The sequence below is a fragment of the Chenopodium album genome, chromosome 16 (assembly GCF_948465745.1).
Source record: "Chenopodium album chromosome 16, dcCheAlbu1.1, whole genome shotgun sequence".
Classification (NCBI taxonomy): Eukaryota; Viridiplantae; Streptophyta; class Magnoliopsida; order Caryophyllales; family Amaranthaceae; genus Chenopodium; species Chenopodium album.
The window spans coordinates 31,180,628-31,252,716 of record NC_137849.1 but is presented as its reverse complement, the minus strand read 5'-3'; the positions used below and the strand labels follow the sequence as shown (position 1 = coordinate 31,252,716).

At 34.0% G+C, this 72,089-nt stretch overlaps 2 protein-coding genes across 4 annotated transcripts; one reads left to right on the top strand and one right to left on the bottom strand.

Annotated features, from left to right (window-relative positions):
* The first annotated feature begins 23,417 nt into the window (after positions 1–23,417).
* LOC145585109 (putative U3 small nucleolar RNA-associated protein 11) lies at positions 23,418–26,355 on the top strand. The gene is made up of 9 exons (XM_081641846.1): positions 23,418–23,557; positions 23,888–23,965; positions 24,051–24,141; positions 24,230–24,321; positions 24,509–24,602; positions 24,735–24,814; positions 24,953–25,036; positions 25,467–25,566; positions 26,094–26,355. Exons 2-9 carry the CDS (start codon positions 23,910–23,912, stop codon positions 26,184–26,186), a joined length of 690 nt encoding a protein of 229 aa, XP_081497972.1. The 5' UTR covers positions 23,418–23,557; positions 23,888–23,909; the 3' UTR covers positions 26,187–26,355.
* An 891-nt stretch (positions 26,356–27,246) lies between these two features.
* On the bottom strand, positions 27,247–50,760 carry LOC145586362 (acetyl-CoA carboxylase 1-like). Of its 3 annotated transcripts, none has more exons than XM_081643181.1 (32): positions 50,580–50,760; positions 39,931–40,360; positions 39,511–39,717; positions 39,261–39,422; positions 39,085–39,177; positions 38,868–38,963; positions 38,513–38,686; positions 37,946–38,039; positions 37,667–37,854; positions 37,493–37,543; positions 37,368–37,407; positions 36,682–36,806; positions 36,446–36,562; positions 36,256–36,330; positions 36,104–36,160; positions 35,901–36,005; positions 35,307–35,393; positions 35,032–35,223; positions 34,763–34,951; positions 34,466–34,576; positions 34,269–34,355; positions 34,013–34,189; positions 33,622–33,699; positions 33,384–33,506; positions 32,947–33,216; positions 32,500–32,840; positions 32,039–32,276; positions 31,556–31,890; positions 31,250–31,463; positions 30,054–30,230; positions 27,697–29,841; positions 27,247–27,616 (listed from the first exon to the last, which is right to left on the bottom strand). In XM_081643181.1, the coding sequence occupies exons 2-32, from the start codon at positions 40,273–40,275 to the stop codon at positions 27,560–27,562; spliced, it is 6,750 nt and encodes a 2,249-aa protein (XP_081499307.1). In that variant the 5' UTR covers positions 40,276–40,360; positions 50,580–50,760; the 3' UTR covers positions 27,247–27,559. The 3 variants fall into 3 exon arrangements, with proteins under 3 accessions (XP_081499307.1, XP_081499306.1, XP_081499308.1); XM_081643180.1 differs by lacking the exon at positions 50,580–50,760 and adding an exon at positions 41,083–41,329; XM_081643182.1 differs by lacking the exon at positions 50,580–50,760 and adding an exon at positions 40,743–41,006.
* Positions 50,761–72,089: the final 21,329 nt, after the last annotated feature.

Sequence of the window (72,089 nt, the reverse complement as noted above, 5' to 3'; positions counted from 1 at the left end):
TAATGAGGAAGTTATGGCCAAAGTATTAAACTGGGCCCAAAATGATTTTATATATATGGCCCAATGATCAAGTGGAGGGCCCATTAATTATCATTCCTAAAGTCATTAGGATTTACTTTAATCTTCTAGAATAATCCTAGAAGGTTCTTGTAAGTTCTAATGGAATTAGGATTAATAATTATACTTTTGTTTTATTTAGAAAACATAATAAATTTAATTTGGAATAAAACAAATATGATAAACTGCTCTTAAATTAATAATAAATGCGGAATCTAAACGTCTAATTATATTAGGGAAAGGACTCCATACAGCTTTTTTATCATAGCCGCGCCATCGCGTTGCGAGGAGTCTATCGCGGCACGATAGGCTTATCGCATCGCGATAAGGCCTATCGCGTCGCGATAGCCCTATCGCATTGCGATAGAAGCAATTTTACTCCGAGTCGAATTCTGACTCTTTTCTATCATCCCAGATGTTTTTCTCTATAAATAGGGGCGTTATTTCCCCATTTTCAATCACCAATAATCATCAACAATCATTTATTCTCTCTCTCACTTTATGTTAGAAGCTTGTTCTTTCTTTCTCTCTCTTGACTTTCTAAGCCTAGCCTTTTAAACACAATACCGCATTCACGAGTTGTTGGGTTTCGATGAGTCTGACTCACCGCAGAAATAAAACCCGAGCCTAAGAACAAACTCACATTTAATATAACAAAATGCATAAATAACAAGAATAGAGAAAAGACTAAATTACCCTTGTAGCGTGCTTCGCTCAACCGGATGGAGCTCTTACTTGAGAAAAGCCGAGCCTCACAAATGGCAAGGACCTCCAACGAAGTCCAACCACAACTTGACCCGACCGGTCTACTACTTAGAGGTTAGCCAAGTCCGACCAAAAAGACTACCCGAGTAATTAATGAGCTTATAGGTTTTCTCTCAAATGGAGATGCCTAATTGAGCTCTTACTCAAGTGAACAATCCCAAGGTATTCCTTGGCCATTTATAAGGAGTGCTTCCTTGTGAATTCCACTCATCTTTCAATGTGGGACTTTTTCACAAAAAGATCCCACGTGGAAAGAATGTTGAATTCAATTCCTAGTTAAATAAACCAAGGAATAACTAAGTAACAAGTGTCACATGGTTAGGTGAGGACCACTTCCTCACTTGCTCCCCAAGGCAACTCACATCCATTGTGAGCTAACCATGTGGCACCCAAACTTGAGCCCCAATATGGGTTCGGTTGGGTCGCCGCCTTTTGGCTAGCGTCCATGACCCGTCACCCGGGTCCGCGGCCCTTGCCACATGGCACTGCCAATGTGGCGCGCTGCCACTTAGTGGCTGCCAACGTGGCACATGCTGCCACATGGCGTGCTTCCCTAGCCTTTCACGCGGCTAGAGTTTTTACTTGTTACTTGAAGCATTTTCCCATCTCGCCAATTCCTAAATTTTGGCTCGACTTTTAAGATTCGGTTCCGACGCTCTAAGCTCAGAATCCGACATCTTTGTTCACAATACTCGAGTGACTCATTAATTCCTTTCGGATTAATTCGTCATGTCGGGTCGTTAGTTGTGTAACACCCTAGAAATTCCTTTCTTTTAAAATACCTGTTTTGCCCTAGTTTAAAACTTCAAATAGGAATATCTAAGACATTACCGCCACCAAAACGGCTAAGATAAAGACAAGTCAACTTGAAAAGTCAATCAACGAAAGTAAAGTCAAACCAAAGTCAAACGCAGTAAAATAAAATCGACCTACAACTTGGAACCATCGTAGGCCCTTATTAAAACCAAACCAACTTTAAAACTTTTGCATTAGTCATGCATAATAATAATATCATAAATAATTAAAGCATTAAACACATCATATACTTATAGAAACTAGCATGATTCGCTCTTCACTCATGCCCATTCATGAATATGCTTCATCACCTGAAAAGCTTGTCTCTACTTGTTTCCACAACTCTCCATTAAAAATGGGTCATCATAGGGCCAAGATAAAGACAAGGGCAACAAACACACAAAACACACAATCAACAAAGCTGAGTACGTAAGCGTAATTAACACACTAACATGCAATTACCTATCAACACACAACTTACCTTGTTACACCTATTTTTCAAGCATACAACATTAAACAAAACATCTCACTAGACAACTACATAATTTATTTAGCGTTGACTATGCATCGAACGGGTTTCCCCACTAACCTCTCCCAAATAAATTGAAGTTACTGACACGGGAGCTAACCGTGCTAGCATCAATAACCACTCGTAAGTGGCGGAATTCCTGCGCATAATAATAATAAAAGGAATGTACAGCGTCCTGTACTCTAATAGAAGTTATGATCAAATATAAAGTCACATAACTCCCCCCATATGTTCATACTCAAGGTATATACGTTCCAAGAGTTTTGGTGCGTAATCTCTTACACTTTACGTTATTTACAGATTATTAACTTGGTGATGACTTTCAAACCATAATCATTCAATCAACAATAATTATTCAAACAATCAAATATACCAATTTAATTCTTGAATAATTAGTGACCACATAATATTTAATGTTGAACTCTTTTTAGTTCTACCTCGGTGCCAATGACACCTTAAACGCATAAAGCTCTACAAATCCTATCTCTCGATGTTAAAAACACCTTAAGTGCACTAAGGAACCCACATATAATTTATTCCTCGTGTACTTAGACACTTACATAGCTCCTTTCCCATACTTAAAGCATCAATAAAAATTATATGAACCATAATAAAATTCCCTTTTAATATTCCAAACCAAATTAAACATTTAGTTTAATTAAACATGCTCTCTAACATGCCATAAATAAAAGTGTGGTTCATAAACAATCTTCCAAACTATAATTTTCCATCCATTAATCCATCACAAATAAATCATGCTTCATAATTCAATCACCAACAACAACCAAACCATAATTTCCATTCCAAATCTAGCATGATACTGCTTGTAATCAATTAAACACATTTAGCATGTTACTACATCAATAAAATTATGCTAAGTACGCGAACTTACCTTGTATACGATCTTAAAATCGCCACGACTAATAGAAATCCCTCACTTCGAAGTCTCCTACAATTTAAAATCATAGAAGAGTATTAAAATCCTCTCTACACAAATTTCCAGCAATATATACTATTATAAAAACCCCTCATAATTTAATTAAAATAAGCTGAAATTATATTTAAAACATCATACTTTAATCCCAATTAATGGGTAATTGAAATTCCTTAAAGAAACTTGATTTTAAATGCACTACCAAAAATTCCAGCATTATATTTTAATGAAAACTTGCTGTAATTAGGCCTTAAAACACTTTAATCAAAGATTTAAACCATTGTATATCATAATCCTTCAATAATTAATAATTCAAGAACCTAGGGTTTTAAAAATTGGGGCTTAACAATTAAAATAAAATCTGAAAATTAATTTACATGATACTCATAATCAAACATCAAAATCAAATCACAAAACTCATAATTAATAATTAGATCTAGGATTAAACTTTAAAACAAAGATTTAATTTTTTTTTTTTGTTCGAAAAGAGGTGGCAGCCAACAGCCACCAAGACTACTGCCAGCGCCGGTGGCTGCCTGCTGCCGGCGGCTGGCGCTGCTAGCGGCCAGCGGCCCACCGGTGGTGGTGGTGGTCGGCGATGAGGGGGAAGCCGAAAAGGGGAAGGGAAAAAAAGGAAAAGAAAAAGAAAAATAAAGAGAAAGGGAGAGAAGTTTACCTTCGGTTTTCTCCACTCTGGGCAATGTTTGATTTGCCTCAAGTGTTGAATATTTATACCTCTTCTCTAGAAACCCTTCTCCCTAAACTTTCCTTTTTTTTTTTAATATTTCCTAATCCCTTCCCTAATAAAACTTTACTAAATTAAAACTTTCTTAATTTAAACCCCAACTTAAATAAAATAATTAATTAAATAAACTTTCCTTTTATAAAATATTTCTAAACTTATTAAAATAAATAATTAAAATACTTTAAATAAAATATTTCAATTTAATTAAATACTTCTCAAAATACTTATTTTAATTAAAATACGTATAAAAATACGAGGTATTACAAGTTCCTTCGGTGTGACCCGAAGGGTTCAGTCAAGATTAAGCTGTAATATTAATTATACATTAATATTACTGATCGGAAGCGGCCTCCACCTAGGCATTCCGATCACTTGAACTTACTGAATAAATAGCTTTTCAATAGCTCCGAATCCTCTATCGAAAATAATACACTTGTTGAAGGACACCATTCCTTTCAATCTCCCACTTGTCCTTCCGGACAAGTGCGCTTTAAGTGTATAGCCTTTTTTCCTATGTCACTTAATGTCTCTTCATGAACTATAAGGTAAGATTATTTTTCATCCTTATAACGTCCATAAGTGTTTCTCGAAATCCGAGTGTACTGTCAATAAACAGATGATCTCTAAAATCCTTCCGAGCACGGCCATGTATTTTCACAGTCTCGCTCTTCGAGAGGCCTTGTAAACAACAAAGACATGTTCCCTATTGTTAGTAGGGGGACAATCCTAGTCTTGTAATGTAAACTTCTCTTACTAAGAGGGGGAGCTAACCGCCCGAGTGTTGCCGTTATAATCCCCATGTACGGCAGACGTTTGACGAACATCAAAGCGGAGTAGTACTCAAACAAGAGAACTCACAATACTCATGGTCGAGGGAAGAGGTTCCAATAGCCATAATGAGAAGTATACTTATGATGATTTTTAAATCTCTTAAAGTATTCTCATAGGTCGATCCAGTATGGTTCTAAACCAATACCTGTGCAAATGATTTACGACAATCATGTCCTTGTAGCACAAGAAACGGTGCTATAAATCAAACTACACACTAATCTCAAGCGGTCATTAATCGTCCATCATTTAAATGACCTCGATTAGGGATAATTTTCGATTATAATATTCAATGTTCACTTTATAGGTGTTTCTTTATCCAAGACTGGTCTTGATACCCTATTTTGAATATTCTCATAATCGAATGGACTCATAATTTAATTCTAAACCACAATTAAATAGAACCGGAGTGATAAAATTGCATGAAATAAAATTACTCCAAAACCTGAATTGTATGATAAATGGTTTTTCCAAAAGTTTTAAGCGTAATACTCTTTATAAAACATTTATAGAAATCACACCCATATTTAATATGCTTAATTTCTTTCGTGCAATTGTGAATGTTGACGTTCACTTATTGCATAGGTTTAGTTATAATTACTTTGCAAATCTTAGCATCTTCATTATTGATCACTTTCATAATAAGATGATAAAATTTGAGAGTGTCATGGATTATATGTGATTTAGGATTTATTGTCCAAGTGATGGCTCCCACTCATTTTCATGATATGAGATCTTCAACTTGACAACCTACAATCATTAACGTTCAACAACGAACTTTCCATAGAAAAACTTTCTTATTATTATTGCCTTTAAGGCAACAACAATGTTCTCAACATATATTTTAGTAGACTTCCTGATGATGCTTTGCTTGGGTTTCACTCCAAACGACTCACAATGATTTTGGATACCCTAACTTGTGATCATGGAAATTTACCATAAATTCCCGCACATTACACATGGATGTACGTCCATGTTACCATTCTCAAGCCACAACTCATTGCTAGCTTGTGCTTATAAATGGCTTCCTTGTTAAGGATCTGATCCTTGTTAAGGTTTGTGCTTGCAACATCAAATCTCAAATTACATTTGTTTCCATGCGTCAAGAACCCATCCCTTTTACTTATCCAAGTACTTTGGATGTTCTTGATCATCATTAACGGTCCATGACTTAGATTTATTTTTATTGGTACTATATTCTTCTCATGCTCTAAACATGTAAATTGTGTGACGACTCCATATCATACACGATGGTTTCAATTGCAGAATTATTCTCAATTTTATTCCATTCATATGACCTTTTAGCTCATCCAGTTTCATCAAGTCTTGCTAAACTGTTTGCTATGTGATATGGTTGAAAGTCTCTACTAGGGTCTTTCTTGTTTGATTTAGTATTTACCCTAGCTTATACTTAGTTCAAACAGTTAGTTTTATACATACGGGTCTAAAGCCTTTTAAGTCCTTCAATTCATGTTTAACACGGTAAATTCCTTTACTCGTTCAAACATTTTATTAAGTTTATACAATAGATTTTAATTCCCAATATGTACTAAGTATCGTCTTTTTCTTGGTCCATTGTTGAAAATACTTTCAAATCTAAGCATTTAGCATTTGATAGTTAATTTACAATAGAGTTCGTGAACTTCTTGTTGAACCTTACAAGACTGACTCTTGCTTCCACTAAACTTCTTATCCACAAGAATTTCTATGTTTCTTCATAAGTCAATCCTTTTAATTAACTCTATGAGAAAACACGTTCCAATTCATTTATGCAATGCTACCTTCAATCCCGTAATGGATTTCTTGAGTTTGCTTTCAAATCTAGCATTATTTAGATTTTCAAAACCCTTAGACTATTTTCATAGTCACTTCCAAATCCTATTTTAGGAAGGCAATTTTGGTATCTATTTTGCTATATTTCATATGTGTAATTTTGCTAGAATAATCACGAAAAGACTTGAGCATTCTGATTGGTGAATAGGTTTTTATTAAAATCAACTCCGTGAATTTAATTATATCCTTTTCAACCAATCTAACTATGTATGCATATACATTTCCACATTTGTTAGTTTTCTCCTTGAAATCTTATTTGCGATCGATGGGTCTTTCACCCTTCATGCAAATTAATCAAGTTTTAAACATGATTTTCAAACATGGAGTCTATTTCGGATTTTATGGCCTCTAACCATTATTCGAATTTGGATTTGTCGTAGCTATCTTACAAGGCATTATTCCCTTACTATCTAATAGTAAATAGTATGCTTATAAGTCTAAGGTTTATTTCTAACTTAATAGAAAATTTATAGGATTCAACCCAAACCTTTGGTGAATTTTATACCTATACGGGGTAATTGCATCAAACACTGAGTTTCACGACCCTTTCAAAGCCCTTTCATTATGTTGATATTACTCCAACTTTTCAGAAGTTTTGTGAGTAATGAATTCTCTTTTAAGGCACTTGTAAAGTCCTTTTGAGTATTCTTGATCAAGTATTCTCATGAAGCCCTTTTAAGGTCTTCCAAGATTCTCAGTTCTAGTTTGTTGCTAATCTCGATGGTCATCGAGTTCATTTTTCTCCCACTTGTCATTTTGGAAATGTGTTACTTTCCAGAAACACACCACTTAGAGCAACAAACATTATGTTCTCAATTAGGTTGTGGAGGTAATACACGTAGTCTCACTTGAATGCTTACAAAGAGACATGTGTATAATCTTTGGGTAAAAGTTCGTTGTGAAACAAAAAGTTAGCTCCCACTTGAGCTATCTTAGCCTTTAATGAGCCGTTAAGCTCCCACTGAGGCTAAGAGCCTTAAACATATACTTAAAAAGACATTTAGAAGTAAATTCTATCCATAACTGAATATGGTGTCCTTTCTTAGATCCGACATTTTTTTAGTGTAACATTAGTCATTTGTGCAAATCTTTAAGAGTTTAATAGGAAGGGATATGATCCATCATTGTTCGAGTAATTTTTAAATGGCATCGAGGTTTCCATGAAGACACACTATGTTCTTTGTGGAGTTATTATGAAAATTTCAATTCATAACTTTGTGATGGTCACGCTTAGTTCAAGCAAACATCGCTCGATCTAATCTAGACGTTGTTTGATACCTTGCCAAGTCGATTCTATACTTCACTGAACCTTTGAGCTACTCAAGATAACTTTGTTCACCTTTGATGAATATAGCCACATTCTTTTAAATTCTTCGTGAAACGTTAAAGTAATTGAATCCTCTTTAGCTTTCGGAGTCAATTGTCTATGTCAAGAACAATAGCTTTTTGCTTTGTCGGTTTTTAACAAGTAAGTCTTGCTTGTCTTAGAACAATTTCGAATCGATCAACTGTCAAGAGCCTATATAGCCTTGATTACGTCCTTGTTAATGTGATATTGCTAAAGATGTTCGGAACTCAAATCATGCCTATGATTTGAACTTTGTGAGTTATTCATGTTAGAGAAATGTTTGTTTATAATCAAGCATTCTTGACTCATGGTTTAGACAACCATGCCATTCAAATAAATTCGCAACTATTGCTCTTTACCTTGAATGTGAGTCTTTCCGTGTGTGAACGGATTGTTTCCTGATTATGGAACACAATAATCATTTATTTGTTCCAGCCTTAGTCTTTAAAAGGTCTTTAAACAAAGCATACGACCTTACTACTGATGTAGCTCTTCTTGCTTCATTCTAAGCTTGTAAGTCAATAACTTAGCTTAACTTCAATAGTTTGAGGTCACTTTCAAAGTGGAACACACAAGCAGTATTTGATACTTGTGAAGATAATGACTTGCTAAGTTAATTAGAATAATATGAACTCTTTAGTAGAAATGGAATCTTATTCCTTTTCTTTGTTCCTCGTTTCCTATAATTCTTATCATACTTCATCTCATAATCTTTAAGAACCACTTCTTTAAGTGTCTTTGACTTTTATACTTTGTTAGGTATAATTAGCATCTAGTGCGCCATATAACAAAGTTCCATCTTTTCCTTTAATTTGTACTTGAATTAATACATCAATGAGTTGCACTCACTAGTGTATAAAGCGAAAAGATATGTTGGTTGTCAAGCATTGACAATTTGAGTTTTCAACTCAATACTTCATGTTTATCAAAACTACCTAGTATTTTGAATACATGATGTCCAACCGTCCTTTCGGACTTATAAAAGTCATTTATGAGAATTGTATTTTAGAAATTCTTCTCCTTTCTTTGAGAACTATTCTCAAAGATTTCCTTTACCAATCATTGAAAACAATATAGTTTGATTTGGAATTCTACAAATATAAGTGCAAAGTATAACCATTTATCAAGAAAATAACATAATAAGTTTGAAATTTAAAAGCATTCATGCAAACTTTCAATCTTATTAAGTGTCTTATCCACGCATTAAATTTGTCCCCATTTGGCGAGAATAAGGCGATTCCAAGATCAAAAGAATTAATGAGTGATTAAGAATGCTTTGGCTTGTCTTAACACTCAATATTCTAAGGTAAGCAGCTCTTTGCTAATGGCTCCAAGCCACTCTTGGTTAGATAAATCGTCGCATCTAATGCTCTCTCAACAACTTATCCACTTTGCCACGACATGTTAGGACTCCATCACTCATATCATTGAGTATAACCAAAACCAACTTGCATACCCGGTATGCCTTACGTATCCTAAGGAGTAATAGTGATGCCTCGCTTTGGCGTAGCCCATCACTACTCTCAATAGGTCGGTAAGTGTTGTTTTGGAATGGCAAGTTTTACTCAACATTCGAAATCCTAGACATGCATCTAACATATTATTCATATAGATAGGCATAACTATATATCGAAAACATAAGTAAATGATGCATTTGACAACTAGCATGACCCCTTCAGTTTTCAAGTCTTCAAGGGTCGTCATTTGCAACTTCATGGCTTCGTCTTCCAAGAACCTCCGTCTTTAAGACATAACCAAAATAATGCAAGTGCTAGTATCTACGATTAGGACTAATCTAAATATTAAGGTATAAAAATACTCAACGGCTCGCAGACCGTATTTAGATTTACAAAAATATATGACGGAACACGGTCCGTATTTTCTATCCTAATAGGGCCCCACTAGTTGCCATTTTTAAAAAACCTGTGGGAGAATATACATTCTATTCATCCATTCACTATTTGTGAATGGCCCATGCATTTTACAACGATAAACAAGTAACAATGCACAAACACGCGTAAACTAGTAACTAATTTAGGTAGTTAATCCAATTAACGCACCTAATTAAAACTAGTCAAAGTTGTTTAACCGATTATGTAATTTAGCTCAATTAAAATTGAAGCTCCCACTAAATTCCGCACCCATCTTAATTAATCCAATTAATTAAGTCGGTAAACCAAAATTTAGCCAAAATAAAATTTTGCAAATGCCGCTCAAAATCGAGGCCTAGCCTCTAAAATTTTAATTAAAATTAATAATCATAATTAAAATAAATAAAACGGCCAATACCGCAAAATTAGCATAGCCTTAAAACCGGGGCTTCGTGCTTAATGTGGGGTTGTGCACATCGTGCCGCAAGCACGCAGCACCCCACACGCACACCCCGCAACAACACCAAGCACTACATGCACACACTGCCCGCACCAAGGCAGCAGCCACGCATCTTGGCGTGTGGCGCGCACCAACCCTTGGCAGCCACATGTGGGCTGCTTAGCAGCCCGGCTGGCCGAGGGTGGTGTGGCCTTGGTTTGCGTGCTGCCACACTCTCGGAATTAAATCCAAATATTTGCGTGACTTTATTAATTAATTCCAAATTGATCTTAGAATTAATTTAATGAGCAAAATGAAAAATTATAACAAGTCCAAACTTAAATAAAATTCATCAGCTTCTCAAAAAAAAAAAAAAAAAAATTCATCAAAGTGCACAAAACCAAAATTATTCCCAAGAACTATTCTTTAATAAAATTGGTTCACTTGATGCAATAAAATAAATAAGGCTATTCTCACTATTAATTTAATTAATATAAATTAATCATGAGATTTAACAAAATAAAGGGGAGTTGGAATTATGAACATAAAATTCAATAAAGATTCCAACTTTAACTTGTGAATCCTTGAAAAATTATATCTTCCAATATGAAGATAAATGAAATTTCTATCATAAGATTGAAACTTTATGATTCCAATCAACTTAATACATGATTAAATAAAAGGTTATACAAAAATTCATGGAATTTAGTAATTCAAAGTTCCAACCACTTATAACAATTAAAGATTGGATCTTTAGTACTTAGAAGCCTCAAAGAATAAATTTTTCACACTTAATGCAATGGATTTTGCAATTATGTGAAAATTTAACCAATCTTTCAAGCATTAATTACTACAAAGTAACCATGCTTAAAAAAATAAAAAATAAAAAAAAAAGGCAAAAACATTAAGGAAAAAACCATATACATAATCACCATAAATATGTCATTAAGATTCAAGGTTAAAAGATTTAAAAAATTTCGTCAAAACGAAAAATACTCGAAAAAAGGCATTTCTGGTCAGATTTTGGCCTTTTTTACATTCCTAAAAGGGTAAAAACATTTCCAGAACGCTGTTTCCACCCAAAATTCACTATTTTTGGGCGAAAATCTGGGTTCGAGGCCAATAATCAGCTTTAAAACGGGTTTAAAATTAATAAAACCGAGCTACTAATCTAATTAGTAACATAAACCAGAAAAATAAATCATTAAAAACACCTTGAAAATTATTTGTTATAAAAATAAATGAGCAAGGCTCCGATACCACTGTTGGGTTTCGATGAGTCCGACTCACCGCGGAAATAAAACCCGAGCACAAGAACAAACTCACATTTAATATAACAAAATGCATAAATAACAAGAATAGAGGAAAGACTAAATTACCCTTGTAGCGTGCTTCGCTCAACCGGATGGAGCTCTTACTTGAGAAAAGCCGAGCCTCACAAATGGCAAGGACCTCCAATGAAGTCCGCCCACAACTCGACCCGACCGGTCTACTACTTAGAGGTTAGCCAAGTCCGACCAAAAAGACTACCCAAGTAATTAATGAGCTTATAGGTTTTCTCTCAAATGGAGATGCCTAATTGAGCTTTTACTCAAGTGAACAATCCCAAGGTATGCCTTGGCTATTTATAAGGAGTGTTTCCTTGTGAATTCCACTCATCTTTCCATGTGGGACTTTTTCACAAAAAGATCCCACATGGAAAGAATGTTGAATTCAATTCCTAGTTAAATAAACCAAGGAATAACTAAGTAACAAGTGTCACATGGTTAGGTGAGGACCACTTCCTCACTTGCTTCCCAAGGCAACTCACATCCATTGTGAGCTAACCATATGACACCCAACCTTGAGCCCCAAGATGGGTTCGGTTGGGTAGCCACCTTTTGGCCAGCGTCCATGACCCGTCACCCGGGTCAGCGGCCCTTGCCACATGGCACTGCCAACGTGGCGCGCTACCACTTGGTGGTTGCCAACGTGGCACACGCTGCCACATGGCGTGCTTCCCTATCCTTTCGCGCGGCTAGAGTTTTTACTTGTTACTTTAAGCATTTTCCCATCTCGCCAATTCCTAAATTTTGGCTCGACTTTTAAGATTCGGTTCCGACGCTTTAAGCTCGGAATCCGACGTCTTTGTTCACAATAATCGAGTGACTCATTAATTCCTTTCAGATTAATTCGTCATGTCGGATCGTTAGTTTCTTGGGTGTGACCCGAAGGATTCAGTCAAGATTAAATTGTAATATTAATTATACATTAATATTACTGATCGGAAGCGGCCTCCACCTAGGCATTCCGATCACTTGAACTTACTAAATAAATAGTTTTTCAATAGGTCTAAACCCTCTATCGGAATAACACACTTGTTCAAAGGACACCAGTTCGAAGGACACCATTCCTTTCACGAGTCTCAGACGCACCTAACCAAGTTCGAAGTTGCCTTCGCCCTAGACGTGAAAGGTTGATAATTTCTGAGGGTTTGGTCCCAAATCCCTATTTCTATTATTTAAATTAATTATTTGGTTTAATATTTTTATTGAAGTTACTAACGAGTGTATTGTTTTGATAGAACAAGATACGAGGTAACAAAGTAAGTTGTTTTATTGCTATATTTTTATAGAAAGCATGTTTATATTTTATTAATTCCTAGTATCATGTTAGGATGTTATTTATTGCTTTCTAGTATCATGTTTAGGTTGATTCCTTTTTTCTTCTATCATGTTAGTATCATGTTAGGGCTAAAACTTTGATCTTTATTGATTAGTGACATGCTAGGATTTGTTATTAATCTTGTTAGTATCATGCCTAGGATCTTGCTAATATGATGCTTTTATGAGATTGAGATTATGATGATGATGATGATTTTTGTATTAATAATTTATATGTTGCTTGGTATTATTGTTATTGCTTGATCACGCCCTCTCTTGTAGGTTTAAAGGGAATTTGTACTTGAAATCACGCTTAAAAAGATAATTAATAATTTTATTTAGGTTAATATGATTTTAATTCAAGTGATCGCCAATAATAGATTTTTTTGTGCATTAATAATCAACCAACATAGATTAAACAGGTTTAGGATTATTATATTGATTGTATGTTAGTCAGAAAGCGCACATGAATATGAGAAGAATAAAGTAGATGCCTATTTTTAGGGCGGGTTCAATCTCTTTTAGATTGGATTTGTACCTTCATCCCCGAATATCCAGTCATGGTTCAGGACCACTATGGAGTTAGCGATCTCATGGATTGTGAAGGGGTGTTACCTTCACCCAGTGAACGGTTTACAAGTTCCTAAAACTTGTTGGCGACTCTTTTGCTCTAGATTCCTTCCCTTTAGACGCCACCATGCTTAAGTGTATGATTACAGTGGGGCTCAAGTGTGGGATGCTTGAAATATTCCCTACACATGTGAGTCATCAACATTAGCAATAGGAACCTCAACTGTAACTTTATAAGGTTGTTGTTCCTCCAGCTCTCTCTCAGCCTGGGCCTTTTCCTGATCCAATCTAGCCTTCTGAGCCATTCCTTTAACCCTTTTTTTCCAACTAGCAACAGCATCCTTAAACACCTGCCTATGACTTTCTTTTTCCTCTAAGAATATTTCTATTGTTTCCATACCCTCATTCCACTCCCACATTTTCAGCATGTCCCTATCCCCACATAACTCCAACTTTCTATAAGTTCTAGGTGGCAATACATACAAACTAAAGTATTTGGGGAGGATCACATTAGACTTGTTCTATCAGTATCATCAACTAATACATCAAAGCCCTGATCTTTGTAATGGACATCAAGCCACATTTTACTCATCCTATCAACAACTAATGACATATTACTTTATTGAACATCAACACACATATTCATATCAACAATCACATACCAAAGCCTAACATACCAATACAAACATTGCCAAAATTTCATTTCAAGGACTTGACGATCACAAACCATAACAATGCCAAATCAATACCCACAAATAAGGTTTTTAACATGAATTTTAACTTTAAATCACACAGGTCAAGTCAAATAAGCACATTAAACTGATCATTTGTGAAAACCCTAACCCTATTTCGCAAAAAAAAAAAAAATTAGAATCCAAACGCAAAATGAAGATCGATAGTGAGATTATTACCTTGCTTGCTATCTCCAACACCCCGAATAAAATTTCAACTCACGAGATTTCCTTCTACTTCTTCCACTAGTTGTCACTGCTGTTTTGGTTCGCCCAAGTTCAACAACAGATAAAGCTACAATTTTGTTGCGTGTGTCATTCAGGTGTTAAAGAACGCTTCTTCTTTGTTCATGGATTTGAGGATTTGAATGATGCTGAAACCTTGAAGAATAGAGGGAGGTTGAGGAAGAAGAATGAGGGAAGGGAATTTTTTTTTTTTTTTTAAAGTCTAATTCAATGAAGTCAGAGAGTCAATGTGCTTTATGGCTCCATTAAACACAATAAAGGTCAAAGTGGTCAAATCCCATAAACGGATGGTTAACGTCCAAACCTCATTAATGGCACAACATGACATTATACTATTTGTCAGTGGCATTTGGTGAATTCTGAAAAGTCCGATGGCATTTGGTGAATTTTTAAAGTTCTCAGTGGTATTTGGTGAAATAGTCGGTAAATATTTCCTTACTTAGATTCATGTAATCAATCCACAACCAATTAATTCCAAAAAAAAAAATCAAGTTATAAATGAAATATATTTAATATGGGTATATATTTTTGAAACGTCCAAAATAGTATATGGGACTAACATTATGAAATGGAGGGAGTATATATTAGAATAATGGCTATTGATCTTTACAATACAAATTTGTATATTTCATGTCCAGCCATAGATCTTTTATAATATAACTTGTATATACGACATCCTAACTACTTATTTCCTAACATAAGATATTTCCCATATAATATATCATTTTTTTTTTGTGGCTTAGTGCATCCGTATAATCATATATATATATATATATATATATATATATATATATATATATATATATATATATATATAATAATATGCATAAACAAAAATATAAGGATAATAACTATTATGGGAAAAAACTAACGTGCATAGTGGAACTAGAGTAATAGTTTAAATTAGTATCGAACTTAGTTTATGTAAGAAAAACTATGCATTAAAACTAAACTAATTAATCTAAGTAGAAAATAAGATCAAAGATGTGATTCAGTGTGGAAAACTAGACTAGCAGAACCTTCTTTGTCCAATTACCTAATGTAACTTAAAGTATACATTATTTTCTATTCTTATTCATAAGTTTATTGTTGGCTTGAATCTTAAAAATATCGGCTATTTCACCAAATGCCATCAAAGTTTTCAAAATTCACCAAATGTCACTAACAAACAATATAATGACACCTCGTGCCACTAATAGCATATGGACGTTAGTTTTCCGGTAATGCAATTCTTATTTCACCAAATGCCATTACTTTGGAAAATTATTTCACCAAATGCCATTACTTTTTAAAATTAATACACAATAATTATTTATTTTAATGAATAAAAATAATACTTTTTTTCGATTTTTGTGACGGGTAAGGTTTTGGGGGTCACTTTGACCTTTTATGGGTACAAATTAAACTCGAAATTGGCAAAAAAAAAAATGTAAATACCTTGTTTCACATTTTTTTCCGAAAAAAAATTACGATATCGACATACAAAACGGGGCATATATGTTATTTTTTAGTCAATTCCGAGCTTAATTTGTTCCCATAAAGAATCAAAATGACCCCAAAAACCTTACCCGATCAAATTTGATGGTTAAAAAATAACGACACGCTAATCGAAATATTTTTCAACACACAAAACGGAGCATTTATGTTTTTTTTTTGTCAATTGTGAGCTTAATTTGTATTCATAAAGGGTCAAAATGACCCCCAAAACCTTACCCGATCAATTTATATGGTTAAAAAATAATGACATGCTAATCGAAATATTTTTCAACACACAAAACGGAGCATTTACGTTATTTTTTTGTCAATTCCGAGCTTAATTTGTATCCATAAAGGGCCAAAATGACCCCCAAAACTATACTCAAGTAATTTTTGCCACAAAAATGAAGAAAAAAAATATTTTTGTTAATTAAAATAAATAATTAAAATGAACCAATCATATTATGACACGTGTCAAGATTTAATCTTAATGACTAACGGAGTTAACGGTCGTTAGTCATTAATGGCATTTGGTGAATTTTTTAAAAGCTCGATGGCATTTGGTGAATTTTGAAAACCTTGATGGCATTTGGTGAATTTTTTAAGTACTCAGTGGCATTTGGTGAAATAGCCGTAAAAATATTAGTACATACGACCTATTTTCTTCAGCTTAATTTCAGTTCAGTGCAGTTCAATCCAAATTAAACAGTTCTATATATACTTCCCGTCTTTATTTCTTTGCCCCAGTTGACTTTTCACGATTTATAAGACGCGTATTAAAGCGTACTGTTTATACCTCCAATTATATACGCTATAATAAAAATTATCAAAAAATTGTTATTGATAAAATATATAATGAATTTATTATCAACTATATATTAACGAGAATTTATGGTCAAAGTTTTAAAAGTTCTACCCAAATGTATGCAACTGGGCAAAAAAATTAGGGATAAGGGGAAGTAATTGGACATGGATTCGTGTGTTTTAAAAATGGAATCAAATTTGGGAAAAAATTATTATTAAATGCTACAATACTTCAATTTTTTTAAGGCAAAAAAAAATGGTGCTACAAAAACAATTAAGTACCCAAAAATATAACATTAAGATTAAAAAAAAAAGAAAAATAAAAATAAAATAATAATAATAATAATAATAATAATAATAATAATAATAATAATTTGTAACACCCCAATAATTCTCTCTTGCTTTAAACCTGTAAATACCCTGAACAAAATCCAAGAAAATTACTGACGTGCTACCACCACGTGTTCAAACGTTAAGGCTATTTCAGAATTTAGCAGCGGAAAACTAGTCCAATTAAATTAAAGTTTCAAACCAATAATTTAAAACCAAATTAAATCTTACAAGTTGGAATCATTAAGGCCCTTATTCAAAACCCAATTAACAAAGTAGTATATAAATCAAAGTACAGTTTGAGAAAGTTAAATGTTTTGCGAGAAATAAATCATAAGTAGAACCAACTCTCCACTCAATTACCCATCACTTGATGCAAGTCCCACTTTATGCAAATACCTGCGATTATTCTGCTCCCCGATATTACAAGTGTAAAATTGGATCATAACAGGGTCATTGAAAGGCGAAGGCCATGACCAAAGAAAAGCACACAAAAGCACGCAATCAGCAACGCTGAGTACATACAAGCTACGGAATATGAAAAGAAAGTATTCCTAGCATGCTACTAATAATCATTCATGACATAAAATTTAATTAATGACTCAAACACTACTAAGACTCCTCTATTTAATGACAATTTATTAATTTCATCATAATCATTGGATTAAGCAATAGACAAGGTTGTCCTCCCATGCTCCATCTAGAACATCAATAAAAGAAAAACCCCATGCCTCCTTTCGGAAACATCAATAAACATCCAATGGCCACGGGCGCGACTCCGTGACCATAGCTAGTATGAGATCTCATCTAACTCCTTATAATTTTTAAAAGCATTTGAAAACAAGAGACTCGTAGATCAGACGGCCTTTAAAAAGTACACGGCTAATACCCCGTGAACCCCAACCCCTGATTGTCAATACTCTAGATGTGCACAAATCCAGAGTTTTATTGCTCATCCATCTTGCACTTTACGTGATTTACAAGTTTAGAATTGGTGATGACTCATATGCAAAACAATACAATCAATCAAATATCACATCATCCAAGCAATCTAAATTTCCAATTTAATTCTTGATTTATTAGTGACAAACAATATTTATTATTGATTTCTTTAACTACCTCGGTGTATAAACACCTTAAGTGCATAAAGCACCCCAAACCTTAACCTCGTCTTATAAGACTTTAATTCTTCCTTTACTCATTTTATCTCAATAATCATGAACGAGTAATAAAATAATTCATTCCACATACTCACGTACCTTTGCCTCTAATCTCATCTTACAAATTAATGCATAAATAATACTCACAAAGTAGATTAATACACAACATACGGAAATCACAATGTATAACCAAACAATTAAACCCAGTCTTCTATATACATGATAATAAATTCTCGATACTTCCATAAACATGCTTCTAAAGGCAAGATTTCGTAACTTGTACGTACCTTGAATAAACGAGTTGATTGGCCACTTTAGAAACTAGAAGTCACCTTCTATGAAGTCCTCTCCTAAACCAAACAACAATAACTAAATCAACACCCAAGCAAATAAATTTACAACAATACCAAACTATTTTAAACCTCTTAAACCATTAAAATAATACCTTTAAATTGTTCTCAATAGTAAATTTAATAATATAATAATTCAACTATAAGTTTATATGTTAAAATCATGAAATTATGGCTTATAACAAAAAATTCCAGTTGTTTTGGGTGTTTTTATCCCTCAGGAGAATTACAACTCGAAGATTGGTCCGACGCTCTCTGTACCTACAAAACACGGTGACTCCAGTTGGTAGGATCGGAGCTCCGCCTCCGATGGTCAAGTTCGTATTGGTCGAAGAAAAGGTGCGGAAAAAGTAAAAGTGAGATCTTCTCGGATTCCGAGATCAGGTATTTTCTCTGATGTGAGAGAATGTAAGTTTGTTGTAATAAATGTCTCCGTCCCATAAATGGGGGAAATCTCCCTATTTATAGGGTCATTGGGAAAAGTGCCCTTTCTTAGGTCATTATGATCTAAGTTTGGTGGCCTGCGCCGTAATACAGCTTTCTCGGGATTTGGGCCATAAGGGCAACCTTTACTCCCATCTATTTGGAGGGACACGTGTCCTCAAGCGATTGATCCATTTGGACCTCTCATAGGCTGACACGTGTCACCTTCTGATAGGACCACGTGTCTTGGGTAATTTTACCCAAAACACCAGCAACTTTAAAGTGAAGAATATAATCTGAAAATTTAGTTTAAGATTGTAAAACAACCTCATAAACATGGATACTTGAAATAATCATTATATAATAGGTTAGTATGTTTAAAACCCAAAAATACACCAATTCAATGTACTTAGAGGCTTCAAAATAATAATTACAAAATCTGAAAATTTATTCTTAAGATTATACTTTAAAGTTCAAAGGTTTATACTCATAAAATACCCACAACGATTGTTTTATCAGATTAGAAGCATAAAAATATGAAACTAATACAATTTGAACATAAAAATTGAAACTTTAATAATCTAAAATTTAATTAAATACCAAAATAATTATGCTTTAACATAATTTAGACATAATATAATTAGATTACTTAATTAACATGTTTTAAACCCTAAAACCATGAAAAATCAACATTTAAACCCTAAATTTTATACATACATAAATCTGAAATTTTGTATCATAATTAAAACATAGTATACATCATAAATTTATAATATTTTATATCCCAAATACATAATCAAACCATAATAATTAATAATCAAATGAAAAAATAATAAAGATTGAAACTTTAAGGGAATTTAAGCAAAAAAAAAAAGAGAGAAAGATGGAAGAGGGAGAAGGTGGAGGGACCGGCGGTTCACAGCAGGGGGGTGGCGGCAGCAGGTGGCTCGAGTGGTGGTGGTGCGACGGTGGTTGAGCAGCGGCGGCAACAAGGTAGCAGCTTTTTTTTTTCTTTTTGTGTGTGTGTGTGTGTGTGTGTGTGTGTGAATGTCGTGAACAGCAAGAGGTGGAAGAAAGGGGTGAATTACGTGAGATATGAAGAGGGGGTTTGAGGGTTTTTACTTAGGCTTTGGGTTTTTTTTTTTAATTAGATTAGGAGTAAAACTTGTGGTTTGGGCTTGAGTGTTTTTAAATTATCCAAAACTTACTAGTTTAATTAAGTCTTTTCATAAAAATAATTTTATTCAATGAAATCTAAATACAATATTTGTATAAATAATAAATAATTATATTATAATAAGTAAAAAAAAAAAAGGGAGATTACGTAATTAATTTTATAGTGTAAATTATACGATCTTTATTAGATACAAAGCATAAGGTTTCCATTAAATGTATTATTTTTATTCATACCAGAGTAACTTTTATGTATCTTGTGGGTGACTTAAGTACCTTATTTTAATTTTATGACCACATTTTGGCCTGGGATAACTAGAAAGTGTTATTATGTTGATTAAACCTAAAGTACACATTTTAAAGGTAATCACAAACTTTCATATGTTAGGTGCTACAAAATCAGCTAAGCCACATTTTTTAATAAAATTGGTCAGGGGTTACTCGATCAGTCAGGGGTTATTTGGTTAGGGGTTACTCGGTCAGTCAGGGGTTACTCGGTTGGTTAGAGGTTACTCATCGCTTGGTCATGGATTACTTAGTCAAGGGTTACTCAACTCAGTCGGTTAAGGGTTACTCGATCGTGGTAAGGGCTTACTTGTGTATTAGCTGGTTAGACACAAAAGTTGCTGAAAGGTAATATATGATATATGTAAATGAGCACGAGTCATCGAATTTAAAAAAGGTAAAATATGTAAAGGCCATAAACCTTTTTAAATTTCCATTTTTTTTGTTTTTTTTTTGCAACATTGAATTAAAATTCTAATACACAATACCATAATAAAATGGGTACATATCATTGTGAATTTGCACGAGTACTAACATGATAAAAAACATAACTAACATAAAGCTAATTTTAGTTTCAAATTTCAGCATATATAATATTTAAACTTTCATAACCGTGCAATTTGCACAAATACTATACTAATAACTTAATACTATAAGCGAAACCAGTGATGACATATGTCATCCACTGGTTAAAAATTTCGACTATTTCACCAAATGCCACTGACCACTTTAATAATTCACCAAATGCAATCAAGGTTTTCAAAATTCACCAAATGCCACCAAGTTTTTAAAAAATTCATCGAGTGTCATTAATGACTAATGACAGTTAACTCCGTTAGTCATTAAGGTTAATTATGCCATGTGGTATATTCTAATTGGTTCATTTTATTATTATTTTATTTAACAAAAAAATTAAAATCAAAAATAAAAAAAACGTAAACCCAAACCCTAGCCACTCTTCCCACCGCACCACCGCCCCTACGCCAGCCCAACCCCTTGCCCCCGCCCCCACCCCCACCGGCGACCAACATCCTCTTCGGTGTCGGCGACCACCCTTCCCCCTGACCCTATGCCATCACCACCCTCTCCTTCCCGGAACCACCTTCCCCCCACCCTAAAACCCCTCCTTCCACTTTAAAAACACCTCTCTCTACTCCCACCAGCGCCCAACCCCCATCCCCTGCGTCGACAAAGCTAATTCGCCCATCCCCCTACCATCTCCACCCACTTTCCCCCCTTAAACCACCATCCTCGACACCCTAAAACCCCAAAATTGAAATCTCCAAAATCGAAACCCTAGATTTTGATTTAAGATTTTCGATTTTGGGGTTTAAGCATGGTGGTTCATGGGGTTGAGATGGGAGGGGGAGGGGCGGTTTGGGTTCGCCGGAGTGGGGAGGGATTGTTGGACGCCGGCAGTGGGGAGTAGAGGGGGCTTCAAATTTAGGGAAATCTATATTGGGGTTTAAGGTGTGGAAACCCTAGATTTCGATTTTTGGGGATTTTAATTTAGGGTTCTGCACGTGGTGGTTGAAAGGATGGAGATCAGAGGGGTTGAACTGATTTGGGTTCTCCGGTGTGGGGAGGGGGACTTTGGTTGCCGACGGTGGGGAGGGAGGGATTTTCGAGGGAGATGAGAGTTTGCGAATCGCGGGAAGGGTGGCTAGCTGGGTGGCATCGTCGGCGCGGGCTGGCTAGGCTGGGTCACCGACGTGGTTGTTCAGGGTTGGGTCGCCGTCGTGGTGGGGACTGGCTGGAGGCGGGGATAGGGTGGTGGTAGTGAGCCAGTGACAGATGGTGGTTGGGGTTGGGTCATGGTGGGTGGTTTTTTTTTTTAATTTTTTTTAATTAAATAACTAATTTACTAATTTAATTTAATAAGCAACCAATCATAAGCCACCACGTGGCATAATTAGCCTTAATGACTAATGGAGTTAACTGCCGTTAGCCATTAATGGCACTCGGTGAATTTTTTAAAAACTTAGTGGCATTTGGTGAATTTTGAAAACCTTGATGACATTTGGTGAATTATTAAAGTGCTCATTGGCATTTGGTGAAATAGCCGTAAAAATTTTCCCACCATTTTTTTTTTTTTTTTGGTCAATCCTTCATGAAAAGTATTTATAGCCTATAAAATATTTACTTTCCACTTTGATGATTATATTTTTTCCATACAAACTTAAACGGAATATTTTTTATATGTAAATATTTTACATTAAATAATTTTTGTTATAAATATTAGCATAAACAAGTAGTATATTCGGATACCATAATTTTTTTTTGGATATAATTGTTAAATTAATGTTGTACAGAGTAACTATATAAGTAATTTAGTAAAACCCATGCATTGCACGGAACTTTAACTAGTGTCTCATAATTAGACGATCACTAGAGTAAATCTCGTGTCATGCGCGGTAATTTTCACGTACTATTTATTATTAGTTTGACACTATTATTTAATTATAAAAATTATCTAATTGCAAAATAAGATGAAAATTTCATAATTACAAAAATAAAAATAAAATTATATCATACTAAAGAAAATAGTGGGAGTATTACATGCACAAGTAATTATTAAATATTCACTAAGAAGCTTTGGCAAGAACAAAAAAAAAATTATTATTTTGGCTGAATTTTTTTTAAAAAGAAATATAATATAATATAATATATATATATATATATATATATATATATATAGTTATAGATTTCATTTTTTTTTTCATATATTATAAATATAAATGAAATCCATTTGATTGTAATAAATTAGGGGAAAAAAATTCATTTTGAGCAAATAATATCAATATTAGTAATAAGGATCTTATATATACATAATTTTATTCTTTTAGATAAGTTGTCAATCAAAAAGATAAAAAAGAAAAACTAAAGTTAGAATATACTTATTTTTGAAAAATAGTTTTTAAAGAGGAAAAAAACGACACCAGAAAATAATATGTGTTATTATGTTAGAATAATAGGTTTCAAAAAAAAAATGTTAGAATAATATGTTATTATTGATTGATATTGATTGATCGATTGATATAACGACCCGCCCCATTTATTTATCAGACGGGTCTTAATAACTATAGCAGGTCATGGCTTTTAAAGGCTTCATTCCCATTTCCTTCCTCTCTGAGTTATTTCATTGAAGCGCACTCAACGTTCTCCATTGAAGCGTTCTTCGTTGAATCTAATTCTTGTAACCCTCATTGAAGCAGCTTCTAAGGTAAGTTGTTTGTTGTTGTTATCATCATATCAATTTCACAATCTAGGGTTTATATTTTAATTTAATTATAAGTGCTTTAAGTTTAGGGTTCGTAAATTCTTAGATTATAAAACATCATATTCAAAAGAAAAGACAATTACGAGATTATTGAATCAAATATCCCTAAAATTATGTATTTTTCGAGATAAATTCAATATGAAATTAAATCTCTTTTTCCTGGGCATAGAGATGGGCCTGATTCAACTATGAATTTATTCAAATTTGTTTGTTTAGTGAATGTGAAATGTTTTGATATTTAGACAAATTAAGGGTTTCTTGTTTTTATTATAGATATACTGCACAAGTTATCAACATGTCTTCTATAAGAAATGCAATCTCTAAAAGGGAGTACAAGGAGCGATCGCAACCGTGAGTCTTCCTCTCTATTTTACACAGCTGCAAATATTTGATATTTTTGTGTGTAGTTGAGCAAATATTTTTGTTGTGAATTCAGGGCTTCAAGGAAAAAGTTTGGGTTACTCGAAAAGCATAAGGACTATGTTGTTCGTGCGAGAGAATTCCACAAGAAGGAGGATATGTTACGGGTAAATTTTTATGTTTTGTTATCTTACTCGTTCTACTGCTATCACACTATTGGTCAATTCTGAATTGGATACTCTTTTGTTTTTCCAGAGACTCAAAGAAAAGGCGGCGAATAGGAACCCGGATGAATTTTATTTTAAAATGATTAATACTAGTACAAGGAATGGAGTTCATAGACCCGAGTAAGATATATGTTCTTGTTTTGGGAAATGCCTGGTTAATGACCATTATGAATGTTTTGTTCATAACCTTTAATATTCATCCGATCAAACTTCTAGAAACATAACATTCACGATGGTTATAAATTAAGCATCACTCGTTTCTTGAATGCTTGTTTTTCTCATTATTTTGTGTTTTATGTAACCTTAGGAGTGAGGCTAACAAGTATACGCCAGAAGAACTTTTGTTGATGAAGACACAAGACTTAGGATATGTTCTTCAGAAAATTCAAAGTGAAAAGAAGGTACTTCTAGGATTGTATTTTGGATAGTTTATGTATTTTGTAGTGAAAGAGATACAAATGTCTGTTGCTTTTTTTTTTTTTTTTTTTTTTTTTTTTTGTCGTATATATGCTGACACTATGTCTTCTTTACAGAAAATTGAAAAGCGTCAAGCTGTGCTACATTCTTTAGATAATCGGCCCTCGAGCAAGCACATTTACTTTGCTGAAGACAGGTTTGTGTTTCATTCATTGCGGTCCCCAAATGTTTAGGTGCTTGTGGATTGAAATCCTTTTATGCTTTCCTTGGTTTCTTCCCAAGTGACAAAAGTCAAGTTCTAACTTAAGATATCTGGAAACTTTTTTTTAAACAGTGAAGAGGCAAATGAGATACTATCAATATCATCAAACAATGAAGAGCTTCATGCATCAGCGCCGGTGCCTTCTGCAATCAAGAAGTAATAAACTCATTAATTTTGCAATATTGTTTTTTGTAAAATCTTTTGGCAGTTTAGTCTTTCCTTGATATATTAATTTTCACTGATGCAAAAAGGATATAGTCATATTTTGTCTGTTAAAAAAATTAATTATGGGGCACTTAGTTTCATTTTGCACAATTTTGAGGGATTTAATGACTGAAACTGACATAATAGCCTTAGATTTTGCTCAACAAAGAGTGCATGTTGCCTCTCCCCTTTTTAAATCTTTTAATATTTTGTGTCTTCCTTTCCAATAGAGTTATTTATTTATTTTTTTTTTTTTTCCTATTTTCTACTCCACCTGTCTCTTTGAGTTTGCCCCTGTTTCCTTTCTGGGTTGTCCCTTTGCCAATTTGCCTCAGGGACTAGTGTTTAGGGTACTGTCTTATTCTTCTTCGTTTTCTGGCAGGAAGATGTATGCTTCCTACAAAGAGTTAGAGGCAAGAATGAAAAGAGTTGAAAATTTGGAGAGAGTATATGCAGAGATGGCCTTGCAGAAAGAGCTACAGGTACCAATCGCTTTAAAATAAAAATTAAAAATACATGCCCATTGATTATGTTTATGATATCTCTAAAGTATAGCAATCAAAGTTGAAGCCAAACCTGTTCAGATAAATGTCCTTTGACACGTTAATTCTAGAGCCCTAAATGTACAGGACTTTTGAATGGAGATGCCGACCATGCCCGTATAAAACAAATTTCTAATTTATAGTCAGTTGATACTTTACAGGGCTGTTCTGTTATGAAGTGTGGTTTTTGCTTATTTCTTGGCATTTGCTTATTATGGACTAAATCAGTACTTTACTAGATCTTCCGTTGATTGTAGAAATTAATGCCTTATTGAAAATATATAGTCTGATTTAAAAGTTGGTCCATTGCAAATATTTGTTGGGCCTAGGCACCATAAGAACACATTCTATATTTCAGGGATTTTAGTAATCATTTCCTAACTCCTAAGATAAAGAAAAGGTCTGTGGGGTAATATATATAATGAGGCCCTGTTTCTGTAAGTTAAAATTTATCTGTATTGATGCAGAAAAAGGGTAGGAAACGCAAGCTTCGGGAAGATGAGATTGTTTGTCCCACTGATAGGCCACTGTACAAGTGGCGGGCAGAACGAAAGCGATAAACAAGCCTAATATTTCTGGTTGATGAAGGACAGAATGTTCAACATGAGCAGGAAGCAAATTTTGGTTCAGTTAATTACTAGTAGTGAGATGTACCCTAGTTGAGTCACCTTGTAATTTAAAGTTCACAGTTTGAATTATGATTATTTTATGTGAGAATTTTATCGATTACATGATTGTTGGATGTCAAAATGGGAGAGCATTTGCCAAGTGATTGCTAGTGAAATGATTAAAATGGGGGATCAATGTAGATGCATAGTGATGTCTAACCATCGCCTCATTGGCTATATATCTCTGTCTCGCGATCTCGTCTTCTATACCAGAGTTGAAATCAGAGGTCCTGATTTCTGTCCAAATACCAACTTCGAATTTGAGTGTAAAAGAAAGGATGCCTGATTGCATTAATTTTCTTTAGGTTGTGTTATGTTACAATGTAGCACAATACTACAAATTGGTTGTTGGCGTAGTGGTGATTGTGACTACACTTGGTAGGGAGGACTATGTGTTCGATTCCTCGCAACAACGATTGGGAGGGGAAAGGGTGAACTGGGTGGAACACCAAAAAAAGCAATGTGGCACAACACTGCCTTATAGAATGTAGATTGACTCAATGGTTTATTGTTTAAAGTCTGAGTTGGTTGCAGACCTTGCAGTAGCTGCCCAAACCCATTGGTGTCCAAAGGCTTTCACAGACACCTTTAACAACCAAAGCAGGCCATTTAGTCAATTAAATCCGTAATGTATTGGTTGTGAAAATCAATTGAGAATATATATATAAGTAAAAATTTGATCACACCATTTGTTATACATTGATATCAATTTCTGAAATATATTAAGTCTGCATTTATAATTCATGTCATGGAAAGTTTAATTCTCCTTTTAAAACTTTAATTATGAGAAATTTAAAACTTTAATTTACATATAATACAATGAAATCACGTTTAACATAGAAAATATAGATTGACTGGATTTGTTAGATTTTTTTTTTTTTTTTTTTTTTTTATCATTTGATCTAATACAAAATGAGGTGACAAGTACAAATTGGAGAGAAAAAAAATAGAGTAGTTGTGTCAAAAGTCAAGAGACTATAACTTAATCTTCAATGGAAGTATTTGAACATCTCGCATTATTAATGATCAACGGTCAATAAATTATACCAAAGATCAATACAAAATGGGACAACCATGAGTCACAATGAATTGCCTAATTGAATTATGAAATCTCCTATATTTACAGTTTCATAAATCCATACAGTACAACAATCAACAAACACAAATGACGTGACTGTATCGGTTGCATGCCTCATAAAATTTCAGATTTCACAACAGCAAAACTAATTTATCGTCTTCAACCTAGAAGAAACCAATTTACCAAATCAAGTAAGCACTTTCCGGAGTTCGTCTACAAGTTGTGCTCGACTCGATGAATCCACCTGAAATTCAAAATGAAAATGTTACTCTTACATTCTGATATCAAATGTAAAAAATAAATATTGAAAAGAATTTGCCGTACCTTTTGAAGTAGGGCAGCAAGACCTTGAGGCAAAGCTTTCAGGTCTGAAGCCGAGTTGCTGATATTTGACAACTGAAGCAAAACCTTCTGCACACGCAACTCTGTAAGCTTTTCTTCATAGTTAGCAGAATCATTCTTCCACTTAAAGAAAGCCTCATCATCATCCCAAGCATTGGTATCGTCTCTAGACTCAGAGAACCATTTTTTGATCAATTCAATGGCAGATTTATGGGGCAACCCTTCACCTGCTGCAGTTCGTACAGACTTGATCAGTGATTCCTCCATTACTCTTCTGTATAATCTCTTATAGAAGAATGAACGGGACATTTTCCAATCTAACACTTCCTTAACAACTCCTTTTGCAGCCATCCTTAGTGAAGTATCATGCAATTCAGCAAACTTCGTGGCTATCTGAGTATAAACAGGCAACAGTTGTTTCTCTCGAGCTGTGATTTGCTGTTGGAAAAGTTCGATATCAGCATAAGAATTGGAATCCTTGGCTTCAATAAGTTTTCCCTTGAGACCAATAAGTTGTTGGTCGAGCCTTCCCATACACTCAATCAATTCGTTGGTTCTAAACTTGATCTCAATCATTCCTTCAGGCTCGAGTACATTTCCTTTAGCTGTTCGGTCAGCATACATTTCAATATGGTCTGAATTAATTCGACTATCCACAACAACCCATGCCCCTCCACGAAGCTCTCCCATCATGGGGATATAAACGAAAACAGGTTGATTGTAAGTCCTAAGGTTTTCAACAATTGTAGATCCAGCCTGAAGGATCCCTTCGAACAGGTCCCTTTGCCCACCTGAGAAGCCTCTCCAGTTAGCTAAAATGAATAGGGGAAGTTCTTCCCGGTTGAAGTCCAACAAGGCTTGTGCTGTCTTGGTAGCAGAATCTGGAAACCATACTTGCCCTGCTTGTGGTACTACTCTCTCATGAGAATCGAGTTGACCAGGATCTGCTGGGATAATTTGCATAACAGTCTGTGTCTCAACAGCAACTATGCCAACTGGAATCCCTCCAAGTTTGGCCCTTCCTGTGACAACTGTTCTTGCCCACCCTTCTAAAGTTTCAACAAAACTATCTTTGTCGAAAATACCACCAAGCCATTTACCTTTAGCATCAAGTATACCAGATATAGCACCACGAGGATCACAGGAGTTTTCAGGCAGATACTCAACCTGCCTTTCTGGAGGATCTAAAGAGCGCGATATCGGAAGTTCACCACCTAAATAGGCTGGAACATAGCTGAGCCACTTCACAATAGCTGATATGCCTTCAAGATCATCAGAAACTGTGAGATGCACTACCCCATTAGTGCCCATAATCTTTGGACCACCAAGTTGCATTTGTGAACTGTAAACCTCCCGCCCAAGTAGTTTATTTAATGCAGAAAAGCCAGTAAGAATTATGGGCTGATCAAGCCTCTGTATACAACGCATCCCAAGGCGAGCAAGATAGGCACCAATACCAACTGTTCTGCTGGTAACAAAAGTTAGAGTAAAGGTTTCCTTGTAAGCCCTTGAGTAGGCACTAGCTATTGCTCCACTTCCTGACAAGTTCTCAACACCTAGTCCGTCCTCATTACCTACAACAGTGTCAATAACCCATCGAGTTTCACCATCTTTAAGTTTTAACTCATGGGCTATAACTGATGACCCTATACGACCATAATCTTCAGGAGTTAAGTAGACATACTGGAACCCACGCTCAGGGTTTGACTCATCAGACCAACCAACTTTGAAGCAGCTTTTTACCTCGTCAGCAACACCAAGTCGAGCCCCTGAATTAGCAGCCAAATAAATCAGAGGAAGTTTCTTAGCACAAGCAAGATCTGTGACTGCAAGGAAGAAAGCATCTTCTCTCGGTCCGAAAGATCCAGCCCTGAAGGTAATATCATTTGCTACGACCAATATTGTCCTTCCATCGGGGAATTCGGGAGTTGACATTTCCAAGATCCAGGCCACCATACCAACATCATTAAGACCAGAGTTGCGTTCCTTTGGAACAACAGGAGTTCCCCAGGTTCCTTTTGGATCAGCAAAAACTAGCTCTGTTGCTTTTAAAAGTACTTTGTCAGAAGGTTTTTTCCCATCCGGTGCTTGAGATGCCCATGATTGCTCTAAGGCAGTCAAGAAAGCCTGAAAACAATAGCACGAATAATGTAAGTCCATTAACATGCAACAAAAAAATGAACGAGTGCTGCCATGAGCTATGGTAGCCTGGTAATTAATTTGATACAAGTCATACAGCTCTCTGAGACTTGCATTTTGATCAAAAAGAATTAAGAAATGGTCAAGAACAGGTTTTAGGAGGGAGGGGATCAAAGTGATGGAAAATTGAAATTCCATACCAATGGGAAATCATAGCAATAAGTTGTGCTGCTTTTCATGGCCTGAAGTCGTTTGCGGGCGATACCCCCTAGAGGTTCATAGAATGCATTCACAGGTACTCCATGAAGGGGACCATGAGCAGACACAGAATGGTAGACCATTTCATGTAGGCTGTTATCCTCCAACTCGCGGTAAACCTGGACATCATTGATGCAATAACATTCATTAAATTCAAGACTATTCATGAAATACATGGTAATATTCTATTCAACCAAAAAATGTAAGAAACTACTAATTATTTTTCATGATCAGCACCAACATAGAAGCAAGCACTAATTAGCCTTGGAAACATGCTACTGTAGTTTTGGAATTCTACACATACCAACCATATTCGAGTAATATGTTTTTATTGTAAAACAACTGGTTACATTAATGTTTATCTAATATTGGTCAAAGCAGATAATATATAACTTAACTTTGAAGGACAGAAGTTCAGCACAATTTCCATACTTTAATTTAAAGTGATAAAAGCACATATTGGCAGCATTGTTAGGGGAAGTAGATTCTAAGAAATGAATTCAACTTCAGGTAACAATTTATTCTCTGCCCATAAATTTCTTTGAGTTAGGTTTGGCAGTTAAAGCATGCATATAAAAGGATTTAGCAGGTGGGTAGGGTTTTGGTAGATGGTGGAGAGATAAAAATGGAATACAGCAGATGGAAGAGAGTATATGAGTGGGGTGTCCACATTACACAGGTTGAGTGAGAAGCTTCCTTTTTAAGTAACTGGCAGATATTATTTTTTTGGACGTCACGAAAGCAATACAAATAGATTTTTATGGACAGAATAAGTACACAGCCACTGAGCTATACTGCTCATTCTGCACTTTCAATCAATCAATCAAAGCCTTAATCCCATAAGTGGGGTCGGTACATTCTGCACTTAAAGGTTTTAAAAAAAGCACAAATTCAAAACTGTCACAAATTTTATTAACATTTTGTACGATCTCTAAAGCACCCTCAGACAACAAATTTCAAGTATATATGTCATTGCACAAAATAAAATATTGATTTGCCAAGAATTAGTGCTCAAAATTTGCTGCCTTCATCAACTAGCAATTCCATGGAAAGTGTAATGAAAATTTTGGCTTCATGCTGATTATACCGTTGAAAAGACTATATATATATATATATAAAATAAATAAAAAAAACTTACTTGTACAGAGCAGGTTTGACCAGTCACATTAGTAACAGCGACTCTCCAAGAACCATTGGCTTGTCCAGAAGATGATATCCAAAGCTTCACTTCCCACTCACAAACATTTAATCTATGCATTCTAACACCAGCCAAACTGTGAATTTCACGAGCAAGCTCTTCCAAAAGGTTCTGAACAGCCGCCTCTTCATGTTGGTCGTCGATGTTCAACTCCCTGGAAACAAATAGTTGATATAATTCTCCTTTAAGAGTAAGTTGCATCAATTACTACAAAATCCGAAGGAGGAGAAATGGTGCAATAGATACCTGTGATATGGCACAAGATCATGTATTTGTTGCTCTCTAACTATGTAGAGGTACATATGAGCATGATCAGGTTTCAAGGAAACATTGTGTGCATTAAGTTCTAACTCTTCCATTGCAGTTGTTAAAGACCTCAGGATGCTTCTTGATGTAAAAGAGATGGGCCTTTGTATTCGAAGAGTTCCTAGTTCGACTCCTGAGAACTCAGAGATGGGCTGTCTCACAAGCGTTCTCAAGAACATCCTCCGGATGGATGGCTTGTCCATGACAGTATACAGGTGCCATTGGCGATCCCGGGATGGAGTATATTTGATATTTTCATAGCCCTTAAGCTTGTCCTGAATTGATTAAAATGAGAGGAAATCAACAATGGCACAATTATATCATTTAGGTAGTATAACATTATGCAGATATTAGTAAGACCTAGATTGAAATAAAAGAGTAAGAGAACAAAGAGCATAAGAGTGACAACTCAACGCCTCATACCAGTTCAAGATATATAGATAGAGGAGGTTCCAAATGACGTAGTAAAGGTTCCTCACTGTAGTAATTTTTTTCTGCTGACCAATAGAATGAATGCCTCATTGGGGTTCTCCCTTCATCTCTCTGTATAATGCAACTAACCACCCCAACACCAACAGCACGGAGATTAGAACTGACTTCTTTATCTCTTAGAATTTTGGCCAACTTATCGATTCTCTCTTGAGCCTGATCTTCATCACCACTGCACAAATAACACAATTCAAAAGCTATTAATTTAAAAAACAAAATATCCATGCAAATCCACTCAACCACAAGCCCAAGATATTCAGTGAACTGAAACTAGGAAATTTCCTAACAAGAGCGGATAAAAGAGTCAAGTACAGTGCATAAATGAAGGAATTAAAGCATGGTGCACCAATAACATTAGAACACTTTTTCAAACTGTAAGTATAGAGTTTTTCTACCTATCCTGCAACAAGCTCATTTGGTTATTCACCCCCACAAGTGAAATGTGCAACATGTTGCCATGGCTGCCTGGTTCTAAAGAGACACTGGATAGTGTTTCTTCAGAATTCTGAGTTGTTTCTTTCAGTGCAGCAGTAATCACCGATGGCAGAAACTGAAGAGATTTAATAACAACCATGGCCCCCCACTTTCTCTCACTGTGTTTCTCAACAAGTGGTTGGTTAGAGGATAGATCCTCAGAGACGGTTGTTCTTTCAATGTGCTCCTCCATGAACTCCCAAGAAGCAATGAGGCCAGATCTGTGCCACTGCATCCTCACACTTCCCTTGACGAGATAAGGCTGAGAAAAGAGAACGGGGAAAAAAAAAAAGAAAGAAAAGATAGAGTTAAATTATTTACAATTGTAAAATAGTAGTTGACTTTAAAATATTGAACTATGGATTTACCTGATAAAGCCTCCGGACATAGGTTTCAACAACCCGCCTCTGTAGTGTATGATCACTGTGATCAAATAAGCCCACAAGGGCATCTTCAACAGCAAGCGGAGTACTCACAAGAGCTTCCATACGCTCATTTATTGCACTTTTTCTTTTTGGAGTATCCATGTTTTCACCATCTTCTGTAAACATTTCTAATTCAGAAAGGTTTCTAGCAATGTTAGAACGAAGCTCACTCAATTTGGTTTGTTCAAGCAATTGACTAGCCTTGAGAGCCAACTGCAATCATTGGAGGATTATGAATTAGTTGTTTGAGACTTCAACTACCACAGCAGCATAAATCATTAAAAGGCAAAACAAAATTGAGAGCTCATCGCTGTATATTAGAAAATACATATATTTGCGCATAATGAGACAAGATAAGCACAAGTTGGGGGATCACCAACCTCAGAATACATTGTATGGTTCAGTTGTGAGAAACGAATAAGTTTCTCCCTGTATGCAGCAGGATTTGGGTAAACTAGTTGTTCCATGAGTCGTAGGACAAGTTTATTTTTATTCTTAACACCCTGAAAATCATAAAATATGGGATATATGATGAACAAGTCTGGAGCAGAATCTACAAAAAGTAAATATAACAAATCAACAAACCTAAAGTCACATTTTTTGAAGTTTTCAGCGTACCTGATGTGATAGTACGATATCCACAATTTTCAAGAGATCCTTTTTATAATGAAGGCGGAGACGTTCAATGACATCAGCCTGGACAGAGTAATACCAAAGTCACAAACTAGCTAAGGCTGGACACAGTGTACATAATTTACCACAGACCATTAATCTAAGTACAAGCTCTATCATTTTGTTATGCAAAAAGAAATCAATTGTTTCTTCATCGAATGCCAACACAACTGATAGAGTGATAAAGTGATAGTGACAGAAACCAGGGAACAGGTTTGGAACTAAATAAGCACACGATTGAATAATGATCATCAGCCATTCACAGTGTGGCACCAAACCCAAGCACTCAATCGTTAGTATAAAAAATTAGTATACATGCACTACCAGATCGACAAACCTGGATATTGTCGCTGAACAATTCTTCAACGGACAAATACTCTTCAAATAGAGACTGCACAATAACACGAGCATGACTCTCTCTTCCACCTTCATAAGACTTTACAAGACTCATTAGAGGCTCGATAAGCCGCTCTTGAGCGCCTCTCTCTTTCTCAGGGCATGAGTTTAAATGGGCCTGTGAAGAATTCATACTACTTACATGAGTAACTCTTAGGGTGATAATTTACAGAAGGGAATCAAAGGGAGGTGCTGACCTCTAGAACACCTTTCAGTAACTTAGCAGGAAATTCAACATTATGAGAATTGGTGATTCCTTCAAATTCTCTATACTTAGATTCCAACTGAAAGATAAAAAGAAAGGGAATGAGTGAAGATATAAAAGAATAGCAGACAGATACAGAATGCAATTATTTCTCAAGCTTGATGATAAAAGTAGAACGTAGAAACACACTTCATTTCTCAGATCTTTGGGAAGCCTGGTTGTCAGAACAGATAAGCATTCTTGCCATTGTAGGAAAGGAAGTTCAGGACTATCAAGGCAGACCAGCAAGCTCTGGACGACCTGAGAAATTACGTAACAAACAGGTAAGAATGGTTTCTCATAAGAAAGCAACAAACACAGAAAATTACTTTTTAAGGACCTGCAACAGCCCCTTCAGAGGCCATCTCGTTAAGATTGGAATCATAATCAGTAATGAAACTATGTAATTAAGTTCAAGGAAAATTAAATCATGAACAGAATACTTACTTCATCTATCTTGTGTTCATAACCTGCAAGAATCATCCGCACTGCATTTAAACTTGCAGCACATCTCTGATGAACTTTTCCTGATATGGCAGTTGGAGGTCCCAGGGTAGGAAAGCTACCACGGAAAGGCTCAGCTTTCCTTACAGCAGAAGGATCATCTAGCTCTAGTCTTGCTATAAGCTCACCAGCCTACACAACAAGCACTTACATAAATCCAATTTTAAAATTATTTTCTTATTTACTATATATACAATTTAAATGATGCTCACCTGCATAGCTTGACCTTCCGACATATGAAACTGTATTACACCAGATGCAGGGGAAAGCAAAGGCATACACATCTTCATAACTTCAACCTCGGCAAATGGTGTATCTGCATCTACATGACTATTATCTGGTACCAAATACCGCATCAGCTTACAAGGTGTCTCCGCAATTAACTTTGAAGGATCATGATCATTCTTAATATAGAGAAGGAAAAAGGTTAATACCAGCCCAGATATGATAAAGATTTTGAGCTAAGATGCAGAGAGAGAGAGAGTACCTGAAGCAAACAAGTTCTTCCATCAATAAGAAGACGAGTCCCTGCTGCTTCTTCTTCAGCATATATTACGTGACTGTTCCCATCCAACTGCGTGACATTTTAAGGTGAAAACATTCAAGAGATTTATATCAGCATATAGAGCTGAACAGCAATTGTTCCATATTAATGGGTGTAGGCGTGTAGCATTTAAAGTAAAAGAAACTCCTCCCAGGCCAGCACCTCTGTAATGTAAACCTTATGGACAAGATTGTCTACTCAAAACAAGATAGGGCATTGGTGTTGACATGATTAATTTACAAGCTATATGGTATAGCTACAGGAATCGAATTCTTTCTTAAAAAAAGTGTCAAGTTTATGTTATAAATTGCAAAGTATAATGAGCATGATGCATAGGGCTGACCCATAAAGGAAAGGGGCTGATGATAACCTAAAAAATGACCAGATATTTATTGCATAAGTTTTCAGCAAATATGGATTGAATTAAATGTCTCTCTCTCTCACTTGATTATCATCCGTTTGTTATTTGTCGTTGAAACTAGATAGAAGGTTGTGATTAACTACTGAAGTCATATATATTAATGATGCAGCTCTTACCTGCATCAAGAGACCACCATCTCTTAATGTGTGTATTTCTGCCTCAATCTCAGACTCATTCAATTTCAATCTGTAGCTTCCTGGGCCACCCCTCACCATTTCAATCTGAGAAACAGCAACCATGTTATGGTAAATTACAGTGTCCGATAGTGCAACATTTATAAAATAAAATTGTCATGAAGGTAGAATAGCCTGAAACATACAGTGTATTTGCTCCCCTCAATATTTAGAGCAACTTCAGAGTGGACAAGTGATATATGCTGCAATCCCCACAGCAGAATTAGTCTGAGATACTGAAAGAAACAATGATACCAAAAATTAAGTAAACCTTGACATTCTCTGGTGTATTAAGTACCTTTGGAGGAATTTGACCCTTCTCAAGATAGCCGATATATTCTGAAACGGTGGCTGCACTACTAGCAGAAGCTTTCTGGAGAAAGACAGCAGGGAAAAGGAAATATCATTAGGATTAGTTATTGCCAAGTCCAATGACTATGAACCATGAAGCTTTTCGAAATAAACAATGTGATAAGTGTTGTACATACATAGAGTGCTCCTCCCACAACAGATATGTACCAGGGTGGCCTTTCGGCTCTGACCCTCATTGCAATTCTGCTATCCAACCAACCTGTATGAAATTTGTTATCTCTGTAATCTGAAGACTGGAGAGAAGGAAAAAATATTAGGGTAAAAACTTCCGCATCTTTTGGACTTTTGGTGGCTTTAATGGATGGTGGAAACTGGGAATGAAAATAACATAAAATCTCAAATTAAGGCTCACATTTAAAAGGTCAATGGTATAATCAACATTAGTGCGAATTTCTCCTCGGATTTGAATTTCTTTCAAGCCAAGAACCATATTTGCTATGGCCAAGCCTCTCGATTCACCAAATGCAAAGACATGGCCTGCAAAGAAGTGGATTATTTAACCTTCGTCAACTAAGCCAAGTTACCTTGAAACAAGAAAACTACAACCAAGTCACAACATAATCAGAGCCAGGAGAGATTTTATTTATTATAAAAAAGACTCAGTAGAAGAGCCGACTGCATCAAACATGCTTTACAAGTATACATATTATAGCATATATCTGAATCTGACAAATACATGTATGAAATATCTACTATCTACTGTGACACATTATGAGGAACCTTTTCCACTTCTTGCATGTCGCTTAGTACATACCCTTACCCAGTTGTGATGAAAAAACTAGTATATTAGAATTTCCTTCAATCCATAAATGAATCCATCAAAGCAATTGTTTATTAGATAGTTTCACAAAGTGTTAATCTAACAGATATGTTATATATATGAAACTAAGATGTAATGTATCATTATTTTAAAGTACATCACAATTAAAAGGCAATTAAAGATCAAATTCTCGTCAATTTCTCATTATTATATCCAAAGTATATTTGGGTGAACATTAAAAGTTATACTCCGCGTCATAAGTTGGACTTTCGACTTACCAAATTGAGAATCTGAAAACTCATGGATGCCTCCTCCAGACTGCAATGGTAAATTTTGATCATCATCAAGCTCAAAAAATGAGCCAATCAAAAGGATGACATTAAAATTTGAGAAGAAAAGGTACCTTAACAGAGAAGTAGGCCCACACATTTGGTTTACTTTTGAAACTCAGCTCCTAATGAAGACATTCATGATATTAGATACCTTCAATTCTATTGCAAAGCAAGCAAGATAACAGATGGGGAATGTATAATAATAAAAAAAAAAAAAAAGAAACAAAAAACCAGGATAATCTAACCTGAACTTTCCCGCTAGTAGGCTTGAACCCATCATCTGGGTCCTCACTTGTCACACGTACAGCAACACAGTGACCTTTTGGCTTCACAGACTGTGCCTTGTCCATATCAAAAGTCTTAGCCTCGATTGAAGTATTTCTCCAAGTATCATAACCCCCACCATGTTCCACCCCATAGAATCGCCTAATTTCTATTTTAATATTGCACGAGCAAGTCAGCTTAGAAACGAGTACAAAAGAGTACATATGTTAGATATACGGGTAAGGAGCAGGTCATTTTACCAGGAATTTTCCAAAGAGGAATACCCATGCCCACAGCAACCTGAGCAGCTGGAAGATTTATTTCAGCAATCCACTCAGTAACAGGATGCTCCACCTGTGTTGAGCGAATACAAGAAAGGAAATTGAATTCATCAGAACTACAGAAAATAGTCGTTCAACTATGAATAAGGAAGCATACAAGTATAATAGATAGTTCATACTAGACATAATAGCCTATTATTCTATATACAATTTTGAATATGAAGGTGCAATTGTATATAACTTTACACGGCATGATTCACAAAAATTTAAAGACAATAATGAATATGTGTTAATTTGTCTGAAATAAAAATAAAAAAAATAAAAAATATTTAAAAAAAAAAAAAAAGCAAAGCAATTCAAAAAAACATGCCATGCAAACAGGACATTGTGAAACATAAAAAATAAAAATAAATAAATAAAAATAAGGCCAGATGATATCCGGTTGCCATTTTGGATCCTGCTAGCCCTCATCATATCTACATTTCTTTTTCTTAATTCATGATTTCATATCATAATTACTAATGAGAAGTTCAGGATGCTCCGTACCTGTAGTCGAGGATTCAGCTCAAGGAAGAAAAACTCGCCAGTTTCCATACTGTACAAATATTCAACAGTTGCTGCTCCTACATAACCTACAGTTTTGGCCAACCTTCTAGCTGCCTCCTCGAGTTCCTTTACTGTTTCTGGTGGAGCTACAGTTATTGGGCCCTCCTCAATAATCTGATCAATTGATATGATGGACAGATATATTCAAAACCAAGTTTTTGCATAAGATGTATATACATATTATACAAAAAGAACACAAGTCCTTTTAGATAAGCTTAAGCTGTACTTGGGACACGCTAAGTTAAAGTTAATGATTTAAAGTTTATCGACAAACAACTAGAGGGTTAGGACAAACCTTTTGGTGCCTCCTTTGAACACTGCAATCACGACTATGTAATGCAGCGACATTGCCATAGTGATCACACAATAACTGTACTTCTAAGTGCCGACTCTGCAAGGCATCAATAATGCCTTCTTAGACAAGAATATAGACAAAACCATTTTCATGGAAAGAAGTATGTATAGCTCATCCTGATACAAGATTACTGTATCACTGTTGTAGGAAGTCTAACCTGTGAAGCCACCTTCATGATGAATATGGGTGAGCCAGGAACTTCACCCTGCACTTGCTTGAACAATGCCCTTACTTCATCATCATTGTGAACCTAAAAAGGAAAACAAAACACACGAGTTTATGTAATGTTGGGAAAAGGTTATTTGACCACATCATCCCTAACATCTAACGCACCTTTCTTATTCCTTTCCCTCCGCCACCCCAAGAAGCCTTGATCATAGCTGGATAACCGACAACTTGACAACTAGCAACTGCTTCCTCTGTAGTAAAAACACAGGCTGCCTTGTATACATCCTCAGGAATTGATACTATGCACTCCTGTTTGGCAACTCTCACCTAAAGGATAGATGCATAAATAATGTGATTAGCAAACTCCTAGCAGTAAGCAGAATTGTGAAGCCTACAAGAAAAAAATTGTGCATACATGAGAACCACTCCATGGAAGAGTAGGAACGTCAGCAGATTGAGCAATCAATGATGAACCAATTTTATCTCCAAGAGCAGCCATAGATACTGCTGGGGGTCCAAGAAAGATAATCCCCTTAGCCATAAGTGCATCTGGCAACTCAGGGATCTCAGACGCGTGTCCCCAACCAGGCCAAACCGCATCAACATGTGTCATTTCTGCCATCTAAAAGAAAAGAGAACAAATATATATTAAGTCTCACCCACAAAATTTTACCATCAACAAACACGCAGTTGTCATGTAAACTGAACCGAAATGGACTATGGTCAATATTTTCTATTTCTCGTAAATGTTGGCTAAATGTCTATTTATAATCAACCCAATTACATATGAAAATAATCAAGGAGGACAATGCTACCACAGCAAGATTCACGGTACCTCTACAATGAGCTGCACATTGGCATAGTTATTGTTGTTAGTCCCACCAGGGACTTCAACAAACTGGTCAGCCATTCGAATATGCTCCGCGTTAATTCTCATGTCTTCTGGAGTAGCCATAGCAACTAATGTTATAGCCTTCTCCGTTCCAAAAGTCTCGTAAGCCCATGTCCGGACACTTCTTATAAATTTGACAGCTGCCATTCCATTGTTTGCAATCAAAATACTATGAATTGGATTCTTTCCATCAAGGGCATAACAAAACTCATCCACAATGGGATCTGTAGAATTCCTCTGTACAACTCTTCCATTCCTATTTGCAATTGTTGTCAATAATGTCGCCATCCTCGGATCTTCCTTGTTATCTTCCTTGTTTACAGGTTCACCCCCCTCTTGGTGTTGCCCAAAAACCCGGCCACTGCGCCTACGACTGATAATCAAACCAATAACAAAATCTCATCAATTACTGCTCAAAATGCTTATAAACATCCCATTTTTTCATTACATACAAAAACTCCCACTTATTACATACAAATACAATCTAATCTAATACATGGACTACACAAAATTCGCGGTGTAATTTAATTTAGTTTAGTTTTTTTTTTTTTTTCCTGCCAAATACAAATCAACGCATACAAAAACCTAGTATAACATGAAACAAACTATCAATTCAATTAAATTAAGCTTCTTAACATATTAATATATGATCATTCACTACAACTATCAACAATTCACCTGCAAAACTGGGTAATCATAAAATCCCACAATAACAAAGAAAATTAACAACAAAAACAAAAATTAAAATAACATACCAATTAAGCAAAAGGCAGGAGAAATTGTATGAATGCTTATATTCATACAATTGACTTAAATAGAATCATACCAATTTAAATTTATACAAGTCAAGTAAAATTCAAGAGTCAACAATTGAACATAGAAAAAAATTGTATGTCAATCAAATGATGTACTTGTATAATTTAGACTACAAATATAAGTAAGATGAAGTCAGTCAACTAAAGCCAGCCACCAATATCAATCACATTATTCTAGTAAATTCACACTCTTCTTCATACAAGTTAGCTCAACTACACACTACCAAATTTAAACCAACAAACTCGAATCAAAAAAGACTCGAGTTTATAAAAAGCATACCCGTGTTATAACAGAAGGGGTCGACTACATAAACCAAGTTCGATAACTAGGAAACTAAATTGGCATCAGGGGTGACTTTATATTCTTGAATCAAAACTAAGATCATATAATATAATGTGAGTAATACAATGTAATATTTTGGGTTTTTTGTGCACTATTTATTAATATTAATATAATATATTAATATAAGAAATAAAAAAAATAGGACAAATTGATTGAATTGAAGAAGAGTTAGGGGGGAAGAAGGGGGTTGGTTTGGTTTGAGGCGCAGGATGCCTTCTCTTCATTAACGACTCAATTAATTTGGGGTCTGTTGCACGTGGCAACTGCCCACCTTTCAGCTACCATTATTCCTCCTTTCTTTTATGCTGCAACTACCCCTTTCATTATCATCGACCCGTTAAAATTCCATCCTCCCTTTGTCTTTAAAAGTTCTTATTATTATATAATTAGATTGAATTGTAATTGTCTCGCATAAAAAAAAAGTTATATCAAGAAGAACATTAAGTGACGAAGGAAGTAAATTTACCCCATTGTAAATATTTGATTTAAAAAATGTGCATCTTATTAGATCGAAAATGTAGATTCATTTTTACAAATAAATTTAGAAAATTACATTCTTTTTACAATTGATTTATTATTTTGATGATAGATTGGTGAAAACAATAAATTATGAAAGTGACATATTTAATTATGTCAATGTCACATTGTAAATTTGTTTGATTTAAGAAGTAACTTACACAAGCACAACAACTTATAAACAAAACAAAACAAAAATATAATGAAAATTCAAATAAAAAAAAACATATATGGCTAAAACATTTACTTCAAAGATATCAAATCCTATGTCAACAAATCAACACATTATACGTTGAACTTCACACATACTACTATACCACGATAGAAAAGTAGAATAAACACCGAATAACATTTTTAAATATGTCATTTTCACTATGTTAATCATGTTCAATTTCATAACCTACTTTTACTTGTACAACAACAAAACATACTCAAAAACAAAAATTGCATAATCAATCAATATAATTAACACATTTAAAAGGAATCAAAATTTTCTGTCCTACTTTCATTTGTAACAATGTAACACATATATCATCAATATACTCGTAACGAATATGATAAACACAAATGTATCAAGAATCATTAGACATGACAAATAAAAGTTATTCCGTACCTCTTTTTGAGTTGAAAATTCATAATTCCTCTACTACATTGGGATAATATGGAGTAATGTGAGGTTTTTGTTAATGGAAGATATTTTCTTAATGGAAAATTAACAAGATCACAATGTTGAGAAATAGGTGACATTACCAAACCCTCAAAAAAAATTCCTATAAATATTTTTCTAATCGAACTAAATTGAACGATTACTGAGTATTAAAGTATATATATAAGTCAAGAACAAGGGAATTAGAGTGAATAAAAATGTAATTAATTAGAGTAATTATAGTTGAGATGTAACAAAACACTGAAGTTTAGGGCCATGTGTTTAAAGAGGAGGGGGTTTTATGTCAGCTTGATTTTTTGTAGAAAATTAAGTTATTTCTTCCTTGAATACGGCTACTTCACTGACTAATTCTTCTTTTTAACTTTTAAAACCCTAACTTAATTTGAAAAAAAAAGATAATTATTTGTATTTATTATTATTATTATTATTTCCTTACAAAAATCATTATTATTAATATTATTATATTAATATTACTAGATTAGCCCCGTGCGATGTACGGTTTTAAAATAAAAATTAAATTATAGACTTTTAACACATACTGAAAGAAAATAACTATTTCCTCAGTTTTCCTAATTAATTTCTAATTAAATATGAATATACAATTCCCTAAAGTGCATAATTTTCATATTTAATTAGGAAATTTCAATTAAATTATATTATTTTAGTATATATACTAGGTTAGAACCCGTGCGATGCACGGTTTATATAAAGCCTATTTTTAATTTGTACATTTTAAAAATAAATCGCCATTATACATGAATATAAATAAGAATTATGTATATTTTGTAATTTTAAAATTTTTAATTTTAATCAAAATTATGATATAGCATCTGTTCAACGTTGTTTAATTCATAGTTCAATGTAGGAAGTCATTTATTAATGTGCTATTTAAAATTGTTTCAATTTTTGCCTACGATAAATTGATAGGTTTTAGTTGTAATGTAAAAGCTTCTAATATTTAAAATTCAAAAATGTTAAATATGATAGCTCTGCAAAAAAAAAAAATAAATAAATAAATCATCATCATTGCATTTAGGCGGGAAAATTTGAGGTTATATAAACGGAGGGTTGAGAGACAATAAAGTCATGTCTCACGAGGGTAATATAGGCATTTCATGCGTCAGTTTAAAGTTGTCTCATTGAGTTATCAAATAATATCACTGGAGTTTCAGTGGTACAAAATACACTCTCAGTGGTACAAAATATAGTCTCGGTGGTACTTCAAAAAACTCCACTGGAGTTTTAGTGGAATAAAATATAAACTCAGTGGTAGTGGTCTCCAAAAATTTTTGTCCGTTTTTGCACGTGATACATGTCTGAAAAGTTTTAGTGGGGCCCACACCACCTTTTTCACTCTTCCTATCTCTCTCCTCCTTTCTCTCTCTTCCTTATACTTTTATGTTTTTTTAATAGTTGTGAGACATTTTCATTTGTCTCACAACCCTTGATTTATACTTTCTCGGAAAATTTTTATTGATAAAGCGACACGTGGGCAATGATGACGTCAGTAACTTTTGGTTTAGTAATAGTTAATAGATATAGATGGATTATTCTGTTATCATTTTTTTATTATTATAAATCAAAAACGTATAGTCACTCAATTTACAAAAAAAAAAATAGTGAAAAGCCGATGGGGTACAATCTGACTATAGCAAAACCCCTAGCTACGTAATTTGTATAATTAATCTTTTTTTTAAGAGTTTAGAGAGCCACAAGGGTAGTGTGAGAATTGATCCTGAAATCGAGAGAGATCACTCTCATTGGTCTTTTTATTCTTTGGGTGTGTGAGGTGAATGATCCAGCTTACCGGCTAGAATATTGCTAAGAATGCTATATATATAAGTCAATCTTCTCCAGTAATTAGATTTATGGACATCTCAACTACCCTATACGAAGTATATGTAATATTTTGAATAAAATATTTTTTGTAAATAAAAAATCAGCATTTATTTAGTCACTTAAAATAATATTTCTATCTCAATCCATACGAGTGATACGACTCATGTTCATAATCAAACTATATCAACTTTAATCATTATATTAAAAAGTCATAGTAGAAATTATAATCTTATAATATAATGATGAATTGATGATATATTGATATGAGTAAAGATCGAACGCTTTTTCTTAAATTATTTGAATTTGATTTTTTCATATTTCACTTAGTAAGTACATTTTTGTATCCATATATTGATAAATTATTTGAATTTGACTTTTGCATATTTCACTTAGTATGTATATTTTTGTATTTATATATGGGAAATTCTCAATGGTAGCCTTCTACTTTTGCTTTTTGCCAATGGTAGCCAATTTTTTTTTGCATTCTCAATGGTAGCCTTCAACTTTTTTAAAAGTTGCAACCGTAACCTTATTAAGTCTAAACCGTTATATATCCGTTAACTTTAACTATTGTCAACCATTTTCTCTCTCCTTCCCTTCACTCATCTTCCTTGACAGCACCTCCAACCCCAAAAGGCCAAAGCCCTCCACTCCAATAACCACTACATCTCCCATCCCTCCTTCCACCGCAACAACCACCCCCTCTCCATCCCCCTCCACTCAACTGCAACAACCTCCCACGAAATTGGCCACCAAGAACCCAAAACCCACCACGAAATGGACCACCAAGAACCCAAAACCCACCACAAAATCATCCATCAACCCCACCCACGAAAACACCGAACTGCCGCCCAACAAAACCCCATCCAAGAAACCCGCAACTCACAATATTACCACACACTCCATGAAAATAACCACCCATATATGCACGAAAACCCCATCCATGAAAAATACTCTCACGACAATGAAGAACCCTAGAATTTGATTGAAAATAAATAGGGGGAGAATGGAGAAATGAAGATCACTTTAGGCTTTAGAGAATAAAACAATTGAGAGTTTGGAGGTTGATGGACATTTACACATTTATCAAATAATGGTGATGAAGGTGGATAATAAATCTATGGAGTTTGGAGGTTGAAAAAAGAGAAGAAATAAGGATGGGAGTATTTGTGCGTGGGGGTATTTTCTGATTTTCTGAATTTTGGTTTTTTTTTTTTGTTTAATTTTTTTTGTTTAATTTTTAATTATTGGAATAGTTAACTTGTGTAGTATTCCGTAGACTGCAGTTGGATTTAACGGAAATTTAACAAAAAATCATCATTAAAGTTACAGTTGTAAAAATGTGAAAGTTGGGCTACCAAAGAGAACTGAAAAAAAAATTGGCTATCATTGGGAAAAAGCAAAAGTAGAGGGCTACCATTGAGACTTTCCCTTTATATATATTGATAAACTTTGTATTAGTGGTATAGATGAGCAAGCTCCCGTTTCTCAATTGAGATATTGGGTTTATTTCTCAAATGGCATTTGTACAATTATTTAGACATTATAGCAGATCCCTTTGCTGATTGTGTGAGAAAATAGCATGTGATGAGATGACATAAGTTTTTCCTTCGTTATCTCCGCCATTTTCATCCTGCCATCGTCATCCTTACACCTTTTCGATGGTGGATTCATCCCTAAGTCCTCACCAACAAACAAACACCATCCTCAACACCAGTACACCACTAACACCGCAACAAATCCCGACTCCAACACACCGATTCAGGCGGCTTTGTCGCCAAACTTAACAAAAAACCCTAAGAAAAATATGTAAATTAAGGACATGGTTAACTCTAAATAGTAGGTATTTCCGTATTTGTCATTATTTGTGAGCGATTTCTTCATTGTTGTATAAAATTTCAACCTCCATTCATCAATGAAGGATTCTCAAGATGGGTATGTTATTTGTGGGTTAACGTTGTTAAACTTCCGTTAGGCCAAAAAGACAAAAACGCCTAATTGAGAAACATACAACTTTCTCATGTTGAGAAACTTGTATTTTCTCATAAAAGATAATGTGCGAGTTTTGTGTGGCTGGCTACATTATGTAGCCGCTTGTAAAATAACAAAATGATCCTTATAATACTGCCTCAGTAATCCCTATAATACTGATTAAGTAACCCCTATAACATTGACTGAGTAACCCCTATAACATTAATGACATAACCTGGTCATACAGTGTGACCAGCCACATATAACAATTTATAAAAGAGGTATTAGTTTCCTACTAAGACAATACGACGTCTAAGACTGCATAATTTATAGTTAAACTTGTCTCAAATTTCAATTTATATATCAAAATACATTAAAATATTAATGGTACGAGCAATTGTTGGTCTTACTGTGTAGACGTAAATTTAATATTGAAGTGGAATTCTATACTTTATATATTATAATAGTGTTGCTAAAAACTTTTATGTGTTCACGTAAATCTGCATTAGTATTGTGTCACGTCATCATTTAATTAATATTGCGTTACATCACCATTAGCATTATTGCAATATTTATTCCATGTCATTATTAATGAGAAAAAAAAAAACCTCATGGATATAAGATCACATTTATTACCATCTTATTCAATACTCCATATGAATTTATGTCCTCCATATAAACATAAATAAATACCTTCGTATATCTTTTAAGTGCTCATAAGCACTAAAATAGATAAAAAAAAAAAATAATTATGTAGCCTGATAATTTAAATAAAACGGAATAACCTCAACAATTCAAAGACAATGAAGAATTATTCTCTTTAAATTCTACTTTTACTAACCTTATTCCTTATGTTTTAAAATAGTAATCTGGTATAACGCTCAGACTACTCACTAACTTATTTATATAAGTCTATAAGGTGTAAGTAGACAATTGTATTCACACCTAACAAGTTTGCCAGTAAAGCCTTAAAGTTTTATTTTGATGCACAAAGTACCAATAATAATAGTAATATATTTAAGAGAGTGAAGGATAGCTCAAGTGGTTAGAGCTTCCCTCTCGATTTCAGGAGATCTTGGGATCGATTCTCGCCCCATCTTTGTGGCTTTATAAACTCCAAAAAAAATAAAAATAAAATAATAATAGTACTACGTATATTTTTCCAATTCACTTCTTTAGTTGTCAATGATTTTGGTTCTGTATTTCAATATCAAAAATTATGTGTGATGTTAACAAGACCTTCTTTTAACGAGAAAATACAAATTGATCTATTTGATTTATTTAATTGATGAAATAACGCTTATCAATTGGCTTCAGTACAATTGTCATGAATTATTAGGGCATATTGTTGTATATTCGACAAATGAGTTGGACAAATGGCCACATATGCCTCTATTGAAATAACGGTGTAACGACGTTTAAACTTTCTTTCTCATTGAAGCTCCCTCCTCCATTGATGTTTCCTCCTCCTTCCTCCTTATTATCCTTCTCTAATCGATTTCCACTATTTCCAACATTTTTGACACCATCTTCAAAAATTAAGCTCAATGGTAACTTTAATGGAGGACATGGTCACACCTATCCTTTAGGCCTTTGGGGTTGACAAAACTCTTAATTTTACCACTTTTTATAGGATTTTCGTTTAATTTGGCAGTAAAGCCTCTTATTTTCAAATTTATGGGAATTTGCAATTCTTTATGTACAACCAAACTATACCTTAAACTTTTAACTAGAAAATAGAGTGAATGGGTAAATGGTACATCAGTAGTACGGTTTGACCATAAAACCAAATACTACCTCCATTCCGTTAAATGTTATGTGCAACTTTTGGAACATTTTATATCTCACAAATAATACCCCAAAGTTACGCATACCATTTAACGGATGTAGTATACTGTATACCCAATTATTTTGGTAAAAAAAAAGAGGATGTACCCTATAAGAGGAGAAGGAAGTATTCTTTAATTGGAAAATTGTAAATTAAATTCTTCTATTTTTTCTAATAGAATTTCGTTCAAAAAAAAAAAAAAAAAAAAAAAAAGTACTAATAAAAGCCAAAGATTGTTGGTCAAATAACGCCAACTATGAACTACCAGAATTAGTCACAATTCTCACAAACTCACAATTCCGTCACTCTTACCATTACATTTCATTTTTTTTTTCTTTTTCTCCTTTTTGTTTTAAATAATAATACCATTACATTACATAAGAGGAAATTGATGATGTCATTCCATTATATAAGAGGAAATTGATGATGTGATAATGTGATCTAGGGGATAATAAAAATAAATAAATTAGGAAAATTTAACAAGAATAATCCAACCTTTACTTCATTCTCCCAAAATAATCCAACCTTTCAATTAACCTAGAATAATCCTAAGTTTAATACTTATTATGTTCTAGCGAACCTTTTTGACCGATTACCTGAATTTCAGGAAACTTTTTTTTTTTTCTTAATTCTTTTTCCCTCCTTCCTTCTCTCTTCAACTCCATCACCTCCTTGAACCTTTCGCCATCGCCACCACCACCTCAGCCACCACTTACCCACCACCACCCCTAGCTACCCAGTCCCGAAACTACTCACCTCACAAAACTGAAACCACCAATTCCATTCACTCAAACTGTACCCCGTAACCACTAAAAACCCCATCCCCACGTACCCAGGCCTCGAAACCCTAATCCCACTTACCTAGAACCCGAAACCACCACCTAATCACACCACTGCAGCAACACATAAACTGCCCACCACCCACCTACGGACCACCAATCTAAAGCACCGCAACGCACCCATATCTCCGTATCGGCACTGACCATTTGTATGGAATTGATGATTTTGGATGGCTTGATTTGTTTCATCCTAATTCAATGGGCAGATTATATTATTATTGCTGAATGATGATGATTAAAGAAGTATGGGAAGCTTGGGATTAAAGCCCCAATGAAAGTAGCCATAAAGAAAGGAAATGGGAGGTCGGGGGGGGGGGGGGGGGAGGGGGAGGGGGATATGAATATTTTGGGGTCTGATTGTAGGGTCGTGGTTGGGGATTGTTCGTAGTTGGGGGGTGGAGTTATAAGTTGGTTGTCAAGTTGTGGGGGTTTTGAGGTTTGTGGTTGTGGTGGTGGTGGGGGTGGGGGTGGCGCCACAGTGTTGTTGGCCTAGGTGGTGGAAGGGGTTGGAGGAAAGGCCATAAAAGAAAGATGAGGAAGAAAGGGGGATTTTTTTTTTAATATAAGAATTTATGAAATAAAAATAAATAAAAAATTAACCAACGAGAAAGTTACACGTGGATTGCAACCGGCTACAATGAGTAAGGTGACCTGCTAGGGTTGCTGCGAGAGAATAAATAGCAAACTTAGGATTATTCAGGGTTAATCGAAATGTTGGATTATTTTGGGAGAATGAGACAAAGGTTGGATTATTCTTGTGAAATAATCTAATAAATTATACTTGTACTTAGAAAATTTAAAGTTAGTTAAACTAACTACAAAAAATATTCCAAAAAGAAAAAAAAAACTACAAAAAATACATTCGAGGAGCCAATCCAGACACAAGGCCCATGAGGCCATGATAAGTGCCAAAAGATAACAGCACGAGGAATAAATGTTGTTGGACTCCAAAGAAATAACGTGTACTCCATGCATCATGGTCAATCAAACTATGTTACTCGTACGTTTCATTTTTCTATATGCTTTTATTAAAGTTTAATATTATTTCCATTAAATGTTATGTGTAACTTTTGTCAAAAACAAATGATTAAAGTTATGTGTAATTTTTCATTTTCTTTCCTATTTTAGTAAACAAAAAAGCTTAAAAAGACTGATATAATCTTACTTAAAAAATAAGATTTGAATAATTGGGATAGTCCCATTTTCCCTCTCCCTTTTTAAGTGGGCTGGTCCCATTTTCTTTCTCTCTCTCCTAATAAAATCATATTTCCCCATCCTATTTTAAGTAAGGTGGTCTCATTTTCTCTCTCCCCTTTCTTTAATTACTTCCCATTACACTAGCTAATCTTTGGCCCTCAAATTTTGCATTGGTAACCGCAATCCCCTCCAAAGTTGCACATAACATTTAACGGAAATAGTATTTAGAGTTATACTCCTATGTCAGTAACATGTGGAGATTAGTCCTTTTTGAGTACATCATAGACAAAGTTATGTAATTTCTACAACTTTACATTAAAGCATTTAAGATTTTAAAATGTATATAGATCATCAAACACGATAATATTTCTATTTTATTTCCGAGTACACCTAGTGGGCTAAAGGTGTGTGATTCAAGGATTTTGTGATCAATTTATAAACTTTCTTCCTTTATAGAATTTTAAATGAGCAAAGCTAATAAAATGAACACGAAAACACTTATGGGTACACCAAGATCTTGATGCACCCTAGAACAAATAAGAATTTATATAGATAGAGAAGTCGATTTGTGACATACCGTTGATATAATCCAAACGCAGAACTGAGAGATTGAATCAGTTCTAAGATCAATACGCTGATTCAAAAAATGCAAGATAGTTCATACCATTTGATTGAGTTTGAATTTAGAGTTGTAACATAAAGTTTAATACCTGAGAGAAAAGAGTGGGGAGCTTGGTTTGGTTTGGTTTTCAAATGAGACAAAGGATAGGAGTTGAAATAACATTTCTCAAAGTATAAATAAAACGGACTATTTATTATTGGTCACCACATTTACGTGGCATACGCAACTTCCCACCTTTCAGCTACCACTATTCTTTATTTTTCAAACTAATTTCATTAAAAAACAATTAATATTTTGAAAATGATTTCTATAAAATTGAATATTATTTCCTCTGCTATCGTTTACTATTTATTTCGAGCTTAAATGTTTTTCTTATTATAACTGTAAAGGTCTATCAATGCATTACTTTAATTCAAAATATTGCTTGATTGCATATTAGTAAAAAAAAAAAATACAGTATAACATTTAATATTATTTGTAATAAACTATTACGGAGTAAATGAGACAAATCAAGTAAAACATATGTTATGTTTCATACATTGAGAGTAGTTTAGAATATTTATAAGTGTCAAAATTCCAAATGAAAAAAATAAAAAGAATCTAAGGGACTACTTTTGTTATATCCGTATATGTGTGTGTGTATATATATATATATATATATATATATATATATATATATATATATATATATATATATATATATATATATATATATATATATATATATATATATATATATATATAACCAAGTTATAATGAGATCAAGGCTAAAATAAGAACTAGGAACTAATGTAGGCCCTTAGATCATGTTAATTGGACGACTCACATGCTTTCTGTGTCATTAATGACATTTTTGTAATATTTTAACTTTATAAAGTAGTTTTCAATTTCATTTCTCAAAAGTAAATGAAAATTTAGTTCAAGTAAATGAAATCAGTCTTAAAGTAAATGAAATTTCCTTAAAAGTTAAAAAAATTGGAAAAAAGTTTAAAAACAGCGAAATTAAGAGAATGCCATTAATGAAAGCGGGTGCAATATGAGCCATTAGATGGAGTGCGATCAATGGCTGAGATTAGTTCCTAGTTCCTATTATTCATCTTGGTTCTTACATGATCTCAATTCTATATATATTTTAAATAAATGGTTTTATTTATTTATTTATTTATATTTTTTTTTACACAAATAAGTCAAATGGTTAGGTGATGGACTTCTCCTTTTTTTAAAAAAAAAAAAAAAAAAAATACAGTACTCGTACCTCTTATGATCCAATGTTAACATTATAAACAAAAATACCAAGATTTATTGTGACTTTGTAAGTCATAAATATTTGACTTTCTAAATAATAAACAAAATTAATGAAAAAAAATCATGATTAATTACAATTATTTATTTGGAAACCAATAAATGAAACATTTATTTTTTTATAGTACTTATTCTCCACAAATAATTGAAAAAGAATTATGTCAAAATTATGAAAGAAATGTGTACAACAAACTCCAATGGTTGTATCTAGGGACTTACTTGCAATTGAAAATTATTCGTGGATAAGTACTAGTTTGAGAATTAAGTACAGGTACAACGTATGTTGTTTTTTGATGACGTGTGCTACTAGCTTGACCATTGGAGCTAGAAACCTCAATTAGCTTGGCTAAGCTAAGCTTAGCCAAGCTAATTTGCTAATTTGCTTGGGAAATAAACTTGTCAAAATGAAATGCTCATTGCACCAATTAAACTCTTTTTATGTATTTTCTATCCAACGATTACTACTAAGCTAATAGCTAGCCATTGGAGCAAAAAGTAGCTAAATGATAATTAGCTTAAAAGCTTATGTGGCATGACAAGCTAATTGTCTTGACGCCATTGGAGTTGCTTATGCAATGCATTAATTTCAAATTATGTATGTTCCAATACATAAATCTAATTATTAAAAAAAAAATATGGGTATCATGTTCGGCAGTAATTTTAGTGGTAAACTACTTTTTAATAAAATATTTGAGTGTTTGACAATGTGGTAGTTGATGTAATGTTAAGTGCTGAAAGTACCTTTTGAAAAGTAAAGATAGTGTCTCTTTTTATATTTATATATATATAATAAAAAAAAAATGTGTTGGTAGTGGTTGGTATTTTACCTATGTTCTAAGTTAACCGCTATTTTACCAAGCCAAACACTCATATTAAATTGTCTATTTTAATAGCTAAGATTTTGTTGACTGTTAAGTGAGCTAACAGTTAATAGCCACCTCTATAACTACATTTGCCGATCAAACATGACCATACCCCTACCTTTTCAAAGGAGCATTAAACCTATGAATAATGTGTGAACATTTATATCATAAAAATATTTAATTTGTTTACTTATTTGCTCTCATTACTGTTTTTTTTATTATTTTTTTTACCATAAAAGTTGCGTATATGGACATTTATACCTTTAAAAATATTACATATATTTCTCCATTATTGTTGTCGAAAACTAAATTTGTGACATAAGATCAAATGATAAAATGTTCCCTGAACATGGTAACTATGACACATGCATTAGTCACCCTACTAATAAGAAAAAATAAAGAATTGTAAGCTATAATTAATGCTAAGTAAGGGTAAGATTTATTCATACATTTCTCATGAATTTTATTGTGGTAAATTTAAAATTTGTTAAATCATATAAAATAAATTACACTAACCCTTAATATTGTCTAAAAATTAATGACAAAATCTCACAATTGAATTCCTTTAAATTAATCATTCACATGATTTTTTGTACATATCATTTTTATCCTTGGTTATTTTCAGTTCTATTCAGTTCAATTCAGTTCCAGTAAGTTTAGTTTAATTCAGTTTAGTTCTTAATTTCCTTCTCTCATAAAATATTCAGTTTAGTTCAGTTCAGTTTAGTTCAGCTCCAATAAGTTTGGTTCATTTCAGTTCAGTTTAGTTCACTTTAGCTCAGTTCAGTCAATCAAAACAAGCCCTTTAGGGGTCATTTGATTGGGGTATTCATAATCGTCAATTGTTCTTATTCCCTTTGATGTTGTTTTAAGGCATTTTTTTTCAATTCCCTTTACCCTCCCCATTCACCCAAAGTCTTCCAAATTGTTTCCTCACCCCCCCTTTCCTTAGCCACCACCATACTCACACTAGCCACCACCCTCCTACCTTACCCCCATTACCCATTCGCCTCGCTACCCCAAGCTCCCCCGTCCCTCGCCGCCCTTCCCCCCCCCCCCACCTCGAAAGCTTCCCCCTCCCCTGAAAACCCTAGAAACCCCTCTCCCTCCTTGTAAAATAGATGACCGCCCCGCTAGGGTGGGGGAGGGGCGGCCTACATTTTTACTGGGAGGGGGTTTCTGGGGTTTTAGGGGGGGGGGGAGGGAGCTTGGGTGGTGGGGTTGTTGCTGGGTGGTGGCTGGAGAAAGTAGGAAGGTGAAGGAAATAAAGAGGTGGTTGTATGGTTGTTGTCTGGTGATGATTGTATGGTGGTTTGTTTCCCTTTGTTTATATAAAACAAAAAACATAGTAAATTTAAGGGTTTTTTCATTTCATTTACCTTATTTCCCTTAGTTGGGCTCATTCCCTTTCCCTTAGTTGAACCAAACGACCCCTTAAGATATTATCACGAAAATAATAATTTTTTTTAGTTAGATCACTAAATATACGATATACGTGGTATCATGCAATTTATTTTTTTTTTTTTTAATAAAGACTACTAGTTTATACAAGTGAGCAAGTGGGGAAAAATAAGATTAAAACATAAGTATGAGACCTAAAGGTGTCAAAAACTGACCCAACCGATTCGATTTAGATGTTGGCTCGTACAACACAATAATTTGACATGACTCAACTCTGAAATAGACCCGATCTGATTTGACCTCATCGAACTTTGTCTAATTATATTGACATCTGTTCTGAGACTCAACCCAAAAGAGAATTGAAGTAGAGAGTTTTTTTTTTTTTTTTTTTAAAAAAAGTAAATTAAATAGGTTAAGTACATTGGAATACTTTATGAGGCAAGTAAAATGAATGCTGATGGTTGAGGCCCTGAAATATGTTTTATACTTTATCATGCCTCCTCACACAAGAGCCCTTTAGGATTGAAGTGTGGAAGTAGTATAGATGGTTGAGATGACCATAAATATATTTTATACTCTATAGAGATGTTTCAGGAAAAAAAATAGCGACAAAAAAATAACCTTATACTACTTGTATGTGTTTATTAAAAGTCATACCACTAATTATTATTCTCCCTATTCGACTACATACTTGTTATGAGAGAGAGACATTACTAGTCGTCTAGTCTAGTACGGTCTAACATATAAAATGATGGTCTAAATAGAGATTCTGTTAGAGATCGAAAGAGATTATTAAATTAATTATTCCCTTGGTTTTGACTAATTATGATTAGATTCATTAGAGTAAAGGAATGAGTTTGAAGTCTAATTTTATTTATGGTAGGTAAGAAGAAGACCACTTTTTTTTTTTTTTTCTTTTTTTTTTTTTTTTTTTTTTTTTTGGAAATCAAGAAGAAGACCACTTAATCAAATTTAAATATTTAACAAGTCAGCCCAACTAAATTTAACAGGTAAGACCCCTTGAAAATAAGCCGGCAAGGAGAAGGCTTAGTGAATTCTCACTCTTAAAGTATTCTTAGTGAGAATTGATCGTAGAACCTCATGTTTATAAATAAAGGTTTGTTATAAAATACAATTCTTATTATTAGATCATATACTACTGAACATTTAAGTCTTAACCGGTAACACTTTATTTTTTTCAGAAGGTGATGTATGAGTGTGACTAATAATTAAATAAAATATTAAAAAGATTAGTTAACTAGTTACTAATTAGTGATGAATTTCATATAGTTTAATAAGTATATAATAATATTATTAATATTCATATTAATATATTCGTATGATACATTCATATAGTTACGTGTATTGACTGAGGGATATGATGATGTATTCCACATTTCCACCAACCCCTGAAGCTTACATCTCATTAGTTCACCGCTACGACCAATCCTCTTTCCCTTGTTTTATTTTAAAAGGAATGGTTGTTAAATACATTAATACAAATGATAAAATATAAATAAACACTCTAATGATATTATAATTATATTGCCATATAATATAAGTTAGGTTGTTAATTTTCTTATACTACCATAAATTACATTGCCCTATAAGCACAGGGTAAACTGAAGAAGTGCATAAATTAGGGGTATGGGAGAGGTTTAAAAATGTACGAAAATAATATTTCCTCTGTGGTTTTTTAAGTTGACACCTTTCTATTATTACCCTTGTCAACGCATGTTTTTAATCCTTAATAATTTCAATTATCAACATTGTAAAATTATAAAAAGTGGATATTAATAAAATATATATATATATATATATATATATATATATATATATATATAGACGATTCAAATAAGATCCCACAAAATTATATTTATCGTATCTATAAATCACAAAAGCGAGTCAAAGTGTAGTTTGTGAATAGTATAAAAGTCAAACGGTGTCAACTAAAAAAAACGGAGGAAGTACTTTTTTTTTTTTATAATATATGAGTTACTATTCTAGTATATGTATCTCATTATTCCTTCTATCACAAGGCCTTTGTTGAGTTATTAATCTTATTACATATTAACTTAAAACATATGGGTCTTCGTGACTTATATAGTTATACTAATAGACATATTCTTACATGCAACCTCATGCATGTAGAATAGGTGCAACACCCTTAATTGCAAGATATTCTGCATTAAACACATCCCAAACTCAAATCAATTAACACAACTCTTTGTTTCCTTTTTAAAATTTTTTGTTTCCTTCTTCCAAATTCTCTCTCTTCTGTTTTCTTTCTTGTAATAATTTTGATCCAAATTATCATCAAATTCTTCAATATAATTTTCTTCTCATCTGTTTTTCTCCTTTAATTTGTTCTTCATTTTCTCTCTCCTCTGTTTTTTTTTTCACTTTTATTTCACTTTTTTGATTGAATTTGTTTCTTACAATGTGGAATTGTTTTTTACAACATGAAATTAGTTGTTATTCTCGAAGAGATCGTCGATGCAGATTAGTGTTTTGTTTTGTTGATTTGTAATTAGGTTTTTTATGTTAGTTGGAATTGTATTTTTTTTTTGTTTGATTTTTGGTTAGCTTTGATCACTTTCGATTTATTATGTATGAATTATGTGTAAATTTCGTTCTTCATAATTTTTATATATGAATTTTGATTTAATATGTGGTGATTTTGTGCTTAATTTCGATTGATTAGGTTTTATCTGGTTTTTTGAATTCATATGAATTGCATTTTGTTAGCTTCGATCAATTTGATCTGTGTATGAATTTCGATTAAAAATATGAACATGCATTAAAAATATGAATATGCATTAAAAATATGAACATGCATTAAAAATATGAATAAATGCATTTTAGAAAATGAACATACTCATTCAAAATATGAACATATGCATTGGTTCTTTTCTTGAATGCGTATGAACATAAGCATTTCAGAAGATGAAAATATACATAAAAAAATATGAACATATGGATTTCAGAAAGTGAACATATACATTTCAGAAAGTTTACAAAAGTATTTTAGAGAGTTTACATAAGCATTCAAAATATGAAAGCATTTAAGAAAGTGAACATATGCATTTCAGAAAGTGAACATAATGAAGCAAAATATGAACATATGCTTAGGTTCCCTAAAAGTGAATATAAGCTTTTCAGAAAGTGAACATAGGCATAAAATATATGAACACGTGCATTTTAGAATAGATATATGAACATAGGCATGCTTTTCAGAAAGTGAACATAGGCATAAAATATATGAACACATGCATTTAAAAAAGTGAACATAACCATTCAAAATATGAACATATTAATTGTTTTCCTTAGTGAATGCATAAAGAATATGAATAGAAAATTTCACTACTTAACAGAAAATTTTCGAAGAACAGAGTTTCGAAAAATTCACATAAATTCGAACAAAAATCAGTGAAAATTTACCTTTTATTGGGATAATCCTGTTGATTTTGCATCTCTTCTCGTAGATCCATTGTTGACTTTTCAGTTTTAGTGAAGTAAAATCATGTAGAGGAGAGAGAATGAAGTTTGGAGAGAGAAAATTAGAGAAATTAATTGCATAACCTTTTGGAAAATTAATGAGAGAGAAGTAAAATGATTTTTTTTTTAAAAAAAAATGAGTAAATTGAAAGCCAAAATATGGCGGTTGGGGAGTGGGTAGCGTTAGGGAAGTGGGTCGCGTTTTCGTTTGGTCGAGTTTTGCAACTAGACTTCTTTATTGGGCCAGTGTTGCACCTATCCTAGGTGCATAAGGATGCATGTAAGACCAATTGATACTAACATTACTACGTATATCATTTGGGCCTATGAATTGAAACTGACCGTTATTGAGAGTCTTAGATTAGAGTATAAGATGATTATCATTTATTCTCCAAGATGTCAAAGATATTATCACATAATCTTCTGATAATTGACAAATGAGTGTTAAGTTGTTAACTGCTCACAAAATATTTTCCCATCAAATTACTTTTGAGATCATTTTTTTTTTAATTATATTTTTTATTCTATATTTGTCTTTCCAAGATTCACAACTTCTTTAGGAAAATAATGAACTATGCCTACATGTTTCTCGAATAAAAGTGTAACAAAAATCATGTTTCAAAGATGAAGAAAAAATTACAAATATAATCATGCAACGCATCGAGCTAACCTAATGACGTATTACTGTAATATGAGAGGGGGATGGTAGAGATATGAAATAAGTACTTCCATGCTGGTGTCATAAATTCTATGCGCCACTTGGGGCAGCCAACATATTATTTGTACACAAATAATATTTATGATAGTGTTTTTTTTTTGGTTAGGAGATTTTATCATGGTCCTCCTAGATTTTTCAAATACATAGTTTCACAATTTTAAAATAATTTTATAAGATAAAGTGTAGAGAAACATAACCTTAGTTTAAGCTCGGTTCATGTTAACTCAAATTATGTTTAAATAACAAGTTATTCATATTTTCCGCCAGAAAAAAAAAAAAACAAGTTATTCATATTAGATTAATTTTGACTATTTTGACTAATGTAAATTAAGTATTTATGAAAAATACATCAATTTTTGACTATGCTTGTATTATAATTAAAATTTTTGTCAATTCAATTTTGATCAAAGTTTTGTCATATCTCTTACAAAAAAAAAAAAAAAAAAAAAAAAAAAAAAAAAAAAAAAAAGAATTGTCATTTAAAGTTTGGTAGTTTTGTCAAGTTTTATGGGCTACTCAGGGAGAGTTCTATATGGAATATCTTTGATCTGGGCTTAAGTAAAATAAATTGATGACCAAGCCCACAACTAGATGAAAACCTTAGTTTATTGGCCCACAAAATTGGCTTGGTTCAGGTATTAAGATATTAGCCAGCCTAAGTAAGTAAAAACTATGAAAAGTTTACGCTTCGTATATATACTTAGGTATTGTAGGTTGATATGGGAATATAATTTTTATAGAATTTTCATTTTCATAGTTTTTAATTGGTTTCAAGACTTGCAACGCCACTATTTTAAACATTTCAAAGGGTATAATTATACAAATATTGTTCATAAGAGTTTTCTCAAACTTTTTATAAAGTATGGATATGCAACTAAAAATATTTATGATTTGATTAATTTTTACATTGGTAAACCTACATAGTCAAATGGGATGAACTTTAAGGAACAAAGAGTTATATTCTAACAATATCTCACATTCCCACGTGACAACTCAATGTATATTTTTGACCATTAATATGTTGATTATCAATATGCAACAATATAATTGTAACATACTAACATTTGATATCTTGAAAGTTGAAAGTATAAATTGAGTTGAAAGTATTTTTCTTTTCGTGAAGATCGAGTGTAAAGGTCAAGGTCAACAGAAGCAATATTGAGCTCGTGAAGTAACTTGAAAAAGGTTGGTGGTAATAGAGGGAGCCCCAGTTTATCTTTGTGATAAATATAAATTGTTTATCAAGTGACATTTTCATAATTAAATCAAAAAACATCTCAGTCAGCATATTTTCATAAATAAAAAGAAACAATTGTGAGACTCGCATTTAATAAAAGTTGTTGACTTATTTACGTTAATGCTACTAGACTAGTACTTTTTTTGTTTATTATAAAGATAAGCTTTTATATTCACTGTTATAAGGCATTATTTCATGTCATCCAAATTAAAACTATAAGTTAAAATTGAATTAGAATCTTTTCAAATGAACATGACTTTTATTATATTTTATCATACTATACAATAATAAGGTAATTCCCATTCCCCAACACTCACTTGAGTGATAAAGCCACAAAACACGAAAGCCTAAATTGAGATATAATCTTGCACTTGGTACAAGCTTATTACATTCCTATGCAAAGAAATGGAGAAATATATTGCATGAAGCAATCATAACATAAGGGATGATAATGGACACTGATGATGATGAAGATGAATGTGGCGGGCTTGTAGTTGGTGTGTCGTCGCTTGCTGGCGAAGGCAATGGCACCGTTGTTGTCGCAATAGGTGTTTGTGGTAAAGGCGAGGATGACCCCATTGGTGGTATTTTTGAGGGTGCTAGTGATGAAGATGATGGAGACGGCGCTGTTGTCGATGAGGTGGGTGGTGGGGGTGGTGATGACCCTGTTTTTGGTGTGGTGGGTGGGGGAGATGATGGTACTAATGTTGATGAAGCGGATGGCGAAGACGATGGCCCCATTTTCGATGAGTTGATGGGTGGCGAAGGTGGTGGCGCCGTTTTTGGTGTGGCGGGTGGTGGTGGTGTAGGTTGTGCCGTTGGTGTAGTCGCGTTGTGCTTGTTAGGGTCATGTTGCTCACTAGGTGGTGGTGAAGAGGAACTAGGTGGTGATGAAGATGAAGAGGAACTAGGTGGTGATGAAGAGGAACTAGGTGGTCCTAGAATTAATTAACATATAAAACATGAAATTAAAATTTAACATAAATTTATCAATAAAATACAAGTAGGAAAACAATTTCTTGGTGAAAATATTGTTAATTAGCCCAAGAAAGACTTCAATTACAAAAATGCTCTCGTACTAATTCTATTCCCTTCATTTATTTCTTATTATTGTATTAATATGTACGCATATTTTACTGAGGATATCATGATTGAAATTTAATATTATATTGTTGTTGTTACTTTTTTTTTTTTGGTTTTTGTATATAGATCGACTATCAAGAATATAGTTTAATATGTTGGTATAGATTTTATTTATAATTAGACAAAATTTTATTAGAATAGATGTTATTAATAATTAGACTTTTTTTTTTTTTTTTTTTTTTTTTTTTTTGATAAGATTATAAAATGAAAATAATAGAACTTACCGTTACATTTGCTAATGGGAGGAGCATTGACATTACAAGCAGAAGGAAGAGATGCAGCACGTCCAACATCAATTTGAATTCCCAAACTTCCACCACTCTTCAATGCTTCACACAAACATTCATCATTGGTGCCTAATACAACTTTCAAACCCGAACAACAACCCGGGTCGGGTTTTGAAGCGGAACTACCTTGGCTTATAAATGTAATACAAGAAACCATATTATTCATCAAAAGATCCATACATGATAAACTGTTAGGATTTGCCGAAGGTGAACCTACGGCATTGACGTGTACAATATTGTTTGAATTTACTGTTACAATGATGATGAATAGGGTTACGAGAATTGATTTTTGGCTATCCATGTTTTGGGAATTGAATGGGAGATGGCGTGAAATGATCAATTGTCACAGAAATTTAAGTTCAGAAATCAAACTAATAATAGACATATGATATTTAATATTTTAGATAACATTGTTACAAGAATAGGATAAAATTTTCTAAATTTCACAATTTACTATGTTTTGAATAACTATAAACACATTGTTTTTATTTAGAAAGTTAACCTTTTGTGTGATGTGTCACAAGCTTATTGATATCATAACATAATTGATTATCCCACCAAATCATTGTTGGAACCCCCTTATTATGATATACTAGTATTATTTATCCCATGTAAATGCACAGGTGAATTTTTTTGCTAAAATGTTTATTATAGCGGGTTGTTTAATTGTACATTGAGATTGCTCTTTTATTGGAATTGAGTAAAAATAGGTGTATGATTTAATTTTTTTTTTAATTTTTTTTTATAAGAGCCACAAGGCAATTCAATCTATCTATAATTAAACTAAAACAACAACCGCTGACATCATCACTTTTTCAAATTGTACACATGTTAAGTTGTGGTTAAAATTTTTCCCGCCTAAATTAATTGCTGACATCATATTTTTATTTTTATTTTTTACCTTAAATTATTACAATAGTTTTTTTTTTTGAAAACAATTATTATATTATATTATATTCCATATATTATATTATGATGAATTTATGAGTTACTATTTGGCTTCAAAAAATAATTACTCCCGGTTAAAGAGTATTTCGTATTGCATAATTTACTTAAATTTATACTCTTCTTCAAAATTAGATAGATCTTAATAGCATTGCAATTAATGGTTATGTTTTTATAATTTATGAGGGACATATTTAAAATAAATTTTTTATGTCGTGCATCGCACGAGGCTTATCTAGTTATTATTAAAGAAGGAAATTGTAGTTTGTTGCTACAATATCAGAAATAACTAAAGGACACCCCCCCACCCAAACTCGAGTAGAGTACTCAGGAGGGCTTAGATGTGCCATTACATGAGCAGCCTCATTAACTTCTTTGAACACATGAGTAAAAGAAATAGAACTAAAATCACTAGAAAGCAAGTAAATCTCACGAAGAACCACACCCAAGTATGAGCCATCCGCTTCTCTTGACTTCAGCTTGTTAATTACATGAAGACAATCGCTTTCAATGATAACATTCGTAACATTGCATTGGATAGCAATTTGTAGTCCCAAAACAATTGCCTTAGCCTCTACAATTTCAGCATTCCATTTACTTTTTGTCTGCAAACAAGTAGCTCTACACACGTTACCTTCATGGTCACGAATAACCACGCCCAGCCCCGATCCTAGCTCACCAAAATTTGCAGCGTCAACATTGATTTTCAGGCTACCTACAGGTGGTGGTTGCCAACTAGCAGCACCACACTCCGCCCACTTTACAGCAGGGGTCTTCTTCTTTATTCTCATCTCCCTTGCCTCCCTGTAAGCCTGGAGGCAAGATTGCGCTTTAGCCACAATTTCTGCTGGGTGTTTAGCCATTTCTCCATGTAAAACCCGATTATGCTCGAACCAAATAAACCAGGCTATCATTATTACTTCCTCGGATGTATACTTTGAGTGTCTCCTCAAAACCCATTCAAACCAGTTTGTAGCAGATACAAAGGGGGCACTTTCATCAACTTCTGTCAAACCTGAAAACCTCCATACAGCAGCAGCAAAAACACATCCTCTCACAGCATGATAAGTAGATTCTTCACAACTCTCACACCTACTACAAAGCTCTGGAATCGTCTCAATTCTTCTATGCAAACTAACACATGTGAGCAGAGCATCTCGGCACATTCTCCAGGCAAAAACTCTTACTTTCGGAGGAACATTAAGCTCCCATAATTTCTTCCAGAAAGTAGACACCTTTGAAGAGCTAGGAGCCCCTTCTAGCTTGTTTTTGAAAAAATTAACAAAATGGTATCCGGACTTCACAGTATAATTACCATGTTTTGTATAGCACCAACCAAAAATATCATCCACTTGCCTAGAGCATAAAGGGATAAAAAGAATCTCATCAGCTTCAAATGGTAAGAACAAATGTCTCACAAGATCCTCCTTCCAGCAATTATTATCCATATCAATCAATTTAGCCACCTTCTCTATCGAACAACGAGGAGGATGAGTAGAAATTATGTAGCTGGAATATGGTCTGTCCACCCAGGGGTCCTTCCATATGTTTATAGATTTACCATCCCCTACCACCCATCTACCCCCTTTCTCAATAACCCACCTACAATCCAGTATGCTACGCCAGATGTAACTAGGCTTGCTCCCTAACGCTGCACTCATAAAATCTAAATTTGGAAAATACCGTACTTTCAGGATTTGAGTAGCTAAAAGACCTGGGTTTTGGACAAGTCTCCAAACTTGTTTTGCCAGCATAGATTCATTGAAGTCAATCACTCTCCGAAACCCCAATCCATTCTCCTCTTTCGGCTTGCACATCTTATCCCATGCCACCCAATGAATTCTCCTCTTGCCTTCTTTACATCCCCACCAAAACCGCGACATCATTTTTTGAATATCTGAACAAAGACCCACAGGTAATTTAAACAAACTCATCAAGTAGGAGCCGCTTGGACCACTGTCTTTAATAGGACTTCCCTACCAGCAAACGACAAAGTTTGTTGTTTCCACCCTTTAATCTTTTTCCAGATTCTTTCTTTCAAGAAAGCAAAAGCACGGTTTTTTGAGCGTCCAATTGAAGTAGGCATCCCTAAGTACTTACCTTGTTGTTCCACACAATTAACACCCAAAATAGTCACCAACTCTTCCTTCTTGCCCTGTCCCACATTCAAGCTAAAAGATACCTCCGACTTCCCAAAATTTATCATTTGACCCGAGGCCTCTTCATATCGAGCAAGAATCTGCTTCACAACATGAGCGTCTCTATTATCAGCTTTACAAAAAATAATGCTATCGTCGGCGAATAGAAGATGAGAAACTATAGGGGCGTTCCTGCAAATTCTTACTCCATGGAGTGACTTCCTGGCAACTTCAAGCTGTATCAGATTTGAGAAGACTTCAGCACAGATAATAAATAAGTATGGTGATATGGGGTCACCTTGGCGGAGACCCCTCTCCAGAACTGGTAGCTAAAGTTGTATCACCTAATCAAAAGTATTACCTAAGTCCTCTAACTAATGTAGATAGGGAAGTAGGATAGAATCCACAGGGAAACAAGTCCTTCTATTCCTAATTAATTATTATAATCTAAACTATCAAGTAACCAAAATTGTTGTTATTAAAAGGAATTATACTACGGAGATGAAGATTAGGGAGAAATCAATTAATAAAAGGCCTAGGGTCGCAGGTTCACCAATAATTAATATTCCGGGATAAAACAAAACTATCAATAATTAACATTGCACATATAACATGATTAACAGGCTTTCGCAATTTATTAATCAACATAGATCTATCAGGCTCTCGCAATTTACTAGATCTAAGTTCCTATTGAAAATAGCCTTTAATATCAAATTAACATCTGCTCGATTCATTAATTCAATATTGTTATACTTTTACAACCAAATCACATCTGATCGATTCATAATCTAATTGTAAAGAATTAAAACAATCCAATAAGAAATTATCATGCAATATCAACAATCAATAATATCAAATTATCCCTTCATATTAATTATGGATCCCCAAAACCCTAGTATTAAACTACTCACACATAATTAAATCTAAACTAAACAAAGCAATAAAAGAAGACATGATTAAGATTAAAGCAAGAAAATAAACAATAAAGAGAGAAGAAAGAATACCGAAAGCAGGAAAATTGGAATTGCACTAAAAAGGTAAGATCTTGAGTTTAAGAATAAACACCAACTAAAAAGCTCTCTAGAGTTGAGTATGAGAGAAAGAACAATGAAAAAAAAAACGTAGTTAAGAAAGATTATAAAAGAGTATTAAAACTAAGATCGACAAATTAGCCAAATCAAGCTTCCTAAACCGACTGCAAACACATGCGCCCGATCGGGCGAAGGGCCGCCCTATCGGGCCCGCCTTTTTGCCTTAACTCGTGTTTCTGGGCAGCCGCCTGATCGAGCCAAAGGTTTGCCTGATCGGGCCCGGCTTTCTTTGGCCGTGGCTTGATCTTCTATTCTAGTTCCTTGGGCTTCAAATGACGAGGCCCAATATCTCTTCTTGGTCCATTGCTCGGACTAATTTCACGAACCGAGCCCTTAATCACCGATACGATCGGTCTTGGGCTACGATCAACGATCATGATGTGCTTCAAGCTCCAATATCTCGTAGTGGTTGGAAAACCATAGAAAATACCAGCAAATCCGGGAAAATCCTACAAAACAAATGCCAACTCTACCAAACACTAGAAACCACACATTAGCACCAAAATTAGCTCCAAAGAGCTCAAATATGCATGTAAATGACCGTGGGACGGGGGATAAAATAACATAACATGAATATTAACTCCCCCAAGCCAAATTCTTGCTTGTCCCTAAGCAAGGCAATGAATCAAAACAAATCATAGCTTCACCTCGAATCACATCAAAAATCCACAACATAACTCAAGGCCAATCCAACAAACATGCATCATAATCAATCACTCAAATCCATCCGACTTCCTATCTTCCCTAACAATTGTCAAGTAGAGCAAACCACAAGAGCATATAGAATTCAAAACTAGTGCTCACACACTCTACTCTCATTTATGTGGCGAGTAAAGAATGTACTCGATCGCTCTCTAACCACCCCTTTATTGTGAACAATGCCCTCCCAAACTCATAACACTCGTGTGTTTAAAGAGATAAGCACTCAACCTAGATAGTCGACTTGGAATACATCAAGTCACCCTTCGCAATGATAAACGACTACTTTCAATTTACATCCACACAATTCTATGCACAAAGGACGGAAGGTCTTTAAAGCTTGTAATGTAAGGCTAGGGTAAAGGGTAGGAAAAATTTGGAAAAATGTGAGAGCAAAGCCATGCTTAAAGGGAGCCAAATCCTAGCAAAACCAAGGTAAAAAATAATGACCAAATCATCTCCAACACAACTCAAATCCACAAAAATTCACCAAACAATCAAGTTGATATCTCACATAATCACCATCACTTACAAATTCACTCATAAAAATATGATATTAAAGAATTAGAGTGAATAAACAAACTTTGAACTCATTCTTCTTTTTTTTTTTTCAAACTTGATACCTTTTTTTTTTTTTTTTTTTTTTTTTTTTTTTTTTTTTTTTTTTTCTTTTTGAGCAACCTTCACATAGAACACTTGAACATTGAAACATTTTTTTCTTTTGCTCTTTTTTTCTTTTTATCTCACGTTGGAAATTCAACTTTGAAACACAAATTGTCATCAATTTTCCAATCACAAAATCAAAGAACAAATTACTCATTTTATATTCCCACATTGTGCAAATAATGTGCACACTACAACTCCCTCACCTCACTAACTAAAAACTCCCCCAAGCCAAGCTTGGGACTAGTAACCAATGGGGCTTAATTAGGCTTGTAATGTGGCTAAATAAACAATGAAAGGGCACAAGCAATAACATGGGTAACAAGAAGGGAACAAATGTATCTAATCTCGTCTGAAGGCCACCTAAAAGAATGAACGCCTTCGTCCTCCACATTGTGCATAATAGTGAATCATATAAACATTACTCATAGTCGCAAACCAATACTCAGATTTATTGACATACCAGAAACTAACACACATTCCTAACCAAATCAACTAGTCAAGCACTATATTCACAAGTAGTTAGACAAGATTGATGCATGTTAAGGCTCCAAAGCAATCAAACATCAAATCATGACCAACTAATCCACAATGTTCATTATCAACAACCAAGAGTCAAAACAATTCTTTTTCAAGGGGCACAGGGAAGCATGATTCATTTTCTTCATTGGAATGTATTTTTGTAATTTTTTTTTGTATTTTTCTTTTTTTTTTCCAAAGCAATAAAACTATACTAGAAAGCAATAAAAGGAGATAAGAGAGAGAGTGAAACCATATATACAAGATCATCTCCCCCAAGCCAAATCAAGCAATGTCCTCATTGACTTGGGAGTGTATCTAGGAGTAGCTACTCCTCATCATCATCCTCATCCATCCTAGCATAGCCACCACCACCTCCATGACTAGAGCCGGCACCTCCATGACCCGAACTGTAACACCCCGTATTTTCAAACCATTACTTTATGTGTGTTTCAACATATATAGCCAAATTTCTAATTTAAATCTCAGTTTCTAAATCAAAATGTTAATTTAATTATTTAGATCGTTCTTTGTTTTAAAGGTCATCCCAACCTTTTTAGACTCTAATTATAGTATTTTGACAAAACGTTTGAAAGGTATTATTTAAAAGGATTCTATATTTGAGTTTTAATCATTTCAAACTGTATTTGACTTATCTGAATTAATATTAGCTTTAAAGGGTGATTCCTTAAGTTTAAGTGTCAATTTAGATATTTAACTTATTAAAATTGATACAGGTCATCATGGGTGATTCCTTGACTAAAGTGTCAATTCTATATGTATAAAATGATTTTTAGAGTTTTAAGACGTTTTACGTTCAATTGTATCAATATCGATAAATAAAGTGGTATTGGGTGATTCCGTCAACTCGTTTATCGAATTGATATTGTTTATAAACTATTCTTTAATTTATATTTATAAAACTTATTATAATGTCCTTTTATTAATTAGGTCATTATAAATATTATTGGTTTCGCATCTTGCCTTTTTATATTACTTTTCTATAAAATACGAACTTTATATATATATTTGTATTGTAATTTAAAATTATTGTTTTCATTATTACTATTGTTGTTATTATTGAGATATCAATAATATAATATTTATATATTATCGTTTTAAAACATGATTCAATTCGCCTCCGTTATATTTCTTTCCTAGTTTAGTTTCGGGCCAACTAGACTTTGTTTATTAGTTGGGTTTCGCCTTACAACTTCCATGACTAAATAGATTAAGATATGCTTGTTTATTAGCTTCCTTATCCCATTCTAACGCCTAAATTAATTATTTAGTCAAGCCCAAAAGAGAAGCCTTGAATCCTAGCTTTGTGTGGCCTTTTTGTGAGCCTCATTTGAGCCCATTCTAGGCTGTTTTACACAGCATCTTTGAGGGATTAGAAGCTTCCCATATTCCACCTATGTAACCCCCCATATTCAATTTCATTAATTCTAATAAAACCTATTAATTTGCTGCCCAAACCCTTTCTCTTCCTCTTCTCATTTCACGTACAAAGAAGGCAAAAATACATCAGTTTTTCTCCACCAAAAGATGCAGCAAATCACTCCTCTTCTCCCCATCTTTCTCGTGGAATTCAAGGTGGGAATCAAGGGGAAATCAAAGCTTAACTTGATGCCATAATCTCTGCCAAAATCGTGCTCTATCTCTCCTCTAGAACAAGCAAAAACGAGGCAAGGGAACAAGACTGCTTGGGTGGGTGTTGTGCGTGTGGTTGCTGCTGTTTGTGTGCGGTGTTGCTGTCCTTTTCTTTGGGTTTTGGTGGCCTATATATCAAGGTAACTAGCCTTTCTTCCCTTAGATTAGAAATGCTAGGTTTTAGGGTTAGATTATAGGATTGAATTCATGTTGGGTTAGGGTTAGTTTCAATTTTCGTATGTGGTGATTATGTCAGTTTTTCGGATGGATTTTGCCTTGTTTTATGTGTTTAAAACATGAACTTCATGCCTATATTGGGTTACTATCAATCCCTAATTGTTTTATGATGTTTTTGATGTGTTTTAATCAAGTTATAACATGATTTCGGGTCTTACAAGTATGCTGTACGTGACTGCTGTGTGTGTGTGAGACCGCTGTTTCTGTAGTACTTTCTGGTTGTGGTTAAGCCATAATTTCAATGATTTTATTTTACATTATTGTAGAGGATTTCTTTACGATCGATTTGATATATTATGGGTAAAATTCGGAGGTGTTTAAGGCCTCCAAATGACTGATTTTGTGAGACAAGTTGTGCTGCCAACATGAATTAAGAACGTGATGTTAGATTGAGTTTATGAGCATGTATATATCTTATATTTGTGACCAATTGAATATATCTTCTAGATTATCATGTAAGGATTATATAGGAGTTTGTATCTTAGTCAAAATATGTGTGTTTGAGGCAAAATTCTCTCTTTTATATGCAAGTACTTTCGAATTAGTGTGCTGTAATGACAGCTTGTGTTTCAACTGTTCTCAGGCTTTGAGTTAATTATTTGTGTTGATTTTATTGCCTAATTTGAATTAGCATCATGTTAGGGTATTCCCTAAATTGATATAGCATGATTTTATATAATTTAAGATAGTTTAAAGTGCCTAAATTAGTGCAACATAGCTGCTGCCCCTAATCTGCTAGGCGTGTGAAGGATGGTGATTTTCAATTGTGTATTCCTTGATTTCTAAGCGCAAATGCATGTTTAATATGACCTATTGTGTTTTTAGAGTGTGCACTAAAGTGGGCTAAGCATAGATTCATGTTTAAGGTGGGTTTTTGGGTGATTTGGTATAATTGGTACTGCTGTACATTAGTGTAGGGGCTGCTGTAAATATGATTTTATTTTGGCATGTTCTCTCTTGAATTTTAAGTCCAGAATGGTTTTATATGATGCCTAATGAGTGTATGTATATGCCCTAATTTTTATTTCGCATTTAAATCATGTTTGGTTGGGTTTTTATGATGATTATTAGACTTGTATGTTGCTGTCCCGTTTTGGTTGTTTTATGAAATGATAGTTTGGATATTTGATTTAATTAAATGATTTTATGTAATTTTTTTATTATAAGTATTATAATTTATTTGAAATTATATTTTAAATAGTTGATGATTGAATTTTTGGGTATTATAAACCCCTAAAGTGAAATATTTCTATGTGTGTTTGAATATGTGTGGGTTGTAATTGTATTGTCGACGTCGTAATGCTTTAGAGAAGGATAACACTGTCTTTAGCATCACTTCGCCAAGAGTTGTGAATGCACTTAATTGTTGAATTTCGATAATTAATTATATTTCCAAACTCAGACGATACCTTTTGTGTTTTATTAAGTTGAGCTGTGTTTTGAAAGGGAGTTTCAATTGAATTTAAGAAATATGATTTTCTTATGCAGTTTAAATTGAGTGTAAGATCATTTTAGGCTTCTCTGCAGATTTCTGAGTGAAATATATTGTATTATCTATTTTAAGTGATTTTTGAATTGTGTGTGGGGCCATAGTCGGGTGTGAGGCCGAGTTGCTTCCCGATGGTTAATGAACATGCTAACTACCTGGATTGCGAGTCTTAGGTAGCTCAACCTGGGTTAATTTTTGTCGTCCGGGGGTGTGTAAGACCTTATAGGCATCTACCCATAACCGGGAGTTGGCCAATCTTAGACACGGTCTCTGCGAGATGACCGGGGGTTCGTCCTGACAAACCTTAGGAAGGGGATTGCGAGGCCACTAGCGTCTATATATTATTATGATTGGAATTGAGTGATTTAATATCGATATTTCTGTTTTAAGTTTATTTTAAAATATTTCATTGTTTGTATGGTTTGATGGTTTTAAGTGATTTCATTTGAGTTTTCAAGTTGATTGTGGTTATGGTTTCTTTCTGTTAATTTAAGTCTAAGATCTTCTATTTCTGATTTGAGGGAGAACTGCTAGTTGCTCCCCACTGATTGTGGAACGTTGTTATAATTTGCAGGTTTCATTTGTTTATTTGATATATGTGACGATGGGTTGGGGATTGAGAGTTTAGAACCTAATTTTTAGGCTTGTATGCCTTTGTTGTTAGTTGACTGTTTCATTACTTTGAATTTGGTTTAGTTTGATTTTAGTTTGGCCGATAAGGGTTGTTCTGCCCTTGGCTTTTGAATGTAATTGATTTGTCCATGTTAAAGTTTGTTTGCTATTTTCTTTTGTTCACATAGTTTGCGCTTAGCTTAAACAACTTAATTTGGATGTGTGAATAAGTTAAATTTGACTTTTAGACCTATGTTAAGCTTGACTTTTCTAATTGAAGTTAAGTAGCCTACCGTTCAAGCGTAATTCCGCTAACGCTTCCAGTTCCAAAAGGACGGGGTGTTACACGAACCACCTGCAAAATAGTTAGGATCCACATTCCCCCTAAACCCACCAAAAGGAACACCGGACCCATAATCATGGACCGAAGAATAGTTCACATAACTACCAAAGGCACTGGGGGTCGAATATCCTCCTTGAGGATATTGAAACAAATCGGGAACAAGAGTCTCGGGGGGAATAGCCCCTCGGCGTGCATAGTCATCATACATGGGGTATAAACCCTGCCCTAGGTTTCTCTCCATGTACCCAACCCGTGTATCTAGAGAACCTACTCTAGTGTCAAGGTTTTGAACCAAGCCCTCTACTCTCCTCCTTGCCCCCTCTCGATCCTATCAAGTTGGCTCCTAAAAGCCGAGAAGTCATAAGGTGCATTGGGATCGATGTTGTAGTCAACGGAAGAGGTAGGGATATCATGTATGTAGAGTTGGGGTTGTGGAGGAGGTTGGAATTGAGGTTGTGGTTGAGGTGGTGAGTGGTGAGCCTCTCGAGCCTCTCCTTGGTTACCGAGTTCAAATGTGTAGGTGGACTTACTCCTATCGAACTTGGTCAAGTTTGGGTTAGGCAATGTGAAGGCTTAATCCCTCCTACCCGACTCTCTATGAATTATCCACCACATCTCATTGGGTTG

What these genes read in the sequence shown, in the direction of transcription:
- LOC145585109 (XM_081641846.1), top strand. Translation starts at nt 23,910, where the DNA reads ATGTCTTCTATAAGAAATGCAATCTCTAAAAGGGAGTACAAGGAGCGA. An exon ending in TACAAGGAGCGATCGCAACC is followed by an intron (nt 23,966 to 24,050) that starts GTGAGTCTTCCT and finishes TTGTGAATTCAG; the next exon opens with GGCTTCAAGGAAAAAGTTTG. An exon ending in AAATTCAAAGTGAAAAGAAG is followed by an intron (nt 24,603 to 24,734) that starts GTACTTCTAGGA and finishes TCTTCTTTACAG; the next exon opens with AAAATTGAAAAGCGTCAAGC.
- LOC145586362 (XM_081643181.1), bottom strand. Translation starts at nt 40,275, where the DNA reads ATGGCGACATTATTGACAACAATTGCAAATAGGAATGGAAGAGTTGTA. An exon ending in CCAAAGATCTGAGAAATGAA is followed by an intron (nt 34,356 to 34,465) that starts GTGTGTTTCTAC and finishes TTTATCTTTCAG; the next exon opens with TTGGAATCTAAGTATAGAGA. An exon ending in ATTGCTATGATTTCCCATTG is followed by an intron (nt 29,842 to 30,053) that starts GTATGGAATTTC and finishes TATTGTTTTCAG; the next exon opens with GCTTTCTTGACTGCCTTAGA.